This window comes from Daphnia carinata, chromosome 7, assembly GCF_022539665.2.
Source record: "Daphnia carinata strain CSIRO-1 chromosome 7, CSIRO_AGI_Dcar_HiC_V3, whole genome shotgun sequence".
Taxonomy (NCBI): Eukaryota; Metazoa; Arthropoda; class Branchiopoda; order Diplostraca; family Daphniidae; genus Daphnia; species Daphnia carinata.
Window position 1 is genome coordinate 1966857 of NC_081337.1, and position 72089 is coordinate 2038945.

Below are 72089 nucleotides of genomic sequence, written 5' to 3' on the forward strand. Positions count from 1 at the left end.
TTCAAACAGTATCAAATATACGTGTATTCAATGTGAATATAGTGTGATACAGTGAGTTTCAATATCTACATTCAAACAGCATCAAATATACGTGTATTCAATGTGAATATAGTGTGATACAGTGAGTTTCAATATCTACATTCAAACAGTATCAAATATACGTGTATTCAATGTGAATATAGTGTGATACAGTGAGTTTCAATATCTACATTCAAACAGCATCAAATATACGTGTATTCAATGTGAATATAGTGTGATACAGTGAGTTTCAATATCTACATTCAAACAGTATCAAATATACGTGTATTCAATGTGAATATAGTGTTATACAGTGAGTTTCAATATCTACATTCAAACAGCATGAAATATACGTGTGTTCAATGTGAATATAGTGTGATACAGTCAGTTTCAATATCTACATTCAAACAGCATCAAATATACGTGTATTCAATGTGAATATAGTGTTATAGAATCAGTTTCATGATGTACATTCAAACAGTATCAAATATACGTGTATTCAATGTGAATATAGTGTGATACAGTGAGTTTCAATATCTACATTCAAACAGCATCAAATATACGTGTATTCAATGTGAATATAGTGTGATACAGTCAGTTTCAATATCTACATTCAAACAGCATCAAATATACGTGTATTCAATGTGAATATAGTGTTATATAATCAGTTTCAATATGTACATTCAAACAGTATCAAATATACGTGTATTCAATGTGAATATAGTGTGATACAGTTAGTTTCAATATCTACATTCAAACAGCATCAAATATACGTGTATTCAATGTGAATATAGTGTGATACAGTGAGTTTCAATATCTACATTCAAACAGTATCAAATATACGTGTATTCAATGTGAATATAGTGTGATACAGTGAGTTTCAATATCTACATTCAAACAGCATCAAATATACGTGTATTCAATGTGAATATAGTGTTATAGAATGAGTTTTAATATCTACATTCAAACAGTATCAAATATACGTGTATTCAATGTGAATATAGTGTGATACAGTGAGTTTCAATATCTACATTCAAACAGCATCAAATATACGTGTATTCAATGTGAATATAGTGTTATAGAATCAGTTTCATGATGTACATTCAAACAGTATCAAATATACGTGTATTCAATGTGAATATAGTGTGATACAGTGAGTTTCAATATCTACATTCAAACAGCATCAAATATACGTGTATTCAATGTGAATATAGTGTGATACAGTGAGTTTCAATATCTACATTCAAACAGTATCAAATATACGTGTATTCAATGTGAATATAGTGTGATACAGTGAGTTTCAATATCTACATTCAAATAGCATCATTCAAACACCATCAAATATACGTGTATTCAATGTGAATATAGTGTTATAGAATCAGTTTCAATATCTACATTCAAACAGCATGAAATATACGTGTATTCAATGTGAATATAGTGTTATAGAATCAGTTTTAATATCTACATTCAAACAGTATCAAATATACGTGTATTCAATGTGAATATAGTGTGATACAGTGAGTTTCAATATCTACATTCAAACAGCATCAAATATACGTGTATTCAATGTGAATATAGTGTGATACAGTGAGTTTCAATATCTACATTCAAACAGCATCAAATATACGTGTATTCAATGTGAATATAGTGTTATAGAATCAGTTTCATGATCTACATTCAAACAGTATCAAATATACGTGTATTCAATGTGAATATAGTGTGATACAGTGAGTTTCAATATCTACATTCAAACAGCATCAAATATACGTGTATTCAATGTGAATATAGTGTGATACAATCAGTTTCAATATCTACATTCAAACAGTATCAAATATACGTGTATTCAATGTGAATATAGTGTGATACAGTGAGTTTCAATATCTACATTCAAACAGCATCAAATATACGTGATATTCAATGTGAATATAGTGTGATACAATGAGTTTCAATATCTACATTCAAACAGCAACAAATATACGTGTATTCAATGTGAATATAGTGTTATAGAATCAGTTTCATGATGTACATTCAAACAGTATCAAATATACGTGTATTCAATGTGAATATAGTGTTATACAATCAGTTTCATATCTACATTCAAACAGCATCAAATATACGTGTATTCAATGTGAATATAGTGTGATACAGTGAGTTTCAATATCTACATTCAAACAGTATCAAATATACGTGTATTCAATGTGAATATAGTGTGATACAGTGAGTTTAAATATCTACATTCAACAGCATGAAATATACGTGTATTCAATGTGAATATAGTGTTATAGAATCAGTTTCATGATGTACATTCAAACAGTATCAAATATACGTGTATTCAATGTGAATATAGTGTTATAGAATCAGTTTCATGATATACATTCAAACAGTATCACTATACGTGTTGTCACCTACGGTGCTGCCTTCGCGGGCAGGGCTGTAGGGGGCACGGGCCTACCTAGTATTTGTGTGCCCATTTTTGTTTTCTTTTTACCCCTTTCCATGAGAAAGGGGTAGTATCGTAATCTCAGTCACCCAGACAAGTTGTCTCGTTCTTTTTATCTCACATTTTCGTTTCGTCTTTTTCGCTTTCAGTTTTGCTCTAAGTTCCCTCCGTTTTCCCCCTGCAATCAAGCGTCCGGTTTCAGTTAATAAAGAAGTCCTTTGTTAAATTCATCGTCATTTTCATTCATCTTAATCTATCATCTTTTCATCTCTCTCTGTTGCTACTTGTGCACGAGAGTCAGCAACAAATGGTGCCGAAACCCGGGATTGACGAACACGTGCAAATCCCATCCTCGTTAGTAAAAACCCTCGCTTGATTGTAAAATTGTCGGGTATTCTCCCTGTAAACCTTTGGCAGACGTCCACGCCAGCCTGAAGGCACCCACCTGTCCACCACGCGTTTGCCATCTGAGAAGAAGATCGGTGTATCTACGTGAATCATCGACATCCGTTAACGTGTGACTCTATCAGCCTAAGAAAACGTTTCTACGTCATGAGTGAAGCCGCACCCAAAGCCGAAAATATGGAAATTGGCCACATTTGGAAACACGGCTCGAACCCAATGGTAGACGCATCGAAACCTGAACGGCAGAAGAGTGAACGGCCATTACTTCCCGAAAACGATCTCAAGAAGAAACGTGGGAAGAGAAAGGCGGCCCACACGAAGTTAACGACGCAACTCAGAAAGGCTGTGGAAGACCACAAGATGGGAGCCATCAGATTAAAGAAATTGCAAGTAGCAGCATGGCGTGACGAATTGATTCTTATTTACGACGAAGTCAAATCAATTCACCACCAATATACAGAAAGTATATCCGACCTCACTGAGCAGCAACGTCAAGCATGTGACAAGTGGGAAGTAGACTTCGAAACCGATCACGTAGAAGTTATCAAGTTCGCAAGTCGCTACGCCACTTCATCAAATCAGTCCGTCAGCTCGATCGGGACATCAGCTTCGGACATCACATGTAGTACCACGTTATCCGAAAAAAGGCGTATCAACGTTAAACCAACCAGCCTCCCCCAACAATCAACAACTCAAGAGGAATTGGAGGCTGAAGCTCGGATGCTGAAGTTGGAATTGAAGTTGGAAAAGGCAAGGGCCCAGATGGAAGCAAATACAACTTCCATCACAGAAACCCTCAACAAGGCGTTAAGGAGTATGAACGAACAGCTTAGCAAGCTCATTGATAGTTCAAGAATCACGTCCAAAGATATCGCGACCAACAACACGTTAGTACGGGAAGCACATCATACGTTGGACGATTTAAATCGAAAGATTGACACCAACAAGATGGAGATGGACGCTAAGCTCGAAGGTCTTCGTTCGGAAATGGAAGAGAAGAAAGCTCAACCTCAATCGATTCCAGATCAAAGACCTCTCGAGCGACCACAAGTCTTATCAACACGTCAGGGTGTCTCCACCTTACCGTCCCTCCGCACGATGGAAGATGCAGTCCGACAACGCAGAAGTCTGATCGCTGCTAATACATCTCCAGGAGACCTGCGGCGAGAAGTGATGGCCACGACGACACGCAGCTGCAACCCTACAGACCACGAGGAAGATGAACGTTCAGAACGCTCCCATACCAGTAGTCAGCGTCCTCCCGGCGGCGGTTACAGTCGTCTACAACCTCCAAACCTCAAGATCCAGCCGTTCGACGGTAACCCGAAGAATTACGCTCGATTCAAAGCCAAATTCCAGGCCCTGTATGGAGATTACGAAGACTCTCCGGCACTTCCTTTCATGTTGGAGGAGCTGCTGACCGAGGAGGTACGAAATGAAATCGGCGAATGTCTGACCGATGGAGCTATGTACTCCGTGGTATGGGAGCGTTTGGACGCGGTCTACGGTCGCACCGAAATCATGGACCAGACATACCTCGACGACCTTTTACAGGTCCCGCCCTTGAAGAGCCTAGAAGCTGCCAGTCTCAAGACCTTTGCAAATCGTCTTCATGGTGCAGTAGCCACGCTTTCCAAGTCAAAGTATGCCCATGAGTTGTATTGCCGTACTACTTTGATGGCCCTTGAAGCTAAACTTACGCCCTACCTCAAGGATAAGTGGAACGAAAAAAGAAAAATGACAGGAGTAGAACTGAATGTTCTAGACCTAGACGACTGGGTGACGTTAAAATCCATGAGCAAGCAACATGGAAAAAATGTATTCGAGTCCCTACCCACGTCGACGTCCAAAGGCGTAAAGTTCGACGAAAGGAAGCCCGTCAAGAGACCCAGCTTCCCACACACGTCGACCATTGGACACGTAACGACGATGGAAGGTTCGAAAGTAACGGCATCAACATATTCAGCAACCATGCCTCCAAGGAGCCGATCAATATCGGGGAAGATGCCAGCCGAGAAGACGGAAAGATGGAAATGCTTTGTATGTAATGACAGGAGCCACCATCTCTCAACCTATAACGATGTCTCTCACGCCCACGAAAAGGGCTGAGAAGGAATTCAAGTCCGGAAGATGTTTGTTATGTCTTACGGAAAACACGAACGCAAGGAATGTCCCAGGGACGTCAGCTGTACTATCACTGATTGTACTGGAAACCGACACCACACCTTGCTTCACGGATCCGAATTCATCCCATTGAGGAGGCTAGCGGATCCAACTGCTCCATCAGCGCCATCTTCGACAGCTTTCCTTGGGACCTTGACCCATCTGGAAACAGTAAAACGACGAGTACGTTTCAAGATCGTACCGGTTCGTGTTGGAGTTGGAAAAACGTGGGTCGACACTTTCGGTTTCCTTGATACCGGAAGCGACACCACGCTGATTCGGAGCGACTTGGTAAAAAGGTTGGGACTCGTTGGGCCATCCAAACGCATTAACGTCGTCTCATATGACGGAGCTACGTCTAACGTTACGGCTTCCGTAGTAAACTTCGCCTTAACGTCTCGTGATGGTAGCAGCCAGTTTGAAGTCAAACACGCTTACGCCGTCGACAATTTGAAGGTGACGCCGAATTCGCCGATCGACCCTCGACAGTTGGAGTCATGGAAACACCTATGTGGTATTGACGTCCCAACCGTGCAAGAAGAGGACGTGACCGTGCTGATAGGAATCGACGTCGCAGAGGCCCACGATCATGTAGCTTCCATCAAGCCGCCGGCTGGAACGACTGGGCCCATCGCCTTCAAGACGCCGTTTGGTTGGTGTCTGGGTGGACAAACAGGTCCACCGCAAGACGGACGCCCGTTCATCGCTCATCTGGCCATCGAGGAACGTTCCGGAGACCTAAACGAGCTGGTGAAGAAGTTTTGGCAACTTGAGGCCAACGAAGTAGAGATAGCACCACCCGTTCTATCTGAGGAAGACTTACGTGGAAAACGCATCCTAGAGTCTTCAGTAAAACGTATCGGTAACCAGTACCAAGTCGGCTTAATGTGGAAAGCCGACGAAGTAGATCTCCCAAACAATCGGGCAGCTGCATTGAAGAGGCTCTACGCTCTCGAACGACGTTTTCATCGGGACGAAGAGTTTGCTCATAAGTACGATGCAGTAGTCAAGGAGTACATCGGGTTAAAACACGCCCGGCTCCTAACGACCCAAGAAGCCCAGACGGAGACAACAAAGACGTGGTACCTGCCACACCACGGGGTCGTGAGCCCTTCCAGCTCATCGACCAAAGTTCGTGTCGTATTCGATGGAGCTGCTGAGTGTGGTGGCACATCGATAAACCAAAACTTGCTCCGAGGACCTAACTTACTCGTTAGCCTGCTTGGTGTGCTCATCCGTTTCCGCCGTAACCTTGTACCAGTCGGAGCGGACATTGAGAAAATGTTCCACCAAGTGAAAGTCCGGAAGCAGACCAGGCAGCCTTCCGATTTCTCTACCGAACGCCTGGCAGTAATTCAGCTCCGTTAACGTACCAGATGACGGTACACGTATTTGGAGCTATATCATCCCCGACGAGCTGCATCTTCGCCCTCAACAGGACGGCCGACGACTACCGCAGCCAGTTTCCAGACGTAGCCGATAGCGTTCGACGTAATTTCTACGTCGACAATTATCTAGACTCCTTCGAGTCCGAAGACGAGGTCATCAAACGGTCCCGCGAAATGAAGTCCCTTCTCCAGTTAGGGGGCTCCAATTTGAAAAAAAGGACGTCGTCATCGAGAACGGTGATAGCGGCGTTACGAGAGTTTGGCCTCGCGTCACCAACTCTAAATCTGGACTTGGAGAAACTTCCCGTGGAAAGAACGCTGGGAGTAATGTGGGACAGCGAACGAGATATGCTGTCGTTCAAGATTCGGAAGCCGCCAAACAACGTGACACTCACGAAGCGAGCCTTCCTAAGCATCATCTCTAGCGTCTACGACCCGTTGGGGCTAGTTGCACCAGTTATCTTCGTGATGAAGTCTTTACTCCAAGACATCTGGACCAATGAAGAACGGATCGATTGGGATGACGTCGTACCGGAAACATTGAGTCAACGTTTCTATGGCTGGTACGATCATCTGGAAAATTTGGAGTCGCTCTCAGTACCGAGATGCTTCCTTCTCAAACGAGGACGATGGACTCAACAGTGCCTCCACGTCTTCACGGATGCAAGCTCCAAAGGATTCGGAGCAGTAGCCTACTTCCGCACTGTATTTGAAGACCATTCCGTCAACGTGTCATTCGTCATGTCGAAAACGCACGTTACACCGGTAAAAGGTCTCACGATTCCCCGTTTGGAGTTACAGGCGGCAGTAGAAGGCCTCAACCTTGCTCTCACGATTTGTCGTGAACTAGAAATTGATTTGGGGCAAGTAACCTTCCACACAGATTCGCAAACAGTGCTGCGGTGGATCCACTCGAAGACGTGCCGCTTTGAAGTCTTCGTCAACAAACGCATCGGAAAGATACTCCGAAACACGGCTCGTCGACAATGGCGTCATGTTGCCGGAGATTTAAACCCTGCAGACCTTTGTAGTAGGGGTATCGACCCAAAAGACGTCGACGAAGTGGTCTACTTCCATCGAGGACCTGCGTTCCTGAACCTAGACCCGACAGAATAGCACACCTGGGAAGAAATCACGGAGCCTGAGGAACGAGACGTAAACGTGATTCGCGTCTTGGCAGTCAAAACGGAAGATGAGAACCATGCCATCGACCATTGCGTTGCAAGTTTTTCCAGCTTGGTGAAAATTCAACGAGTGCTGGCCTGGATTACAAGATTTACCAACAACGTCAGAGCAAGATCACGTGAAGAAAAACCCATGGTCGGAGAGCTAACAGTAGAAGAAATGGTAATATCGCTGACAAAATGCATCGTACGAGCGCAAGAATTGGCCTTTGCTGAGGAAGTCTACGCACTTCGCAAGAATCTGGAATTACCACTCAGATCGAAACTTCGCCCTTCCAGCCTTTTTTGGATAAAGCTGGACAGATGCGAATTGGCGGACGTATACTTCACGCGCCGATCGACTATGCAGCCAAGCACCCCATACTTCTACCAGCATCTCAACTTTTAACGAAAAGGATAATCTGGGATCACCACGTTAGATACATGCACGTCAAGACCGAAAGATTACTGACAGACGTACGTTCAAGCTTTTGGATACTCTCCGGACGCAAAGTGGTAAAATCGGTCATCAACAACTGCTGGCCTTGCAAACGGACGTCGGCAAAACCTAACCCTCCGCTGATGGCTTCACTACCAATCCATCGTTTAACACCCCATCTGCCTCCGTTCACGTACACAGGGGTCGACTACTTTGGTCCTTTAACGGTTAGAGTTGGTGGAAGAGGACGAAGGCATGAAAAACGTTGGGTCAGCCTATTTACGTGCTTCACCACACGAGCAGTTCACCTGGAAGTGGCCAACGGGCTCAGTATGGAGGAGTTCTTATTTTGCTTCTCCCGTTTTGTTAGCCTACGTGAAACCCAAGGTCGTTTACAGCGACAATGGAACTAACTTTGTTGCCGCCGAGCAGGAATTACGGCAAGCATTGGAAGAACTCATCAGTAAACACGAAGAGCTCCAGACGTTAATGGCTTGCCAACAAATTGAGTGGCATTTCTCTCCACCCCATGGGCCCCACTTCGGTGGTGTTTGGGAAAGGATTGTACAATCCTGCAAACGGGCAATGAAGACAAGCATCGGAAATTGCCTAGTCACGGATCAAGTGCTACGAACTGTAATTGCTGAGGTGGCAGCTTTATTAAACGCCCGTCCGTTAACTCATCTTAGTATGGATCCAGAAGACCCGGATCCATTAACGCCAAATCACTTCCTACACGGTGGAGCTCGTCCATACGTGCCCCTGAAATTGGCCGACGTGGAAGACCTGAAAGTAACCAACAAGCAGTTCCAGCAAAGTCAAGCCATCCTTCAGCACTTTTGGAACAGATGGCTACGTGAATACGTTCCCCACTTAACTGAGAGAAGAAAGTGGCAAGAAAATAGGCCTAACGTCACCGTAGGGGATCTAGTACTCGTAATCGAACCCAATACTTTGCGTGGGCAGTGGCCGATGGGTAAAGTGTTGGAAGTTATCCCTAGTGCAACGGACAATGTGGTACGAGTGGTAAAAGTAAAACTTACCAATCATCCAAAACCATGTATTCGGCCGGTGGCTAAATTGTGTATCATGGTTGCAGCCAAAGAACAAGAAGTTTGCGCAAAGGAAGAAAAAATGGAACCTTTAAAAGCGTAAATTTCAAGTTTCAAAGTAAAATATTGTTTGTAATGGAGCTACAATTAGTAGTTCCCCTTGTAAAAACAGAATTGTAAATGTAACAAGTAGAATCGTAATGTAAAACCAACAACTGTAAACAAACGTAGGAAAATCGCAACTTAAAACTCTGGTGGAAGAGTCAATAAGTACCTTTACCCTCAACGCCACCTATATTCAAGTTCAAATATAGAGCAAAGGGTGAAAGTCAGTTCGCTTGCTGTTTAGTAACACTAGAAATTGGAAACTGTTTAACCTATTACGTTAGCAGACGACATTTATTCGACCTAACTTCATTCAAGCATCGTGTGTGAGCCCTACGTCTAACGTGCAACATGGCTGATCATCCACCTCCATCGCCCGCATCAGTCAAGGAAAAAGTTAAAGAAAGTCGGGAAAGGGAAGAAGAGTGTGTGGTCAATCTCAAGGATATCGTGGAAAACTTAGTGCGGGCAAAAACGGAATTGGTGGACAAGGTGTACTCTTGCCAGCTGGCCATCATCGAAATTGACAAAGAGATCGCCAAGTATTCCGAAGATCGGGACAATGTGCGCGTCCACTTCCGAACTGAGCGAGAGAATTCCATGAGTAAACTCATCGGGTCACTCTTACGCAAAGTTCGGGAATTGGAAATTAACGTTCCACCAGACACGCCGGTCGCCACCCCAACAAGTCCTACGTTTGTGGTCCCTGTCCACACCCCTATCATCTTGTGTTTTTTAAAGTCCCATGTGCTGGGACCGACCCCTTGCAGGAAGAAGACCACTGAATGTGAGGAGTTTATGCTCCTCACAAACCAGGATCGACTCGAACTTCTCTTTGCCCAGCGACGGTGCTTTGGTTGCTTTGTTCCAACCGCCGTCGCCGGGCACGCGAAAACGGCTGATTGTAAGCATCCCAAACGTTGTACGCTGTGCAACACACACGACCACCATCAGGTCCTGTGTGCGCCGAAGAAAGCGTATAACAGCTTACCCACGCATTAAGGATAGCTCATCACCTCATCAGTCTTCGAGAAGGCAGCTGCTGGAAATTCACATTTCCTTTGTGTCCCCCCTCTTTTGTTCTTTGTGTTGTACGTTAGAAGTATGTATTTTATATTTGTTTCTTTTTTGCACCTGTTGTAACGGTGGGTCCCATATATACGTCTATTCAATGTGAATATAGTGTTATAGGATCAGTTTCATGATGTACATTCAAACAGTATCAAATATACGTGTATTCAATGTGAATATAGTGTGATACAGTGAGTTTCAATATCTACATTCAAACAGCATCAAATATACGTGTATTTAATGTGAATATAGTGTTATAGAATCAGTTTCATGATGTACATTCAAACAGTATCAAATATAAGTGTATTCAATGTGAATATAGTGTTATAGAATCAGTTTCATGATATACATTCAAACAGTATCACTATACGTGTGTTCTAGAATCAGTTTTATGATGTACATTCAAAGAGTATCAAATATACGTGTATTCAATGTGGATATAGTGTGATACAGTGAGTTTCAATATCTACATTCAATGCATCAGTTTCAATATCTATATTCAAACAGCACCAAATATACGTGTATTCAATGTGAATATAGTGTGATACACTGAGTTTCAATATCTACATTTAAACAGCATCAAATATACGCGTATTCAATGTGAATATAGTGTTATAGAATCAGTTTTATGATCTATATTCAAACAGTATCAAATATACGTGTATTCAATGTGAATATAGTGTGATACAGTGAGTTTTAATATCTACATTAAAACAGCATCAAATATACGTGTATTCAATGTGAATATAGTGTTCTAGAATCAGTTTCAATATCTACATTCAAACAGCATCAAATATATGTGTATTCAATGTGAATATAGTGTGATACAGTGAGTTTCAATATCTACATTTAAACAGCATCAAATATACGTAGTATGATACAGTGAGTTTCAATATCTACATTCAAACACCATCAAATATACGTGTATTCAATGTGAATATAGTATGATACAGTGAGTTTCAATATCTACATTCAAACAGCATCAAATATACGTGTATTCAATGTGAATATAGTTTCAATATCTACATTTAAACAGCATCAAATATACGTGTATTCAATGTGAATATAGTGGTATAGAATCAGTTTCAAATCAGTTTCATGATCTACATTCAAACAGTATCAAATATACGTGTATTCAATGTGAATATAGTGTGATAGAGTGAGTTTCTACATTCAAACAGCATCAAATATACGTGTATTTAATGTGAATATCCCTGGAAGATGGGGATGGTGAAAGATTGACACTAAGTTTTCGAGTTAAAGGAGAGGTAGGGTTTTCACTTTCTACGTTGTGTATTTGAATTTTGGCTTAAGATTGCCATGAGAGAATTGTGCTGGGTGACGCAACACTTGAACAGAGAGAGGTTTTTAGTGAGACTGACTTGGGTGGTCACATGAGAGCCTGAAGTAAATTAGCGAAAACAAAAGACATACGACAAACAAAAGAAAGGCGAAAAGTAGCTCGGTTTTAGGGTGGAGAAGAAGGGGTAGGCGCGAAGATGGTCAAGAGAAAAAAAACCCTTGGGGAAAGTGGAGGAAATTTGGAAAATTTCCGACAATAGTGTTAAAGAATCAGTTTCATGATCTACATTCAAACAGTATCAAATATACGTGTATTCAATGTTAATATAGTGTGATACATTTAGTTTCAATATCTACATTCAAACAGCATCAAATATACGTGTATTCAATGTGAATATAGTGTGATAGAATCAGTTTCATGATCTACATTCAAACAGTATCAAATATACGTGTATTCAATGTGAATATAGTGTTATAGAATCACTTTTATGATCTACATTCAAACAGTATCAAATATACGCGTATTCAATTTGAATATAGTGTTATAGAATCAGTTTCATGATCTACATTCAAACAGTATTGTAACAAGCCTAAAGGCTAACCAAAAGAGCCACACCTATTATATCCCCCAAGCGTATCACAAGTGAAAGTGAACGTATCTCCTCCCTCTTCACCTTCAATATTTGTGTTCTGTAGTAGTATAAATACTGCATATCTTATAGCTTGTATTTTGAAGTTGTTTCAGCAACTCACTGCAAATACACGGGATCTGGAAACTTTACAATTGGAGGTCCCAACGAGACTTAAAAAACTTGTTGTCCAGTAAAAAGTTTCTTACCCGTAACTTATTTTAGTGATTGTGCTCTACATTTCCCCGACGAGTCTCCAACAGCTCTACCAGGCCAAGGAACACCATCAAAAGGTAAGCGAATGCCGCTTGATCATATCGTACCAGAGACTACTCGTAAAGAGAATACTTTGTACCCAAACGTTGTCGACGAATTATCCCCACCTTAGTACCCCGTACTCCCTAAATCAGACACAACCAGCCAAAATCCCAACCGTCTCCGAGAAATTTTTTTGAACCACTGGAAAACTCTTGTGGACTTAGAATTTGAACAAGAGTCAGAACAAAACAAAACAAAACCATCAGACCATTACGACAAAAGCACATATACAACAAATAGAATCTAAGAAACAAGAAGTTAGCAAAGAGACACACAACGCATTACAATTATAATTCATGTTCATTGTTAGAACAAACGTTGCAAGCACCAAGTGGTATAACAGCAGAAACTATTACAAACACCTCAAAGACATTTTAAAATCACGTATAATCCCTCGGTGGCAACACTGAAAACCTTGACAGTATATTGCAACAGATTAGCATTTTTCGTGGTAAAGAAAAAGAATTCCTATTCGGTACAATCAGAGTCCTAAAAAAACATACCGTTTCTTAATTTGAAGATCACACATTTTCTCATGTTTACAGATGAAGAATTCTTTGACTGCAATTTTCACAGGCACACCCCATTTGCAATTTTCGAAGTTAAGAGCTGCGTTTTGAACCAGGTGACTACAGTTTTCTTTGACGTCGTGCTCGCCTAAAATGATGCCTAAAGCTAAGCTAATTTAAACCACAACTAAAATACAACAAATGTGAAGCTCACATGCGCAAAGCACTCAACCAGTCTCATATGTCATGAAGCTTTCAGTGCTTATTTGTCAACAAGTAGCTCATTGAAATATGCAAATCATACCATTCACCAAGTACTACTTTCAACCAACAGCATTCAGTTTTCTAACATCTGCCGGATGAAAGGGCTCTGCGTTGATCATTTCAGTTCTAATTTAACATGCGTTGTTATATTTCTTTCACTCCTTGGCTGTTGTTAAAATTAAAAGAAGACGGTGGCTTAATCTGAACGCTGAATGGTGAAACACTGAGTGGTGAACTGATGTAGCATATATTTGAGTTGCATTGTGCAAAATTCAAAAAGCATCAGTTTCATTCGCAACTTTGAAAGTGAAAAGCTGCGCGAGGATCAGTGATCAACCAAAAGAAATGTTACATTCAAGCACACAACAAATCACACTTGACTTAAAGCTTGCAATATTTATTATTGAACAGGTTCCTTATTGAATGATAAATCTAAAAAAAAATTTTGAATTTTTTTTTTAACTTAACGAGCTGCATCTCCAGTTCCGCTCCATTTTAACAATGATGTTATAGTTCAATAACAGGCCAATGCCTGTATTTGGGAATTATGAAATATGCAAATTCAGTTACAACTTCATATCAACAAGTCTCACATTACGTTCATGTGCTCGCCAAAAATTTTACAATCACACTTTATTTTCAATTACAAGACAGAAACATTAAATCTTCTGGAACTATTATGCATTCTAGAGAAACGATATCTTAAGTCTGATTGCATATGAGCAGTCAACGAGTTTTCCATGCAGCTGCAACTCTTGAATGTCATATCTTTCAACAATCGAGCAAGTAACAACATCCAGTATTCTTAGTTAATTTTTGATTATTGCGAATGTTTCAGATAACGTTTACCAGACTCCTCACTAAAATTGGCAATTGACAGTGGATTACAAAAATTGGTCATATATGAAAAGGAGAATTCATTCAATGAGTACGATTTCTAGCCAGAAACGTTTGCAATTTCATTAGCGTAATGCTAAATCAACTGTTATACATCTGACGAATGAACGTTTGTAGACCCGATTCATTCGTGACCCATCATCAGATATTTGGAAAGGTTTTAAGGATTGATAACACAAAAATCAGACCACCACGAAAAAAGCAAAAACAACAATAGCGATAGAAACAAACACATTACTTAATTTTTCATATTCATTGATCGAATAGAAACTTGACATTGAAATACCAAGTGGTATAAGGGTTCAACACCACAAAGACACTTAAAGACACGTAGAATCCCTGGGTGGCTTAAACATTTTTTCTGAAAACGAACTTGACAGTTTATTGCAGCAAATAAAAAGCATTGTACATGGAAAGAAAAAGAATCCTATTAGGTACGAGAGTATTTTACAAAGAGACACTTAATACTAGACACACTATTATCGTCCAGAGAAAAAATATTCATCTGACCTTAAACTACGAGTTACAAAGCATACGAAAACAGCTAGATAGCAACAAGAAAAAGGCAAAGAGTTCCAAATACACCCTAAGTAGTTCCCTTGAACAACTCCAAGAAAGTAACGAAATACTAAAAAACTCCCTTGAAAAATCTGCCAAACGAATCAGCGAATTAGAAACAAGCCTTGAAAGTGCCACAGCAACAGAAAACAAACTACAAAACCTTTTGAGGAAAAAAGAAGACAATATCATAGCCGTTGAGAGAGAAGGGCAAGAAATAATTAGCAAACTTGAAAGTGAAAGAAAACAACTGGTAACGAAGTTAGAAACCGCCGAGCAACAGATAAAAGCAGCTTTAGAAACAAACAAACAACTTCAGACAGAAACAAAAGAAACGAAAGAGATCCTTGAAAAAAACCTTAGCAGAAAAAGTCGGTTTACGAAGAAGTCTGATAGATAGTACTACAAAGACTAAAAATCTCGAAACAGAATTACAAAAGACCAGCGTACTGACAAGAGACCAAGAAGAAAAGATTAAGTATCTGGAAAACAGAATAAAAGAATATAGAAAGCAACAGGTAACATTCGCTGAAACTGAAGACTTAGACAACTCCAACGAACCGGGAGATATAACGAAACTAGTGAGTGATATAAACGACCTAACCTCAATAGCAGAAGGAGACAAATCCCTTCACTTCGAGTTAGAATCGGAACAAGTCGAAAAGCTACAGCAACTCAACAACGACCTACAAAACCAAATCGAGATCCAAAACAACAACCTTCTTCAACTAGAACGAAAGTACCAGACTCTCAAAAACAAAACCAAAATGGGACTTTCACACAAAGAAACTTCAAGAATTGACCGTGATACAACCGATAGCGATGACATCGATACGTCCACAACCCAACCGATTGTGAAAGCATTAGGAGAATTATTTTCGAGAGAAGACAAGAAGTCAATTCCAATTTTCAAAGGGAAAAGTACTGATAAATTAATAACAGAATGGCTAAAGGACGCAGAACATGTAGCACGCAACAACGACTGGGACGAAAACCAAAACATACGATTCTTCTCCGACAGACTAAAAGGTGATGCCCTAGAATGGCATGGAAACTACGTAGAAGAGCAAGGTGACGAGTTAAGTTATGACGAGTGGAAAACCGCCATCATCGCGAGGTTCCAGGATGCATACGACTTAGCAGCACAAAGAAAAAAGTTATCCACACTAAAACAAAAACCTGAAGAAAAATGCAAAGCCTTCATCTCAAGAATCAACAGTCTCTACGAGTCCATTGAAGGCAAAGAAGAAAAATCTGACCAAAACCAGACCATCGTCGAAGGCCGACTCATAAACACAGTAAAAAGAATGAGAGATTATACCAAAATCAAAATTCTGATGCAAGGCATTTAACCAAAATTCCGAGCTGAACTCTATTTTAGAATGCCTGAAGGCCCCGAAGATTTTGATCAGTTATGTAAACAACTTATCATATCCGAAGGCATCCTATATAGCAAGGAGACTGCAGAAGAGAAAGAAATAAACGCGGTAATCGCAGGGATAACGCATCACGAGAAACAACAAGATAACGAACTTTCACAACAAAAGACAGAAATCGAATTCCTAAAACAAAAAATACGTGAACTGGAAAATACTAATAAAAATCGTGAATTGTCACAGGATACCGATATAACCATAGCAGCCACAGATCAATACGAGCAAAGATCTTCGCGATCAAGTGATCGTTACTGCAGACCACAAAATCCGCGAGTCCGATTTCACGAGAGACCGAATAGCAGAGGCTCCAGTAGTGACCGAAACTTCAATCGAAGCAGAGATAACAGCCCATACCGCACCAACTATACGTCACCAAGAAGAGAAGGTACCTCCACGAGATATAGGCAATCAAATTACCCAACTTACCAGCAAACACCCCAGAGACCCCCGTACAACAACAGACCGAAACACTGCAATCGACCGAACTTTCAACCACATAACAATCAACAGGTGTATCATCAAAACCCATCCTATACTCATCAATACCCACAGCCACGACAAAATCAACCAAACACCACTGACAACCTAGGAAATAGAATTATTATCTGCCACAAGTGCAATAAAAGAGGACACATTGCGCGAGAATGTTGGACGGATATGGCACGTATCAACAACCCGAACCACCGTCTAATGCAGTAAACACAATATCCCTACCAAACAACCCTCCAACACAAAATTTAGAAATAGCGATACCCAAACTAATACGTATACCCATTAGAATTTTTGGAAAAGAAATTAAGGCTTTAGTAGACACAGGAGCAGCAGCCAGTTTAGTTTCAGACAACATATTTTTTAATCTAAAGGAGTATGAAGAACTTAAACAAGTTAAAGACTCCCCTTCGCCAATATTTAGAACGGTGTCAGGAGAAATACTAAAATCAAAAGGGAAATATGGATTTTCAATCACCATTAACACCAATCCCGCCATTAAGCATGATTTCTTTATTATGGAAAACTTAAACGAAACTTGCATATTAGGATAAGACTTCTTATCGAGCAACAATGTAAAAATTAATACTAAAAACAGGCAGATCAATTACGATCATTCCGGAAAAGAACATAGCTATGGGAAAAACACACTCCCAGTATACAGCATAACTTTTGGCAAGGCAGGTATTAATATTCCACTCCTCCCACACCGTTCATCAGATAGTAACTACAACAACGATCTGACAGAAGCAGATTATCGCAGCCTAGAATCTTTCTCCCAATCAGAAATTAACAAAAAATCATAACGAATTGGACAAACCCAAGAAAGTGAAGTGACTAATATCTCTGACGAGATACGCATTAAAATCGAACATCTATTGAACAAACACGAAGCCCTATTTGCAGAAAGAGAATCAGATTTAGGACTAGCAACTGATATAAAACATTCCATTAACATAGGATATAACGCCCCAATAACTCAACGATTGCGCAGAACACCAGAAGCATTAAAACTAATTGTCAAAACAAAAATTGAAGTAATGATAAATAACAATATTATTAGAGAAAGTCACAGCCCATTTGCAGCAGCAATTGTAATGGTTCCCAAAAAAGATGGAGAGATGCTGTGTATGGACTATAGGGCACCCATTACCAAGAATTGACGACACCATTGATGCATTGAGCGGATCAGTTTACTTCTCAACATTGGACTTACTAAGTGGCTACTGGCAGACCGACATAACAGAAAGTGACAAACACAAAACCGCCTTCATCTGTGAACTTGGACAATACGAATTCAATAGAATGCCATTTGGACTAACAAATGCACCAAGCACTTTTCAACGAGCAATGAATAACATATTGAAATCAGTGTTGTTCAGGTTTGCATTGGTTTATCTCGATGACATCATAGTGTTCAGTAATGATATTGCTGAACATGCGACACATCTAGAAGCGGTATTTAAGCTTCTAAAAGACGCGGGACTAAAATTAAAAAGAAAGAATTGCGAATTTTTTAAGGAAGAGTTAGATTATTTAGGATACATCGTTTCGAAAAAAGGAATAACACCGAGTACGAAAAAGCTAGAAGCGATCATCACATACCCAGCTCCCAAAAATGTGAAAGAATTGAGCTCATTTTTAGGTTTGGCTAGCTATTACAGGAAATTCATCAGGGCTTTTGCTGATAAAGCCCACCCACTGACAGCGCTAACAAGAAAATCAGCCGAGTGGAAATGGGGAGAGGAACAAAGGGACGCCTTTGATTGTATCAAGAACTGTCTCATAACTAGACCTATCCTTGGGTATCCAGATTTCACGCGCGAATTTATCATCTACACAGATGCTTCAGGATACGGTATAGGAGCAGTCTTGGCTCAGATGCAGACTCTACCTCAATCAGCGGATTCAGCGGAGTCCGACGTACAGCAACCCCGTGAATCAGACGGCGTGGAAGTTTAAACACGTCATAGCGTATAGCTCTAAACATCTGAACGACCGCGAAGCCAAGTGGTCAACCACAGAGAAAGAGGCTTACGCAATCATCCACGCAATTGACGTGTTTAGAAAATATCTATACGGACGCAGATTTACCGTATTTACAGACCATAGACCTTTAGAATGGCTAATGAGCAAGACAGAACCCGCAGGAAGATTAGCTAGATGGGCACTAAAAATACAAGAATTCGACATCGTCATTGGATACCGGCCTGGGAAGTCGCACCAAAATGCTGACACCCTAAGCCGTATTCCCATAGTGCCAATAGCACGAGTAGAAACAAGAGCAATGGAAAAAGGAACCGTAATAAGAGAGCTTGAAAATATTCGAAAAGAAAGTGAAAGACTAAAAGACAAGCTAAGGATCGAAAGATTAAAACAAGAACACCTGGAGAAAGAAAATGAAAGTATTCAAAACGAAAGCGAAAGTTTTAAGAGGGAAAGTCTTCAGGTGAAGAGCGCAGGTTTCGAAGGAGAAATTGGAAGTGAAAGTAAAAGGTCTTGGAGTGAAAACAGATGGATAGAATTACAGCAAGCAGATAAATATTGTCAACAATTAATAACGAAAATACAAGAAGATAGCCAGAACACTAGAAATAAAAGATTCTCAAACAACTTTGTAATCAACGAAAAAGGTCTATTAACAGATAGGCAAAGAAAATTAGTAGTCCCACTACCGTTAGTTACCGATATTTTACGTGCGAATCATGACCACATGTTAGCAGGACATTTAGGAATAGAAAAAAACAATAGCCAGACTTCGAGAGCAATACGTCTTTCGACATATGCGACAGAACGTAACAGAATACATCCAAAATTGTCTAAAATGTGCAAAACGCAAAGCTGTAGGAGGAAGTAAAGCACCATTGCAACCTATGCCCCCAGCCGAAAGGGTGTGGGAAAGACTTGCGATGGATATTTTAGGCCCCGTTCAAGAAAGCGCAAAGGGACATAAGTATATTTTAGTCCTATCAGGTTACGCCAGTCGGTTCGTTTTTACAGTACCAATGAGAGACCAAACTGCCCAAACAATTGCTAACATCTTGGTTAATGATATTTACACCAAATATGGATCCCCCGAAGTAGTCTTAACAGATCAAGGAACTAATTTCCTATCGAGCTTAATCCAAGATATTTGCAAATTATTCAAAATCAAACAAATCAGAACAACAGCATACCACCCCCAAACAGACGGATTAGTAGAACGATTTAACAGAACCTTGTGTGACATGCTAGCTTCCTACGTAACGGACGAACCAGAAAATTGGGACAAATATCTACCATTTGTCACATTTGCTTACAACACAGCGAAGCAATCAACACTGCAACAAAACCCATTCTTTCTATTCTTCGGAAGACAACCAGTGCTCCCAAACGACATCAAAATAGATAGACGGTACGAAACATACGAAGACACCAGTGTAATGTACTCACATCAATGGAAAAAGGATCAGCAACTAGCGAAGGAACACCTATTTCGAGCACAGACAAAACAAAAAAGATATTACGACAAAGGAACAAAAGCAATCAAATAAAACATCGGTGACTTTGGGCTACTGAAAGCCCCACCAACTGCCGGATAATTCATCAACAGGTGGAATGGACCATTCAAAATCATCAGAAATTTCTCAGACCTCACTTACGAGATTCAGCACGCGAACAATGAAAAACTAAAATCGGTGGTTCATGTCAACCGCCTAAAATTCTACGTCCCGGGAAACCAAGGAACAGAAAGATCATCTGGTTCACCACAACAACCAAGGAATGAACGGGAAAAACCTCCCATACATTCCACCACTAATGCAAAGAGAAGTCAACAACCAATCCGAAAAGAATGCAGCATTGACTCCGCCCCCTGCCACGCCCACAAAAGAAAAATCCACAACAACGACAAGCGCGACGACGACTACGAAGCCAAGAATAAAAACAACATTGGGAACAACGACAAAAACAACGGTAAAAACTACGACTACAATTAGGCCAATTGTAACCACAGCAACACACAAACTCACAACAACGCATAAAATTACAACTAAGCCAAGTATGACGTCAACTTCATCAAAACCCCCAGCAACTACAAAGCCAATAATCACGTCAACAAGCACTAAACCTACCACTACAACTAGGCCTACGACAACTGTAAAAATAACTTCGATTTCAACAACTAGAACAACTACTAAGCCTACGTCAACGACAACTATGCCCACTACGAGTTCCACAACAACAGCTCCAACACCAACGCGCCAGCCAAACACAACTACGCAAAGTACGACGACAGTAACAGAGAGTTCGACGACCCCACAACCGTCAACACAGACAGCCAGGATGACCCCATTAGCTACAGCAGAAACAACGACAAAAACAGAAGAAAATCAAGTTCAGGCCATAGAAGAAGACAATATTCAACATTTACCGCCAGCAGAGTCCCTGTTAATGGACCAGAAAACAGAAAATCATTGAATACTGAAAATATAGAAAGCGGTCTCCCCAAAAACATCGAGGAATTCAACGAAAAGATTAAATACGAAATAAGCAAGATGCACGACCAATACAAAATCAGCATTGAAACAGAACACGAGAACAAACTCGCAAAAGAAATTCGAGATATGTATTGTCAACTATCGGTCATCAAAAGAACACAAGCTGTTATTTTAGTACCAATCTGCACGAGACTACAAGGCTTCGGTCAAGCAATGACACTTCAACAATGCGAAGCCAAAAGAATTTTTATATCAGCAAATGAAACAAAATGTGGATTTCAACCATTCTTTACTTACGAAGGAAAGAATTGTACGATCGGAACAGATGAATGGTCAATTCATTCATTTTCCGATTGTTTTTGGAAAACACCGTTAGTAAATCTGAATGGAAATCCACATACCTGGGAACACAACTCAACAACAGGAGATTGGATACGCCAGAAACCTAGCATTCACGTGCCTAATCTAGACCTCATTACAGAATTTGAAGACCTCCACCTAAATGATTTCGACTTCTCGCTGAAAAGTCATCCAGCACACGAGACAATGGAGATGGAGCAATTAAATATCCTAAATGACCTAGTAGGCAGAATGCAAGAAGGCAATTCCAATTCTGTTGGAGATATTGTGATGTCAGAACAACAAGATAATCAAATAGGTCATATGTTTTCATTGTTTGACAAATTGAAAATAATAGGCCTTTCAGCAATTGGATTTGTGCTATTCCTCGTATGTTTACGAATCTTCATCATTTGCAACCCCATCTCGAAGATTAAAGAACTTATCCGCCGAAACCGGAAGTTTACAAGCAGATACGATGATGGCATAGAGGAAGATCACGAACTCGCATCAATGATACCGGCACGAGAAACAAATTATCATTCTGAAATAGCCATCGAACAACCGTTCATAAGAACACCTGCCCCTGCACAACTGACAATGGAAAGACAAGGTCAAGTGCGCCCTCCACGACCAAGCGCACCAAATTCATTAATCTACCCATCTATCGAAGAAGCCGACACACCCAAAAGATGCACAGGAAAACACACAACATGTACTTACGTAGTAGGGTATGGCATGGTTTGGGAAGACCTATGTCGTTGCATGTCAGAAACAGACAACAGTAATTCAGCCAAAAAGTAAAAGTCCCAAGGTCATCGAAATTAAAAGTAGCCACTAAACATAGCCCTTGACAATTTAATTAATTACATAATAAATTAGCAACCCCAGCGAATAACACACTTACCAGCATTTAAAAACTTCAACAATTAAGTTGATTCTTATTTTTTTTTACCATTGTGCCTTACTCGAAACTTTATAGTAAAACAAACATAGAAACAAACTCAAATAACAATTTTGTATTTCCAACTAACACATTATCTACAAAATCAAAAGCAAAAACAAAACAATAAACTTAAAAAACTTTATGATAGACAAAACAAGCAAACACACAAATTCGAATAATTTTTTTTTGTATTTCCACCTAACACCTTAACTACAAAATAACAAACAAAATCAAATAATAACACAAACAGAGGAAAATATAATCATTCGTCCGTGGAATCACGTTCGGGAAGAGGATCACCATAGAGTAGATAATTGTAAATCTGGGCAACATGTGTTATCGCCAACCGATCTTCATGTTCTTCTTGGAGATGCTCCCGCATCAATCGAGAAGACGTTGGAGTAGGGTGATAAATATCATCACCAGACTCCTGCCACCAAAGAAACCGGGCGAACCTCAAAGGATAGACATCGCGGTACCGTGCGTACCCAAGATGGTTGCTGAAAGAAATCAGATTATTACTCCAACGAACAAACTTACAAACAACGGAAAAAAAAACAAAAAAAACACAAACTTTCAGATAATAATAATCATTAATCCAAGGGCGCTTATACCCGAAATCACGTGGTGGAGCATCCGGCATATCAAAGGCCATTCGAAAAATGCTGAGGAAAAAGCTCTGATCTTCCGTACGGAACCTCCGAAAAAGGCTTTCGGGAGAAGAAAAAATGGAACAATCAACACACCACAGTGCTATATCAACCAGAGAGCGATACTGAAAAACATATCTATATTCGAATGGCTCCATCGAAAAAAAAAATATAAAACTCAAAACAAGAGCAACAAAAAGAAGCAGTAATCTCTACGAAAGAACGAAGATAACTAACTCAAGAAATTCAATAAAATCTCTATAAGAAGACAATGACTAAAAAAGGAATAAAGAAATTTGGAAATATTCGTCTATTCACCCGGCGACATATCCACAGGTCAGTACGACAAGACGCGACGAAAAAGAATCCAACTCAACTTCAAGGGGAAGAAGGAATACATTAAAAATGCATGAAAACGTGTTATCAAATTAAGAACACAGAAACAAGAACACAAGAAAAGAAACAACAACCTGAAGTCCCTTGACTATGCAAGATTTTGCAAAATACGAAAACTAAACTCTTCCCAGTGTCTCAACGACATAACTCCAACAAAGTTTCGCAAAGCAAAGTGCGCCTTATAAACCAAAAGTTTATCTAAAAATAGCCCTATAACAACACCAATAACAAAATGGAAGTAATAATCACACTCAGCAACTGTAGCCGGTGACGGGAAAAGAAAAAGGAAAAGAAATTCTTCTAAAATTTTTGACTGAAGGAACAAGTTTTTCATCAAGAAATGTAGCCAGTTAAGGGAAACGCAAATTGGAGGACCTCTTCTTTCTTCGAAGAGGGGGAGGAATGTAACGAGCCCAAAGGCTATCCAAAGACAGCCACAGCTCTTACATCCCTCAAGAGTTTCACAAGTGAAAGTGAACGTCTACGCCCATTTTACCTTCAACATGTGTGTTCTTTAGTAGTATAAATACCGCATGTTTGTACCTTGTAATTGGGAATTGTTTCGGAAAATCCACTGTAATACACGAGGTATAAGGAACTTTACAATAGTGTTATAGAATCAGTTTCATGATGTACATTCAAACAGTATCAAATATACGTGTATTCAATGTGAATATAGTGTGATACAGTGAGTTTCAATGTCTACATTCAAACAGTATCAAATATACGTGTATTCAATTTGAATATAGTGTGATACAGTGAGTTTCAATATCTACATTCAAACAGCATCAAATATACGTGTATTCAATGTGAATCTACTGTGATACAGGGAGTTTCAATATCTATATTCAAACAGCATGAATTATACGTTTATTCAATGTGAATATAGTGTGATACATTGAGTTTCAATATCTACATTCAAACAGCATCAAATATACGTGTATTCAATGTGAATATAGTGTTATAGAATCAGTTTTATGATGTACATTCAAACAGTATCAAATATACCTGTATTCAATGTGAATATAGTGTGATACAGTGAGTTTCAATATCTACATTCAAACAGCATCAAATATACGCGTATTCAATGTGAATATAGTGTGATACAGTGAGCTTCAATATCTACATTCAAACAGCATGAAATATACGTGTATTCAATGTGAATATAGTGTGATACAGTGAGTTTCAATATCTACATTCAAATAGCATCAAATATACGTGTATTCAATGTAAATATAGTGTGATACAGTGAGTTTCAATATCCACATTCAAACAGCATGAAATATACGTGTATTCAATGTGAATATAGTGTTATAGGATCAGTTTCATTATGTACATGCAAACAGTATCAAATATACGTGTATTCAATGTAAATATAGTGTGATACATTGAGTTTCAATATCTACATTCAAACAGCATGAAATATACGTGTATTCAATGTGAATATAGTGTTATAGAATCAGTTTCATGATGTACATTCAAACAGTATCAAATATACGTGTATTCAATGTGAATATAGTGTGATACATTGAGTTTCAATATCTACATTCAAATAGCATCAAATATACGTGTATTCAATGTAAATATAGTGTGATACAGTGAGTTTCAATATCTACATTCAAACAGCATCAAATATACGTGTATTCAATGTGAATATAGTTGTCGAGAATCTCTCACAGAAATCCCTGGAAGATGGGGATGGTGAAAGATTGACACTAAGTTTTCGAGTTAAAGGAGAGGTAGGGTTTTCACTTTCTACGTTGTGTATTTGAATTTTGGCTTAAGATTGCCATGAGAGAATTGTGCTGGGTGACGCAACACTTGAACAGAGAGAGGTTTTTAGTGAGACTGACTTGGGTGGTCACATGAGAGCCTGAAGTAAATTAGCGAAAACAAAAGACATACGACAAACAAAAGAAAGACGAAAAGTAGCGCGGTTTTAGGGTGGAGAAGAAGGGGTAGGCGCGAAGATTGTCAAGAGGGGGAAACTGAAGCTGGGGAGAAAAAAAAACCTTGGGAAAAGTGGAGGAAATTTGAGGTAAAGTGGAAATACTTTGCGGGCCAAACAAGTTAGACATTGGACATTTTTTCTTTTGCTTGCTCAGCTGCTTTTCTCGACAGACGGGCTGGTTTTTCAGATCCACCATGGATGGCACCTGTATCTTCTGGTTCAGACAACTGGATCGGATGTAATTTAGATATAGGGCGGTTGGTTTTTCCTTTAGCTGTACGGACCTCAGCGGCTCGTACTTCGTTGTCCTTTCCTCTGTTGAGTGTTTCCACTACCACAAGTTTCCACTTCTTCCTTGGTCCTTCGTCTTGAATGAGTACAACGTCCTTTTCTTTAACCACCGTTGGCTGCGTTTTGTGTGTAGCTAGATGATATTCACGTAGTGCGGGAATGTAATTTGCCATAAATTGCTTTTGAAAGTTGTGCAGCAATTTTTGATGTTTGACGATCTACTTTTTGATGTCTGAAGGTTCCTCTTTGAATGAGGGGTCTAATATTTCCTCCGCCATTTCGCTGTTGAATGGAAGGCTGACTATACGTCGTCCATACATTAAGTGTGCTGGGCTGAGTGTCTCCCCGTCTTGTAGGTCTGATGATGGTTCCTCCAGTGGTCTATCGTTGATGACTGCTTCAGCGTCCGCTACGATGGCTCTAAATTCACTCATTGTCGGTTTTGAACGTCCAATAATTTTTTCCAGAGTTCTTTTTGTTACACCCACCAGCCGTTCCCAAAATCCACCGTACCATGGAGCTCTTTTTGGGATAAATCGCCACTCGATTTGAATATCTGATAGATGTCGGATGAGTCCAGGATTGGTGAAGATTTTTCTAAAGGCTTTTGCCGCGCATTCAAAAGTTGTTGCGTTATCCGACATGATAACAGATGGTATCGAATGATGTGTAGTGAAGCAGCGAAAAGCTTCAATAAATGCCTTTGTAGTTAATTCTTCCACGACTTCTAGATGAATTGCCGTTGAGGTCGCACACGTGAAAAGTAGAATGTAAACATTTTGATCTTGTTTTGGAGCTTCGTTTGGTCCTCTTATGACGTATGCGCCAGTGTAGTCCACCCCTGTGACCGTAAATGGCAAAGCATTGGTCACTCTTTCCGGTGGTAGTGGTGCTTCGTTCGGGGTTGCATGCGGAGGTCCATTCACGCGGCGGCAAGTGACACACGAATGTAAGATGTTCTTGACTACTTGACGGATGCGTGGAATCCAAAATCTTTGCCTTACAGCTGACACTGTGTGCTTCACGCCACTGTGCATAACTTGCTCATGAACTGCCTGCACTATTAACTTGGCCACGTTTGATTTTGTGGGTAGTAACACTGGATGTTTAGCTGTGGCACTGATGGACGCATTCCCCAACCGTCCATTGCAATGGATGAGTTCGTCCTTTCCGATGAATAAGTCAAGCTGGGAGACCAATGCTGGACGCCTGCCCTTGAGTTTTTTTTTAGATATTCAAGTTCGTCACCACAATGTTGAATTTGAGCAGAATTAATCCATAACATCTCCGCTTCGCGTAACTCTGTGACGTGAATAAATCCCCGTCGCCAACTTTTCTTAGATTTATCCTTCTTTTTAATGTTTTCCACAAATCGTCTGACAATGGCTGTCACTCTTATCAAAGAGGACCACTTGTATCGAGATATATCGAACACTGATGAAATGCCTCCACCTTTTTGTGATTCAACGTGATTCAGGGATGGCTCTATGTTTACACTAGCCATATGGATTAAGGAAGTTGATTCTTGTATCATGTTCCACTCTGGCCAACTTTTGCTGTTGGGAAGCCAAGTCGGTCCTCTAAACCAATAGCTTGATGAAAATTGTCGATAGGTTATTCCTCGGGTGAGAAGATCCGCCGGATTCTGATGCGTTGGGCAATACCGCCAACTAGCTTCATGTTCCTTATTAAAATCACACATCGTTTTCACACGGTTGCCGACGAATTGAGATTTCTTTGTGTTTGCTTGGGTCAACCAATAGAGAACGATTTGACTATCCGACCACAGGATGCATTTTGGCTTGTAGTGTAGGGGCGCAAAAGATTTCAGAATGGTCTTGGCTATTCGAATACCAACGATAGCTGCCATTAGTTCTAGTTGAGGCAGTGTGAGCATCTTGTTATCACCTCGAAGCGGGGCTACTCTTGATTTTGACATGAGGAACGTTCCCGTACTATCATTTGCTAGATAAGCTACTGCTCCATAAGCATACTGGCTTGCATCCACGAATACATGTAGTATTTCACATTCGAGTTTCGACTCAAAGTACTGCCTTGGAAGTTCGATTTTTGATTTTTCAATCGCTTGAACAATGCCAATTCAGCGGTCCTGTAGATCGATGGGCAGTGGATCGTCCCATTGCAGTTTTAGTTTCCAAACGTCTTGAATTAAGATTTTTGCCGGAATGGTGAGAGGCGAGAGGAATCCTAAAGGATCGTATACAGTTGAAATTCCCCTGAGTACATTTCTCTTTGTTATCACTGTCAGAGAAAACGACGAGGTTTTCAATTCAGGTAGAGCTATGACATCTCTCGCACGAGACCACTGTAGTCCAAGAATTTTGTTCTGTGCTGATCCATCGTTCACTCCATCGGAAGCACTACACGAGTTGAGGTGTTGATTATTGGAACTCCACGATTTTAGCTTGAGACCAGACTTTTGGAATATAAAGTTTGCTTCTTTATAGTACGTTAGTGCTTCTTCGGTGGTGTTACATCCAGCCAAGAGATTGTCCACGTATATGTTGACGTCCATATCTTTTGCCACTTCGCTTGTTTCACATGATAGATGATTTTTTATGACTGATAAGAGGATGAAAGATGAACTGTTTGCGCCAAAGGGAATGACTTTAAAACGGTAAACTTCCATATCCGATTCCGCATCCTTGACATTCTTGATCCAAAAAAATCGCACGAAATCGCGGTCCTCTTCATGAAGTTGGACTTGGTGATAAGCCTTTTCGATGTCCGCTGTTATAGCGATCATATGAGCGCGAAAACGAATTAGAATCTCTACCATGTTGTTTTGCAAGGATGGTCCTGTCTCCAAGCAATCGTTGAGACTCACACCTCCCTTACTTTTGCATGAGCAATTATACACGATGCGTAGTGGAGTTGTACTTGATTCCTTGAAGACTCCATGATGCGGAACATAGTGACCCCTTCGTTGATTTTGCTCTTCGATTGGTATTTTTTTAAATGAACCCACTGTTCAGTTGTTCTTGGATGACGCGATTATATGCTTGAAAATGGGACGTGTTCTTAGCTAAGCGTCGAATCATATGACGAGTTTGCTGACGGCACATATGCCAGTTTGTCCCTAAAGGCGGATGCTGATTTTTCCATGGAAGTCTGGCGATGTATCTTCCATTTCGAAGTTCGATACAATTGGTTCTGTAAGCCATAGTTGCGTCTTCTATTTCCGATTCTGGAGAAATACCTAGCGATTCCAGGTCCCAAAATCTTGCCATTTCGAATTGCTCTTCCACGGATACATGAAACGCTGCGGTGTCATGTTGAGTCCATTCTGAAGTTGGTTGCATACATCCTGAGATGATGTACCCGAATCTTGAGCTTATAGCTGTTGGTCCTGGGCCACGAACGATATGGTCACCTACAATGTCCCAATAGTAATTCGCTCCTAACAAAATGTCAATGTCAAATGACGAGCTGCCGATATTGGGGTGTGCTAGTGGCAAGTTTTTGAGATGGGGAAGCTTACACACTACACTACGATAAGAATCTTCAAGTGGGTTCACAATGTGGTCCACCACCACGACTTGATTGTTCATCATGGATTCTCTTCGGTCAATGAATGACAACTGACTCACATCGCATAGTTGAGCACTTTGCGTTGACGCAGCGAAACCCACTATCAGTAGACTTTCTCGATAAAGTGGTTGAAGATGTAAATTTCTTGCGAGCTTTGTCGTGATAAACGATCTCTGTGCACCTTTATCTATTAGTACGTTGGCTTGACGTTTAATTCCTTTGAAGTGCACTGTTACTATGGCAGTTTCTAAAAACACGAAGGTTGTTGCACTGTCCTTTGTAAGTTCAAATGACACTGTTTTTGATACAGACGCATTGGTGACAGCAGCCTGAGTGGAAACATTGTTCGAATTTGTCTGGGAATGTACCGGAGTATTATGGTCTTGTTGGTTTCGACTGGCATAATGGAGACTAGTATGATGGCTTCTTTTGCATGTGCGATATCGTTTCTTGGATGGACAGTCTGCACTTGACGAGTGATTTGAGCTTAGACAGTTAAAACATAACCGCTTTACTTTGGCAATTGTGAAACGTTCTTCCACAGTAGGAGCAATAGTACATTCAGTGGAGTAGTGGTTTCCTAAGCAGAACGCACACGAACGCTTGTTGACTTCTGGTGCTGATGGACGAGTCCCAGTAAACATTACTCCCGCTTGTTTACATGGTTGCTGATTGCGTTTGTTGTTGAACGATCTTCCAAGATTACAATTTCCCTTTTTAGTGCTACTCGCAGGTCGTCTAATGTCCATTCGATGGCACCGTGCTGCCTAGTTAAGTTTCGACGAACTTCAGCTGAGAGCTTGTCGAGAAGAATGCATACGAGTAAATCTTCATAAGTGTCAATTCCTTTTCCCAAAGCTTCCAATCCACGGATGTTGGACTCCAGATTGTCGGCAAAGGCACGTAAGCTATTGCGATCGTGAGCGGGCTTTGCTAAAGCCACTAAAGCTCTCATGTGTGCCATTATGATTTTGTGTGGTTGACCATAACGTTGTTTAAGAAGATCGACCGCCTTGGGATAATTGAAGTTGGTAGGCGTGAGACCCGCTAAAAGAGCCTTAGCCTCGCCCATGAGCCGCGAATTGAGAAAGTTAAACTTCGTAGCATCAGAATATTTTGTCTTTGCATCAACTTCCACTTCAAAAACATCCCAAAACGAACGCCACAATAGAATGTTACCATCGAAGTAAGGCAAGTCAAACTTTGGCAAATTGGACGAATCGCTGATAGCTATGAAGGGAGGGGCCTGCGCTACGGGGTTCTCGACTGTTGCTGCTGCGGCCATGGCTGCTTGCTCGTTGCTAATTTCTTGCTTTAGTTTCATGAGGACGAATTCCGCTGCATCTCTGGCATCATAGGTAATAGAATTCGCCGTACTTGATGCATTAATCTCAGTTTCCAGATCGTTCTCGTCGATGACGTCTTGAATTTCGTTGTCGAGGTTTTCGATGATTTTTATTTTGTTGTGTAAGTCCAATAGTTTCTTCTCCAGTTCATGAACCTTTTGATCTTTGTCCATGGTCTGATCGTCGATGATCGATTGGATTTTAGGGATGAGTCTCGTGACGGCACCACGATTACCCGCCCTTTTGCTACCGAGAGCGTTTAGAGACGCCATTGTTCACTTGGCGAAATCCTGGTTACGGCACCAAATTGTGTCGAGAATCTCTCACAGAAATCCCTGGAAGATGGGGATGGTGAAAGATTGACACTATGTTTTCGAGTTAAAGGAGAGGTAGGGTTTTCACTTTCTACGTTGTGTATTTGAATTTTGGCTTAAGATTGCCATGAGAGAATTGTGCTGGGTGACGCAACACTTGAACAGAGAGAGGTTTTTAGTGAGACTGACTTGGGTGGTCACATGAGAGCCTGAAGTAAATTAGCGAAAACAAAAGACATACGACAAACAAAAGAAAGGCGAAAAGTAGCGTGGTTTTAGGGTGGAGAAGAAGGGGTAGGCGCGAAGATGCTCAAGAGGGGGAAACTGAAGCTGGGGAGAAAAAAAACCCTTGGGGAAAGTGGAGGAAATTTGGAAAATTTCCGACAATACTGTTAAAGAATCAGTTTCATGATCTACATTCAAACAGTATCAAATATACGTGTATTCAATGTTAATATAGTGTGATACATTTAGTTTCAATATCTACATTCAAACAGCATCAAATATACGTGTATTCAATGTGAATATAGTGTGATAGAATCAGTTTCAATGATCTACATTCAAACAGTATCAAATATACGTGTATTCAATGTGAATATAGTGTTATAGAATCACTTTTATGATCTACATTCAAACAGTATCAAATATACGCGTATTCAATTTGAATATAGTGTTATAGAATCAGTTTCATGATCTACATTCAAACAGTATTGTAACAAGCCTAAAGGCTAACCAAAAGAGCCACACCTATTATATCCCCCAAGCGTTTCACAAGTGAAAGTGAACGTATCTCCTCCCTCTTCACCTTCAATATTTGTGTTCTGTAGTAGTATAAATACTGCATATCTTATAGCTTGTATTTTGAAGTTGTTTCAGCAACTCACTGCAAATACACGGGATCTGGAAACTTTACAATTGGAGGTCCCAACGAGACTTAAAAAACTTGTTGTCCAGTAAAAAGTTTCTTACCCGTAACTTATTTTAGTGACTACTCTACTCTACCAGGCCAAGGAACACCATCAAAAGATAAGCGAATGCCGCTTGATCATATCGTACCAGAGACTACTCGTAAAGAGAATACTTTGTACCCAAACGTTGTCGACGAATTATCCCCACCTTTGTACCCCGTACTCCCTAAATCAGACACAACCAGCCAAAATCCCAACCGTCTCCGAGAAATTTTTTTGAACCACTGGAAAACTCTTGTGGACTTAGAATTTGAACAAGAGTCAGAACAAAACAAAACAAAACCATCAGACCATTACGACAAAAGCACATATACAACAAATAGAATCTAAGAAACAAGAAGTTAGCAAAGAGACACACAACGCATTACAATTATAATTCATGTTCATTGTTAGAACAAACGTTGCAAGCACCAAGTGGTATAACAGCAGAAACTATTAAAAATACCTCAAAGACATTTAAAAATCACGTATAATCCCTCGGTGGCAACACTGAAAACCTTGACAGTATATTGCAACAGATTAGCATTTTTCGTGGTAAAGAAAAAGAATTCCTATTCGGTACAATCAGAGTCCTAAAAAAACATACCGTTTCTTAATTTGAAGATCACACATTTTTTCATGTTTACAGATGAAGAATTCTTTGACTGCAATTTTCACAGGCACACCCCATTTGCAATTTTCGAAGTTAAGAGCTGCGTTTTGAACCAGGTGACTACAGTTTTCTTTGACGTCGTGCTCGCCTAAAATGACGCCTAAAGCTAAGCTAATTTAAACCACAACTAAAATACAACAAATGTGAAGCTCACATGCGCAAAGCACTCAACCAGTCTCATATGTCATGAAGCTTTCAGTGCTTATTTGTCAACAAGTAGCTCATTGAAATATGCAAATCATACCATTCACCAAGTACTACTTTCAACCAACAGCATTCAGTTTTCTAACATCTACCGGATGAAAGGGCTCTGCGTTGATCATTCAGTTCTAATTTAACATGCGTTGTTATATTTCTTTCACTCCTTGGCTGTTGTTAAAATTAAAAGAAGACGGTGGCTTAATCTGAACGCTGAATGGTGAAACACTGAGTGGTGAACTGGTGTAGCATATATTTGAGTTGCATTGTGCAAAATTCAAAAGCAGCAGTTTCATTCGCAACTTTGAAAGTGAAAAGCTGCGCGAGGATCGACTGCTGATCAACCAAAAGAAATGTTACAGGTTCGAAGCACACAACAAATCACACTTGACTTAAAGCTTGCAATATTTATTATTGAACAGGTTCCTTATTGAATGATAATTCTAAAAAAAAATTTAGAATTTTTTTTTTAACTTAACGAGCTGCATCTCCAGTTCCGCTCCATTTTAACAATGATGTTATAGTTCAATAACAGGCCAATGCCTGTATTTGGGAATTATGAAATATGCAAATTCAGTTACAACTTCATATCAACAAGTCTCACATTATGTTTATGTGCTCGCCAAAAATTTTACAATCACACTTTATTTTCAATTACAAGACAGAAACATTAAATCTTCTGGAACTATTATGCATTCTAGAGAAACGATATCTTAAGTCTGAGGTGCATATGAGCAGTCAACGAGTTTAACATGCAGCTGCAAGCTCTTGAATGTCATATCTTTCAACAATCGAGCAAGTAACAACATCCAGTATTCTTAGTTAATTTTTGATTATTGCAGTAATGTTTCAGATAACGTTTACGCTCCTCACTAAAATTGGCAATTGACAGTGGATTCCGGAAATTGGTCATATATGAAAAGGAGAATTCATTCAATGAGTACGATTTCTAGCCAGAAACGTTTGCAATTTCATTAGCGTAATGCTAAATCAACGCTGTTATACAACTGACGAATGAACGTTTGTATTCCGATTCATTCGTGACCCATCATCAGATAGCAATGGAAAGGTTGTGTAAGGATTGATAACACAAAAATAGCAAAAAAAAAACAACTGGCACTAGCGATAGGCTTAACATTTTGCTTACCCCTTTTTCGTCCCTCCTACCATTGATCGAATAGGAATAGCTTGACATTGAAATACCTGGAGTAGGGTTCAACAACCTGAAACACATTTCCAACCGCCACCGGCAAGTGCTTAAACATTTTTTCTTTCGAAGTTAAACGAACTGGAGTAAAATTGCATGCAGGATAAAAACGCAGATAGACGGAAAATCGCGTCTGAATTGTGTCTCAAAAAAAAAATTTTAATCGAGGGTGGAAGTGGGGGGGGGGGGGCTTGCCTACAGGCCGAGAGAAAACGAAGTGCAGACACTTAATACTAGACTTCACCTATTATCGTCCTGGGACGGGCCGCCATATACTAGTTCATCTGACTTAAACTACGAGTTACAAAGCATACGAAAACAGCTAGATAGCAACAAGAAAAAGGCAAAAAGTTCCAAATACACCCTAAGTAGTTCCCTTGAGCAACACCAAGAAAGTAACGAAGCACTCAAAAACGCCCTTGAAAAGTCTGCCAATCCATCAGCGAATTAGAAACCAGCCTCGAAACTGCCACAGCAACAGAGAACCAATTGCAAAACCTTTTACGAAAAAAGGACGAAAACAATATAGCTGTTGAGAGAGAAGGGCAAGAAATAATTAGCAAACTTCAAGGTGAAAGAAAACAACTGGTTACGAGGTTAGAAGACGCCGAACAACGGATAAAAGCAGCTTTAGAAGCAAACAAACAACTTCAGACAGAAACAAAAGAAACAAAAGAGATCCTTGAAAAAACCTTAGCAGAAAAAGCAGCTTTACGAAGAAGTCTGATAGATAGTACTACAAAGAATAAAAATCTCGAAACGGAATTACAAAAGACCAACCGAGAAGAAAAAATTTGGTATCTGCAGAATAGAATAGAAGAATATAGAAAGCAACAGGTAACATTCGCCGAAACCGAAGACTTAGAGGTCTCCAACGAACCAGGAGAAATAACGAAACTAGTGAGTGAGATAAACGACCTGACCTCAATAACAGAAAGAAGACAAATCCCTTCACTTCGAACTAGAATCAGAACAAGTCGAAAAGTTACAACAACTTAACGACGATCTAAAAAACCAAATCAAAATCCAAAACGATAACCTCCTTCAACTAAAACAAAAGTATCAGACTCTCAAAGAAAAAGTCAAAATGGGACTTTCACACAAAGAAACTTCGAGAATTGACCGCGACACGACGGATAGCGATGGCATCGATACATCCACAACCCAACCGATTGTGAAAGCATTAGGAGAATTATTTTCGAGAGAAGACAAAAAGTCAACTCCAATTTTCAAAGGGAAAAGTACTGATAAATTAATAACAGAATGGCTAAAGGACGCAGAACATGTAGCACGCAACAACGACTGGGACGAAAACCAAAAAATAAGATTCTTCTCCGACAGACTAAAAAGTGATGCCCTAGAATTGCATGGAAACTACGTAGAAGAGCAAGGTGATGAGTTAAGTTATGGCAAGTGGAAAACCGCCATCATTGCAAGATTCCAGGATGCATACGACTTAGCAGCACAAAGAAAAAAGTTATCGACACTAAAACAAAAACCCGAAGAAAAATGCAAAGCCTTTATCTCAGGAATCAACAGTCTCTACGAGTCCATTGAAGGCAAGGAAGAAAAATCAGACCAAAACCAAACCATCGTCGAAGGACGACTCATCAACACAGTCAAGAGGATGAGAGATCATACCAAAATCAAAATTTTGATGCAAGGCATGCTACCAAAATTCCGAGCTGAACTCTATTTTAGAATGTCCGAAGACCCTGAAGATTTTGACCAGCTATGTAAACAACTAATCATATCCGAAGGCATCCTATATAGCAAGGAGACTGCAGAAGACAAAGAAATAAATGCGGTAATCGCCGGGATAACGCATCACGAGAAACAACAAGACAACGAACTTGCACAACAATAGACAGAAATTGAATTCTTAAAACAAAAAATTCGGGAACTGGAAAACACTAATAAGAATCGTGAATTGTCACAGGATACCGATATAACCATAGCAGCAGCAGATCGATACGAACCAAGATCTCCACGATCAAGTGATCGATACTCCAGATCCCAGAATTCGCGAGTTCGATTCAACGAGAGACCGAATAGCAGAGGTCCAAGTAGTGACCGAAACTTCAATCGTAGTAGAGAGAACAGCCCATACCACAACACCTATTCTTCACCACGAAGAGAAGTTACCTCTCCGGGGTATAGGCAACCCAATTACCCTTCCTATCAACAAACGCAGAGACCCCCGTACAGCAACGGGCAGATACATTACAATCAACCAAACTTTCAACCACACAACAATCAACAAGTGTATCATCAAAACTTGGGTTATCCTCAACAATACCCACAGCAACGACAAAACCAACCAAACACCCCCGCCACCTTTGGGAATAAGATTATTATCTGTTACAAGTGCAATAAAAGAGGACACATTGCACGAGAATGTTGGACAGATATGGCACGTATCAACAATTCGAACCGCCGTCTAATGCAATAAACACGATATCCTTACCAAATAATTCCCCAACAGATAATGTAGACCTAGCGATACCTAAACTAATACGTATACCCGTTAGAATTTTTGGAAAAGAAATTAACGCTTTAGTAGATACAGGAGCCGCAGCCAGTTTAATTTCAGACACCATATTTTTTAACCTAAAGAAGAAGGAAGGACTTAAAGAAATTAAAAACACCTCCTCGCCAATATTCAGAACGGTTTCAGGAAAAATACTAAAATCAATGGGAAAATTTGAATTTTCAATTGTCATTAACGACAATCACGTTACTAATCATCATCTCTTTATCATGGAAAACTTAAGTGAAACCTGTATCCTGGGTTTAGACTTCTTATCAAGCAACAATGTAAAAGTTAATACTAGAAACAGACAGATAAATTACGACCATTTCGGGGTAGAACACAACTTTGGAACAAATATACACCCAATATATAGCTTAACGTTTGGCAAAGTAGGCATTTACATTCCACTCCTCCCCAACCAATCACCAGAAAAAGCCGATAACAATGAGGATTATCGCAGCTTAGAATCTTTTTCCCAATCAGACAAAAATATGAAATCCAAACGAATTAAACAAAGCCGCAAAGGGGAAACAACCAACATCTCTGAAGAGATACGCATTAAAATAGAAATTTTATTGAAAAAATACGAAGCTCTATTTGCAGAAAAAGAGTCAGATTTGGGTCAAGCAACCGATGTAAAACATTTCATTAACATCATTACCATATAAGGCCCCAATTACTCAACGACTGCACAGAACTCCAGAAGCATTAAAACTTATTGTAAAGACAAAAATCGAAGTAATGTTGAGTAACAAAATTATTAGAGAAAGTCACAGCCCATTTGCAGCAGCCATTGTAATGGTACCCAAAAAAGATGGAGAAATGCGTATGTGTATTGATTATAGGGCACTAAACAAAATAACCGTAAAAGACAAATATCCATTACCAAGAATTGATGACACCATTGAAGCATTGAGTGGATCGGTTTACTTCTCAAAATTGGACTTACTGAGCGGCTACTGGGAGATCGAGATAGAGGAAAGCGGCAAACACAAAACCGCTTTCATCTGTGAACTTGGACAATACGAATTTAATAGAATGCCATTTGGATTAACAAATGCGCCAAGCACTTTTCAACATGCGATGTATAACATCTTGAAATCAGTATTATTTAGGTTCGCATTGGTTTATCTGGATGACATCATAGTGTTCAGTAATAATATTACTGAACATGTAACACATCTAGAAACGGTGTTTAAGCTCCTTAAAGACGCAGGACTAAAATTAAAACGGAACAAATGCGAAATTTTCAAGGAAGAATTAGATTATTTAGGATACATTGTTTCGAAAAAAGGAATAACACCGACTACGAAAAAATTAGAAGCAATCATCGAATACTCCGCTCCCAAAAACGTGAAGGAATTAAGCTCATTTTTAGGTCTGGCTAGCTATTATAGAAAATTCATCCTGGCTTTTGCTGATAAAGCCCACCCACTGACAGCGCTAACGAGAAAATCAGCCGAGTGGAAATGGGGAGAGGAGCAAAAGGACGCTTTTGACTGCATCAAGAACTGTCTCATAACTAGACCTATCCTTGGGTATCCAGATTTCACGCGCGAATTTATCATCTACACAGATGCTTCAGGATATGGAATAGGAGCAGTCTTGGCTCAGATGCAGACTCTACCTTAATCAGCGGATTCAGCGGAGTCCGACGTACAGGAACCCCGTGAATCAGACGGCGCGGAAGTCGTCATCGCGTATAGCTGTAAACATGTGAACGATCGCGAGGCCAAGTGGTCAACCACAGAGAAAGAGGCTTACGCAATCATCCACGCAATTGACGTATTTAGGACATATCTATACGGACGTAGATTTACCGTATTTACCGACCATTGACCTTTAGAATGGTTAATGAGCAAGACAGAACCCGCAAGAAGATTAGCTAGATGGGCACTCAAACTACAAGAATTCGACATCGTCATTGAATACCGGCCTGGGAAATCGCACCAAAATGCTGACACCCTAAGCCGTATTCCTATAGTGACACTAGCAAGAGTAGAAACAAGGGCAAGGGAAAAAGAAATTGTCATAAAAGAGCATGAAAGAGATCGAAAAGAAATTGAAAGATTGAAAATCAAACTACAAATGGAAAGTTTAAGGAAACTGGAGAGAGAAAGCGAAAGTAGTCAGACCGAAAGCGAAAGTTTCGAAAGGGAAAATCATAAAACAGAAAACAAAGGTTTTGAAAGAGAAATTGAGAGTGACAGTAAAAGTCTTGGCGAGAAGACAAATGGCTAGAAGGGCAGTAAGCAGTTCAATATTGCCAAGAACTAATGATAAAGATACAAGAAGATCAGAAAAGTAATAGATCTAGAAGCAACTTTATAATCAACGAGAAAGGTTTATTAACAGATAGGCAAGGAAAGTTAGTAGTCCCAAGGGAGTCAGTCGGAAGGATCTTACGAGCAAATCATGACCACATGTTAGCAGGACATTTAGGAATAGAAAAAACAATAGCCAGACTGCGAGAGCAATACTTCTTCCCACACATGCGACAAAACGTAACAGAATACATCAAAAATTGCCTTAAATGCGCAAAACGCAAGGCTGCGGGAGGAAGTAAAGCACCGTTGCAACCTATGCTCCCAGCCGAAAGGGTATGGGAAAGGCTTGCGATGGATATTGTGGGTCCCGTTCAAGAAAGCGCAAAGGGACATAAGTATATTTTAGTCCTATCAGATTACGCCAGTCGTTTCGTTTTTACAGTACCAATCAGAGATCAGACTGCCCAAACAATTGCTAACATCTTGGTTAATGATATTTACACAAGATATGGATCCCCCGAAGTCGTACTAACAGATCAAGGGACTAACTTCCTGTCGAGCTTAATCCAAGATATTTGCAAATTATTCAAAATCAAACAAATCAGAACAACAGCGTACCACCCCCAAACAGACGGATTAGTAGAACGATTTAACAGAACCCTATGTGACATGCTAGCTTGTTACGTAACGGACGAACCAGAAAATTGGGACAAATATCTACCATTTGTCACCTTTGCCTACAACACAGCGAAGCAATCAACACTGCAGCAAACCCATTCTTTCTATTCTTCGGGAGACAACCGGTGCTCCCAAACGACATCAAAATAGATAGACGGTACGAAACATACGAAGACACCAGTGTAATGTACTCACATCAATGGAAGAAGGCTCAGCAACTAGCGAAGGAACACCTATTTCGGGCACAGACAAAACAAAAAAGATATTACGACAGAGGAACAAAAGCAATCAAATACAACATCGGTGACTTTGTGCTACTGAAAGTCCCATCAACTGCCGGATAATTTATCAACAGGTAGAATGGGCCATTCAAAATAATCAGAAATTTCTCAGATCTCACTTACGAAATTGAGAACGCAGACAATGCAAGACTAAAATCGATAGTACACGTCAACCGCCTAAAACTTTAGGTCCCCGGAAACCAAGGATCAGAAGGAATATATTGTGCACCACACCAATCGAGGAATGAAACAGTAAGACGAGGACCAGGAAGGCCAAGAAAAAACTTCAGTAACAACGTAAGAAGGCCTGTCCCTAGAGTGCGTATACGTCAAAAAGCAGAGACGGAGAATTGTGTTATCATCGCACGAAATATCCCCGGTTCCATACCAGATAATCCTGCACGCACTAGAATGACAAATCCACGATACAACTTACGGCAACGCCACGAAGTATCAAGGTTCTAAACATCCAAATTTTCTTTTCGCAGATGGAACTGATACTATTACTCATCCCATTATCATCCCATTTATTCAACCGTATGCGACTGCAATATCGTAAAGACCAGAGGAATTTTAGATATAGAGGCACCATATTACTGCAACAACAAAGAATCAGATACAGCTCACTTACCCAGAATACCCACGTTGTACACTTTAAAAACAACACAGAAACCAGCAGCTTCTTGGAAAGGCTGGACCTGGAAGCAATGGATAAAAACAAAGAAAATAACTGGATCATTTTGGATCGGATCTTTCGACACAATATATTCACAAGACACTAAACTAATTACCCCACTGGAATGCTGGAAAATGGTGAACGACAAGAAGTGTGGCGATAACAACATGCAGACCGGACCAGCAGGACTGAGTTTCACAGCCACTCCGACAGGTGAAGGGCAATGGTATGCCATAAAACACTACCATACCCTCAACTGTGTAGCAGAACGAATCACGCTATGACAAGAAAAACCAGACGATCCAATTGAAATCCCATTAGGACCTTTGAACACAACAGAACAAGAAGGACACTTCATCCAGAATCAGAATACAATTGTGTGGGGAAATAGAACAACAAACAATTCGTACACACAAACACTGCTTAAAGGAGATGGATACTTAGAACTTCCAAGAATGCCAGAACACGAAAACACCAGCCGTCTTTACGACACCAATCGACAGGTCGAGATTTCATTCCTCAACAAACCAGATCGAGACATCACACCACAAGGCTACAAAGTTGTGGGTATACCGCTCACAATCTAATCTTTCCAACCGAAACTACGAGAAAACTGTACGAGATGCTTAAAACAACTATAAATACATGCCTGCATAATACTCACCTAGATACACCAGTGTGCAAGGATTATAGACAACTTCCACAATCAAAGCGGAAACGTTCGATTCAACAAGAAGTTACGTTCTTGTTGAACACACCTCTCGAAGATTTAGATATCGGTAAACGTCTATACAGCATCTCGTACGCCTGGGGACCAATAAAAATGAGACGTCAACAACCAATCAAAAAAGACGAAAAAGGACAGTACATAATTTATAACGCCACAATACATATAATCTAGAACCCGGAGAGAGCAACCCGATGAAAGCTCACTTTCGTTTTAAAAACGATGACCCACTTCCATTGGGGTCAGAATTTGAATACATCGTTGACCAAACAATACGAATGCAAAACAGCGATATTTGCATAACCGAAGGAGAAACAAATCGACTGGTTGCAGCCACTTGTTCTGAATATTCTACACGGTGGATATTAGACCAGCAAAATTACCGATTAATCGCACAGGAATCACATCTTTGCATAACGCTTGGATCATCCCAAAACATCATTCTAACAGAATGTAGGGATGATGAAAATGGTGCAACACAACAATGGATTTTTGAAACTGTGAATACTAATCCTGAAATCCAAGAAAACTTCCCGGATACAACGTTAGCGGAAATGCAGGAGATACAACAAGAACAGCGAAGAGCAATCACAACAACGATTAATTCGCCAATATTCGGAGGAATTTTAAAAACTAATCACGGCAGCGGAAATATAATCTGGGACATGATTGCCTGGGGATTGTTGAAAAATGGGAAAGCACCGAGTGAAAAGTGTTTGACTCATCACGGAATAAACAAACAGATGACACTAGAAAAATGCGACGCGGATTGGACCAAATGTCAAGAAGAACTAAGAACACTGGTAACCAGTAATGACCCATTGGTGCGATCAGAAACTACAGTTGCTAACTGCAGCAGAACAACAGAACGAGGACAAGCTTTCGAATATACCTCTGATTTCACCATCAGACCGTTCAACACGAACAACTGTGTAAAAGCCAAGACAACAATGCTCGTCCTCCAGGAATGCGCCAACACAAGCTCAGTCTGGGGCACATATGAACACACAGGACAACTCATGGCAACAGATAGAACTGGATTATACTCACCTTCATCAGATAAGAAATGTCTAACACAAAGAGTAGGACGTGTGAGCCTGGGACATTGTCACAGCTCCAGTAAAAAACAACACCTTAGCTTCGCAGAGAATATCGCAACCCACATCAAATAAGGACACTTTCAGCGGCAGCCATTATAGCGCTACATACTCAACAGCCATTGGACGGGAAAGCACTCCCATCTATACCGCCACTAATGCAAAGGGAGATCAACAACCAATCAGAAAAGAACAAAACTTTAGCCACTCCCCCTGTCACGCTCACAACAGAAAAATGCACAACAACGACAAGCGCTACAACAACTACGAAGCCCACAATAAAAACCACATTGGCAAAAACGGCAAAAACAACCGCCTTACACGTAGCAGCCGGATTCAACAGAATCGACATGATCGAAATTTTACTGTTACACGGAGCAAGCCCAAGGATAAAAGACTCCCATGGACACACGGCTGAATCACATACATGCAGTGATAGAGCTCGAGCAATATTCCAAAAATGGGATCAAAAACGTAACAGTTATTCCCAGACAAAGACTGGAAAGAAAGGACAAATACAATATCGCTGCGAGAAAAGCGAAAAAACCATCAACAAAGTTAAAATACCGGGCCTAAGAAAAAGCAAGAATAAAAAAAGAAAAGAAAGAAGACAATACACTCGCAACTTGATTCAAATCACCTGCAATTCTTTTTCTTAAAATTTTTAGGTGGAGGAACCAGATTAGTCAACCATAGCCATCATTTATATTCATAGCAGCAACTGTAGCCGGTGACGGAAAAAGAAAAAGGAAAACAAATTCTTCTAAAATTTTTGGCTGAAGTAACAAGTTTTTCATCAAGAAATGTAGCCAGTTAAGGGAAACGCAAATTGGAGGACCAATTCTTCTTATCGAAGAGGGGGAGGAATGTAACGAGCCCAAAGGCTATCCAAAGACAGCCACACCTCTTACATTCCTCAAGCGTTTCACAAGTGAAAGTGAACGTCTCCCCCCATTTTACCTTCAACATGTGTGTTCTTTAGTAGTATAAATACCGCATGTTTGTACCTTGTAATTGGGAATTGTTTCGGCAAATCCACTGTAATACACGAGGTATAAGGAACTTTACAATAGTGTTATAGAATCAGTTTCATGATGTACATTCAAACAGTATCAAATAAACATGTATTCAATGTGAATATAGTGTGATACAGTGAGTTTGAATATCTACATTCAAACAGTTTGAATTATACGTATATTCAATGTGAATGTAGTGTGATAGGTAGCCGGTGAAATAGGACTGAAACGAAATAGGACTGGAGAAATAGGACTGGAAATTCTCAGTCCTATTTCTACCGGAGAAATAGGACTGGGAGAAATAGGACTGACTTTTTAAAGCCGATGGTGTTAACTCATAACTTAAATGGTTCACCAAACATTTACCTTTTATCCTATTTTAATTTAAATTGCAGGGGACCATTAAATATGTTATATCTAATATAGTTCATTTAATAAAATACTACAACGGCCACACCAGAAATATTTATTAAATTATTCTTACTTTTTAGTGCATAAATTATTTTTCCAGTTGCACTCATGTTGTACTTGCTCATACAACTATCAGCAACGATTAACAAGCAAATCTTACCATATCGGTAGCGCTCTAACCTGTGATACATGTAGGCTTGTGTTCGATTCTCCGTGGTTACATTTCTTCTGAGGTTTTAAATAATTATTCTATGAAAGAATTTTTGGGAAGGAAACAATTACTGGTGTTTAGGGTAATACTACTGAAATGGCAAATATTCAATGTGAATATATAGTTCTGACTTCCCAATTTTCACATGTGGTTTCAGTATTTCAGCCAGTCAGTATTTAGATCTTCATGGTGTAGGTTGTCGAAGGTGCTTCGAATGTGCCGTGAATGTGCTGTGAATGTGCTAATCATCTGTTGTTCGTGTCCAGCGGCCTGCCCAGTTCCTGCCCAGCTGCGGATTGTTTCTAAGGAGTCGCAAACCGTAAGTACATTTTCTATTTCACTAGTGCTGGGCCGTACCCGGACACATTGTATCAGGCTCGGAACGGATAGGCAACAGTTCGAGTGCTGGCATTGTTAATTTAAGTGTAAGGGCATTCAGACTTGTCACCTCAATGGGCACCGCTATCAAAACTCACCACCAGGTGACGTTTGGTAAAACATGACTAACCTTGGTTCTTCGAACATTCGATATTTGGCTATGCTTACTAACTTGAAATGTGCATCCTGTTTTTGACGAATTTTATTAATTTTTACGATTTCAATGCGAAAATCACTGTGCCTAATGAAATCATTAGAATTTTACAAACAAAGTTCACTACAATTACAAGTACATTTGATTTAAATAGTTAAGGATATTGGACTGGTAACCATCGCGTTTGGCGAAAAACCGCTGTCAAAACTCACCATCAGGTTGCGTTTGTTAAAAGATGACTAACCTTGGTTCTTTGAATATTCGATATTTGGCTATGCTTACTAACTTGGAATGTGCATCCTTTTTTTGACGAATTTTATTAATTTTTGCGATTTCAATGCGAAAATCACTGTGCTTAATGAAATCATTAGAATTTTACAAACAAAGTTCACTACAATTACAAGTACATTTGATTTAAATAGTTAAGGATATTGGACTGGTAACCATCGCGTTTGGCGAAAATCCTCTATCAAAACTCACCAACAGGTGACGTTTGGTAAAAGATGACTAACGTTGGTTCTTCGAACATTCGATAGTTGGCTATGCTTACTACCTTAGAATATGCAACCTGTTTTTGACAAATTTTATTAATGTTTACGATTTCAATGCGAAAATCACTGTGCTTAATGAAATCATTAGAATTTTACAAACAAAGTTCACTACAATTACAAGTACATTTGATTTAAATAGTTAAGGATATTGTACTGGTAACCATCGCGTTTGGCAAGGAACCGCTATCAAAACTCACCACGAGGTGGCGTTTGGTAAAACATGACTAACCTTGGTTCTTCGAACATTCGATATTTGGCTATGCTTACTAACTTGGAATGTGCAACCTGTTTTTGACCAATTTTATTAATTTTTACGATTTCAATGCGAAAATCACAGTGCTTAATGAAATTATTAGAATTTTACAAACAAAGTTCACTACAATTACAAGTACATTTGATTTAAATAGTTAAGGATATTGTACTGGTAACCATCGCATTTGGCGAGGAACCGCTATCAAAACTCACCACCAGGTGGCGTTTGGTAAAACATGACTAACCTTGGTTCTTCGAACATCTGATATTTGGCTATGCTTACTAACTTGGAACGTGCAACCTGTTTTTGACGAATTTTTTAAATTTTTACGATTTCAATGCGAAAATCACTGTGCTTAATGAAATCATTAGAATTTTACAAACAAAGTTCACTACAATTACAAGTACATTTGATTTAAATAGTTAAGGATATTGGACTGGTAACCATCGCGTTTGGCGAAAATCCTCTATCAAAACTCACCAACAGGTTGCGCTTGGTAAAAGATGACTAACGTTCGTTCTTGGAACATTCTATAGTTGGCTATGCTTACTAACTTGGAATGTGCAACCTGTTTTTGACAAATTTTATTAATTTTTACGATTTCAATGCGAAAATCACTGTGCTTAATGAAATTATTAGAATTTTACAAACAAAGTTCACTACAATTACAAGTACATTTGATTTAAATAGTTAAGGATATTGGACTGGTAACCATCGCGTTTGGCGAAAAACCTCTATCAAAACTCACCACCAGGTTGCGCTTGGTAAAAGATGACTAACGTTCGTTCTTTGAACATTCTATAGTTGGCTATGCTTACTAACTTGGAACGTGCATCCTGTTTTTGACGAATTTTATTAATTTTTACGATTTCAATGCGAAAATCACTGTGCTTAATGAAATCATTAGAATTTTACAAACAAAGTTCACTACAATTACAAGTACATTTGATTTAAATAGTTAAGGATATTGGACTGGTAACCATCGCGTTTGGCGAAAATCCTCTATCAAAACTCACCACCAGGTTGCTCTTGGTAAAAGATGACTAACGTTCGTTCTTTGAACATTCTATAGTTGGCTATGCTTACTAACTTGGAACGTGCAACCTGTTTTTGACGAATTTTATTAATTTTTACGATTTCAATGCGAAAATCACTGTGCTTAATGAAATCATTAGAATTTTACAAACAAAGTTCACTACAATTACAAGTACATTTGATTTAAATAGTTAAGGATATTGGACTGGTAACCATCGCGTTTGGCGAAAAACCTCTATCAAAACTCACCATCAGCTTGCGTTTGTTAAAAGATGACTAACCTTGGTTCTTTGAATATTCGATATTTGGCTATGCTTACTAACTTGGAATGTGCATCCTTTTTTTGATTAATTTTATTAATTTTTACGATTTCAATGCGAAAATCACTGTGCTTAATGAAATCATTAGAATTTTACAAACAAAGTTCACTACAATTACAAGTACATTTGATTTAAATAGTTAAGGATATTGGACTGGTAACCATCGCGTTTGGCGAAAACCTCTATCAAAACTCACCACCAGGTGGCGCTTGGTAAAAGATGACTAACGTTCGTTCTTTGAACATTCTATAGTTGGCTATGCTTACTAACTGGGAATGTGCAACCTGTTTTTGACGAATTTTATAAATTTTTACGATTTCAATGCGAAAATCACTGTGCTTAATGAAATCATTAGAATTTTACAAACAAAGTTCACTACAATTACAAGTACATTTGATTTAAATAGTTAAGGATATTGGACTGGTAACCATCGCGTTTGGCGAAAAACCTCTATCAAAACTCACCACCAGGTTGCGCTTGGTAAAAGATGACTAACGTTCGTTCTTTGAACATTCTATAGTTGGCTATGCTTACTAACTTGGAATGTGCAACCTGTTTTTGACGAATTTTATTAATTTTTACGATTTCAATGCGAAAATCACTGTGCTTAATGAAATCATTAGAATTTTACAAACAAAGTTCACTACAATTACAAGTACATTTGATTTAAATAGTTAAGGATATTGGACTGGTAACCATCGCGTTTGGCGAAAACCTCTATCAAAACTCACCACCAGGTTGCGCTTGGTAAAAGATGACTAACGTTCGTTCTTTGAACATTCTATAGTTGGCTATGCTTACTAACTTGGAATGTGCAACCTGTTTTTGACGAATTTTATTAATTTTTACGATTTCAATGCGAAAATCACTGTGCTTAATGAAATCATTAGAATTTTACAAACAAAGTTCACTACAATTACAAGTACATTTGATTTAAATAGTTAAGGATATTGGACTGGTAACCATCGCGTTTGGCGAAAAACCTCTATCAAAACTCACCACCAGGTTGCGCTTGGTAAAAGATGACTAACGTTCGTTCTTTGAACATTCTATAGTTGGCTATGCTTACTAACTTGGAATGTGCAACCTGTTTTTGACGAATTTTATTAATTTTTACGATTTCAATGCGAAAATCACTGTGCTTAATGAAATCATTAGAATTTTACAAACAAAGTTCACTACAATTACAAGTACATTTGATTTAAATAGTTAAGGATATTGGACTGGTAACCATCGCGTTTGGCGAAAAACCTCTATCAAAACTCACCACCAGGTTGCGCTTGGTAAAAGATGACTAACGTTCGTTCTTTGAACATTCTATAGTTGGCTATGCTTACTAACTTGGAATGTGCAACCTGTTTTTGACGAATTTTATTAATTTTTACGATTTCAATGCGAAAATCACTGTGCTTAATGAAATCATTAGAATTTTACAAACAAAGTTCACTACAATTACAAGTACATTTGATTTAAATAGTTAAGGATATTGGACTGGTAACCATCGCGTTTGGCGAAAAACCTCTATCAAAACTCACCACCAGGTTGCGCTTGGTAAAAGATGACTAACGTTCGTTCTTTGAACATTCTATAGTTGGCTATGCTTACTAACTTGGAATGTGCAACCTGTTTTTGACGAATTTTATAAATTTTTACGATTTCAATGCGAAAATCACTGTGCTTAATGAAATCATTAGAATTTTACAAACAAAGTTCACTACAATTACAAGTACATTTGATTTAAATAGTTAAGGATATTGGACTGGTAACCATCGCGTTTGGCGAAAAACCTCTATCAAAACTCACCACCAGGTTGCGTTTGGTAAAAGATGACTAACGTTCGTTCTTTGAACATTCTATAGTTGGCTATGCTTACTAACTTGGAATGTGCAACCTGTTTTTGACGAATTTTATTAATTTTTACGATTTCAATGCGAAAATCACTGTGCTTAATGAAATCATTAGAATTTTACAAACAAAGTTCACTACAATTACAAGTACATTTGATTTAAATAGTTAAGGATATTGGACTGGTAACCATCGCGTTTGGCGAAAAACCTCTATCAAAACTCACCACCAGGTTGCGCTTGGTAAAAGATGACTAACGTTCGTTCTTTGAACATTCTATAGTTGGCTATGCTTACTAACTTGGAATGTGCAACCTGTTTTTGACGAATTTTATTATTTTTTACGATTTCAATGCGAAAATCACTGTGCTTAATGAAATCATTAGAATTTTACAAACAAAGTTCACTACAATTACAAGTACATTTGATTTAAATAGTTAAGGATATTGGACTGGTAACCATCGCGTTTGGCGAAAAACCTCTATCAAAACTCACCACCAGGTTGCGCTTGGTAAAAGATGACTAACGTTCGTTCTTTGAACATTCTATATTTGGCTATGCTTACTAACTTGGAATGTGCAACCTGTTTTTGACGAATTTTATTAATTTTTACGATTTCAATGCGAAAATCACTGTGCTTAATGAAATCATTAGAATTTTACAAACAAAGTTCACTACAATTACAAGTACATTTGATTTAAATAGTTAAGGATATTGGACTGGTAACCATCGCGTTTGGCGAAAATCCTCTATCAAAACTCACCACCAGTTGGCGTTTGGTAAAAGATGACTAACGTTGGTTCTTTGAATATTCTATAGTTGGCTATGCTTACTAACTTGGAATGTGCAACCTGTTTTTGACAAATTTTATTAATTTTTGCGATTTCAATGCGAAAATCACTGTGCTTAATGAAATCATTAGAATTTTACAAACAAAGTTCACTACAATTACAAGTACATTTGATTTAAATAGTTAAGGATATTGGACTGGTAACCATCGCGTTTGGCGAAAAACCTCTATCAAAACTCATCACCAGGTGGCGTTTGGTAAAACATGACTAACCTTGGTTCTTCGAACATTCGATATTTGGCTATGCTTACTAACTTGGAATGTGCAACCTGTTTTTGACCAATTTTATTAATTTTTACGATTTCAATGCGAAAATCACAGTGCTTAATGAAATCATTAGAATTTTACAAACAAAGTTCACTACAATTACAAGTACATTTGATTTAAATAGTTAAGGATATTGGACTGGTAACCATCGCGTTTGGCGAAAAACCTCTATCAAAACTCACCACCAGGTGGCGTTTGGTAAAAGATGACTAACCTTGGTTCTTTGAATATTCGATATTTGGCTATGCTTACTAACTTGGAATGTGCAACCTGTTTTTGACGAATTTTATAAATTTTTACGATTTCAATGCGAAAATCACTGTGCTTAATGAAATCATTAGAATTTTACAAACAAAGTTCACTACAATTACAAGTACATTTGATTTAAATAGTTAAGGATATTGGACTGGTAACCATCGCGTTTGGCGAAAAACCGCTGTCAAAACTCACCATCAGCTTGCGTTTGTTAAAAGATGACTAACCTTGGTTCTTTGAATATTCGATATTTGGCTATGCCTACCAACTTGGAATGTGCATCCTTTTTTTGACCAATTTTATTAATTTTTACGATTTCAATGCGAAAATCACAGTGCTTAATGAAATTATTAGAATTTTACAAACAAAGTTCACTACTATTACATGTACATTTGATTTAAGTAGTTAAGGATACTGTACTGGTAACCATGAAATCATTAGAATTTTACAAACAAAGTTCACTACAATTACAAGTACATTTGATTTAAATAGTTAAGGATATTGGACTGGTAACCATCGCGTTTGGCGAAAAACCGCTGTCAAAACTCACCATCAGGTTGTGTTTGTTAAAAGATGACTAACCTTGGTTCTTTGAATATTCGATATTTGGCTATGCTTACTAACTTGGAATGTGCATCCTGTTTTTGACGAATTTTATTAATTTTTACGATTTCAATGCGAAAATCACTGTGCTTAATGAAATCATTAGAATTTTACAAACAAAGTTCACTACAATTACAAGTACATTTGATTTAAATAGTTAAGGATATTGTACTGGTAACCGTCGCGTTTGGCGAGAAACCGCTATCAAAACTCACCACCAGGTGGCGTTTGGTAAAACATGACTAACCTTGGTTCTTCGAACATTCGATATTTGGCTATGCTTACTAACTTGGAATGTTCTCACGCTGATTTCTGAGAAAGGTTTCTTTGCAATCCTTGTATTGCTGTGATTCTTTGTGTGTCTATCGGGCAGAACACACACGCGTAATAGGCACTACAAGTTTAGTTAAGTTACTACGTCAACTCAAAATTAGGTTAAACAGTTACCTAATTGCGATGCGCGTGGTGTGGCCCTCTTTCTTAGTAATCGATATAGGTGACATATATTTATGAACAAAATACGGTCGCCAGACCATCCTCCCCCGTCCATCTTCTGTCTACTTAGGAAGATGGGACTCTTCGGCCTCTAGAAGGCAAATTTTCTATGGCGCGCACGTACGTCCCCTCCTTCGTGGAGACCTTGACGACGCGAACTAGACCGTCGTCTCCGGGAAATGTTTCTTCGACTCGTCCAATATTCCATTTTCCACGGGGAAGGTTTGGTTCCACTAGAAGAACGACGTCCCCCTTCTGGAAATTCCTCATTTTTGTTCTCCACTTCTTTCGTGCGATCAGGGAAGGAAGGTAGGATTTTCGCCACAGATCCCAGAAGAGATTCACTAACTTTAGCACGTAATGGAAATTCTCCCGCGGTAGCGCATCTGCGAACTCGCCGGCCGGTGAGTAGATGACAGGTGATCGGTTCATTAGATCGTTTGGAGTCAACGGCCTAACATCCACTGGATCCGAACTCACGTACGTGAGCGGGCGACTATTTAGCAAGCCAGCTACCTCAAACAGGACAGTGCGGAGTACACTATCCGTTGGATGGCGAAATTGCGACTTCTCAATCTCCAGAGCTCGGTAGAGGGCCTTCTTTGCTGACTTCACGAGACTTTCATGGGCGCCTCCGAAGTGAGGAGCTCTCGGTGGCTGGAAACTCCAATGTATTCGCCGATTCTTGATGAAATCACTCAGCTCCCCCGGTTGTTGAATATTGGTAAGAAGCTCCCTTAATTCCCTTTCCGCCCCAACAAAATTGGTGCCATTGTCCGAATGCATAGATTTTGGCTGGTTGTAAATTCCGATGAACCTCCGTAGAACCAACAAGAATTGATCAGATGTCAGGTCGTCTGCTAAGTCGAGGAACACGGCTCTTGTAGTGAGGCACGTGAATAGCGCTCCATATCTCTTCAGGGTGCGATTTCTGTAATTACTCGTCTCCATCGGTCCGAAGTAATCAACAGCGGTATGCGTGAAAGGAGGGGCGAACATATCGAGCCTCTCCACCGGTAGCTCCGCCATCTGCTGAATTCCGGGTTTGACTCTCTCTTTCAGACACTCCAGACATTTCCTTTTCACTCGTTTCACGGCTTCCCGACCATCGACTATCCAAAAATGCTGTCTAATGTGGGCAAGTACGAAGTCCACGCCGAGGTGATGTAAGTTGCGATGGAAGGCCTCGATTATTCGTTCCGTTAGGGGGTGTTGTGACGGCAGTATGATTGGATGACGGTTGTCATAGGGTAATGCTGCCTTTCCAACGCGACCACCTAAACGAATAAGACCATCTGGGCTCATGAAAGGCGAAAGCGAGAGTAATTTGGAGTCATTTTTCAACGGCTGTAGTCTCTTCAACCGCCTCAGCTCCTCCACGAATGACTCCTCTTGACAAGCTTTCAGTAATTGCATATACCTCTCCTCCAGTTGAATAAGCGCTGGAATTTCACTGATATCAATCTTCACTGACTCCCAAGCATTTTCGGTGTTGATAGCGATGTGACACCGACTCTCGCGGGTGGATCGACCTTCCTCCGTCACCTTCATCCAAGGTAGATCCTGTGGCCAACAATCTTCGGTTTGGTACAGGAAGTCAGGACCCTTGACCCACGAATTTGGAATTTGATGGTCCGATTCGAGCGAGGACCGAGTGGCCACATCGCTACAGTTCAATTTTCCGGGTACGTATCTCCACTCCTCCGGCCTAGTCAAGGTTTGAATCTCACCGATCCGATGATCCACAAAAGGTTTGTAGTACGCCGCGTTTGACCGGATCCAATTCCGCACACATGAAGAATCCGTCCAGAATTTACGGCTCCTTATGGGTTCTCGAAGAGACTTGGAGACGAAATCAGCCAGCCGGGCTCCCAATAAAGCTGCCTGCAACTCCAATTTTGGAATAGAGATAGTTTTTTTAGGAGCTAGCTTTGTCTTTGCCATGATTAAGTTCAAGTTGGCTCCATCCGCATACTGGTTCCGGATATAGACCGCTGCCGCGAACGCCTCCTGGGATGCATCCGCAAAGGTGTGCAGCTCTGATCGACATATTTTTTCTCGATCCGGAAATAAACAGCGCGGGACCTCTAACTTATTCAATACTGCCAATGAAGTGATCCATCTCCTCCACCAATCCTTATCCTCAGGATCAACTTCGTCGCACCAATCCAGACCGCGCGTTCCAAGCTCCCGCAGACGAATTTTTGCCTTAATTATTGTCGGTGCGGCTAGTCCTAGTGGATCGTACAGTCCGGCCACCTTCCTCGCCAATCCAGCTCGGGTAAACTCCACCTCACTTAACTCCGATAGGACGAAGGTCAGGACGTCTCGATAAGGCCTCCAACATGCGCCTAGAATCTTTGTGGAGTCGTCCGGAACTGATAGTGGATGGTCATCTTCTTTTTCCGACGGATCCACACCCATCGCCATTAGAAAGTCAGGAGAATTTGAAAGCCATGTCTTAAAATGGAAGTCTCCCGCCGCCAGAATTTCTCTTACGCCAGTGGCCCGCTCAACTGCTAAATCCACATTCTTGGCTGAATCCAAGTAATCGTCCATGTACAGATTGTTGTGAACCGCGTCTGCCGCTTCTCCCCCGACACCGGAATCTGCGGCCGCCCTTCGTATCGTGTTGATTGCAATAAATGGAGAGCATCTGTCACCGAACGCCAGCCGATCCATTTAAAGAGTCTTGATTTCGGACGATCCATCCTCTCGCCACAGGAAACGGTGGTAACGGGCATCTTGTGGTCTCAATCGAATTCTACTAAACATCGCCTCGATGTCCGCAGTAAATGCAACTTCCGCTTCTCTAAACTTTATCAGCACAGATGGCAGCATATTCTGAAGTGTCGGTCCGGTCAGCATCGCATCATTCAAACACTTTCCTTGGAATTGGGCCGCTGAGTCGAACACTATTCTCAGCTTCCTCTCCGACGCCGACTTCTTGTAAACACCATGGTGGGCTAAGAAGTATTGCGCGGTGATCGGGTCACCTTCCTCTTCCACCTCGCTCACGTATCCCGCATCGATGTATTTCTTGATAGCCATTTGGTACGCCGCCTTGAAGTCCGGATCTCGATCAAACCGTTTAAACAAATCATGTAAGCGGTAAAGTGCCAGCCTCTTGTTATCTGGCAGTGAAGGTTCTCCTTCCTTCCATGGTATTGGCACCTCATATCCTATTTCTAGCTTCCGGGTTCCCTCCTCGACAATCTTCACCGCCCTTTCGTCTTCGGGTGGCATCACCAGCCTTGGGGTTTCAGTGCCAAAATTCTCCGTTTCACAAAATCCTCGAAGCTCCTTCTCCAATGCGGCGTTGACTCGTAACGAATAGCTGCGCACGGCTGTAACAGTGTGGCTAGTTGGTGGTCTTCTTAACTTGCTTCCGATGACTCCACGAGCGTACCATCCGAATTGTGTTTTTACTGCACTCGGTTCTCCCTCTTCTCCGACCCTAGACTCGGTCGGGACGATGAGGTGGTAATGATCAACTCCAATCAACAAGTCCACCTGCCCTCCTGCTGATTTGATCGGTAGGGATTTGAGATGTTTCCAACGGGTCTTCAGTTTGTTCCAATCGACGTACGGCATGGGATCTGTTACCGTCGGCATCGTGGAGACCTTAATGGTGGTCTCCCCTCCTGTCAATAACCTAACGGTCAGGATTACTTCTTTGGATGTGTTGTAACAGCGGCTGACTCCCCCGATTCCTTTCATCTCTAATTTCTGATCCTCTCCATCTATTCCTAAACTCCGAATGAAGTCGCTTCTTGCCAGGGATGTGTTACTTCCTTCATCGATGAACAGATTGGCCCACACATACTCTCCTCGGGAATTTTGGACTCGTACATTCATCACCCCCATCGCAACCTCTTCCTGAAGTTCGTCTTTGGAGCATCTGGCTGATGCTCCCTTAGCTGCAGCTGGTTTGTCGTCATGATGTAGGAGAGGGTGATGACGCCGGTTGCAACCGTTCCGACCGCACTCTTTCCATTGGTTGCAGAATCTCACCGAATGATTGGCGCCTAAACAGTTGAAACACAATCGGTGGGTTTGGACAAACGTGAATCTTTCTCCAACCGCCAGCTTCTGAAACGCTGGGCAGTCGGTCAATCGATGTTGTCCTTTGCACTGATAACAAAAAGGAGTTCTCTTAATAGGCGAGTCTCCACCTGGTTTACCTTCTTTCTGAATCTGAATCGACGTTTGGTGCGATCGACCCTGGGTTCTATTCTTCTTTCCGGATTCTGCGCTTGATTCGGCGACGATCTCGTAGGCGTTTGGTATGCCGCAGCTCGCTGGCATAGCCAATCAGCAAATTCTTCTAATGACCTCGTTTCGCTGGCCCCATACGGCTTCTTATCATTCCACGCAAGTCGGTCGGGCTGGGCCAACTTCCGGCAGATCTTTTCAATGATGTCTGGCTGCGCAGTCTCGCCTATCCTACTCAAGTCGAATAGATGGGCTCGCACTCGATCAGCAAATCGTTGGAATGCCGTTGCATTATTTCCTCTTTCCAGGCGCTCCAAAGCTTGTAAATGTGCCACCCTTAACACATCTCGTCTTCCAAATGATTGCTTCAATCTCTTCAGGGCCTCTTTGTAGGCCGGCTCTCCACCACCCAACGTCTTGACTGTCATTTGGCATTCTCCCGTCAGGTGTCCTTTCAGAATCGTCAATTTCTCCCCAGGGGACTTTGGGGTTTCATGGACTAATACTTTGAATAAATCAATCCAGCAGAACCAGTCAATTGGGTCCCCACCGTAGAATTCTAGATCTGCAGATTTAAACTTGGTCGACCGCTGTGTAGAGACTTCAACCCTATCTGCCAAATAATCTTCAATCCAGCCATCTGGTGCTTGGCTTTCTGTGGGTTGGCTAGGTGATAACGTTCGAAACCAATCTTCTACCTTTGTTCGCCCTCCAGCGCCATCTTCTACTGGGGAGCCTGGATGCCTCAACTTCCATTCGTCCACATCCAGGTTTTCTAGCTCCATTTCCACACGATCCAGCTCTTGTTTGGCCTGCTTGGCCCTTTCATTTGCCTGTTCAAATTCCAACTTCTTCCTCCTTTTCTCTTCATCCAACTCTTTCAATTTCTTCTCAGTTTCTGATAGTGGGCCCCTTTGGCTTGAACGAGAGCTTTTGACGCTTGCAGCCGATGATGCTGTTGATGAGGTGACGTCGTTCTGTGACACTCTGTAAGCTTTGATTGCGTCAGCAACGTCTTCTACCTTGCGTAAATACTTTAGCTGGGCTTGAAACTGTTTATCTGTGTCGTCCTCTGATGTACTATGTGCAATGAGTATTTCACTCAGTTGCTCATGTGTTGACAGCAAAGTTCTAATCTTCGTCAGCATTACCTTCAGGCTCCCAATAGAGCCGTTTGCATCTATAATGCTTTCGACTTCTCGGCAGATAGTTGTAATCCTTCTGCGAGTGACTGTCCTGTCACCCTCCAACTTAGCTAACACCTCAGGTGTCAAGGGATTAGCCACGTCGTAGGTTGGAATACTTGTTGCCATTATGCAATGTGGGTGTCGTTATCTTGAATTGATTTTCTTAAACTTCTCTCGAAGGACCAGTGTTCTCACGCTGATTTCTGAGAAAGGTTTCTTTGCAATCCTTGTATTGCTGTGATTCTTTGTGTGTCTATCGGGCAGAACACACACGCGTAATAGGCACTACAAGTTTAGTTAAGTTACTACGTCAACTCAAAATTAGGTTAAACAGTTACCTAATTGCGATGCGCGTGGTGTGGCCCTCTATCTTAGTAATCGATATAGGTGACATATATTTATGAACAAAATACGGTCGCCAGACCATGGAATGTGCAACCTGTTTTTGACCAATTTTATTAATTTTTACGATTTCAATGCGAAAATCACTGTGCTTAATGAAATCATTAGAATTTTACAAACAAAGTTCACTACAATTACAAGTACATTTGATTTAAATAGTTAAGGATATTGGACTGGTAACCATCGCGTTTGGCGAAAAACCGCTGTCAAAAATCACCATCAGGTTGCGTTTGTTAAAAGATGACTAACCTTGGTTCTTTGAATATTCGATATTTGGCTATGCTTACTAACTTGGAATGTGCATCCTTTTTTTGACGAATTTTATTAATTTTTGCGATTTCAATGCGAAAATCACTGTGCTTAATGAAATCATTAGAATTTTACAAACAAAGTTCACTACAATTACAAGTACATTTGATTTAAATAGTTAAGGATACAGGTGACGTTTGGTAAAAGATGACTAACGTTGGTTCTTCGAACATTCGATAGTTGGCTATGCTTACTACCTTAGAATATGCAACCTGTTTTTGACAAATTTTATTAATGTTTACGATTTCAATGCGAAAATCACTGTGCTTAATGAAATCATTAGAATTTTACAAACAAAGTTCACTACAATTACAAGTACATTTGATTTAAATAGTTAAGGATATTGGACTGGTAACCATCGCGTTTGGCAAGGAACCGCTATCAAAACTCACCACCAGGTGGCGTTTGGTAAAACATGACTAACCTTGGTTCTTCGAACATTCGATAGTTGGCTATGCTTACTAACTTGGAATGTGCAACCTGTTTTTGACCAATTTTATTAATTTTTACGATTTCAATGCGAAAATCACAGTGCTTAATGAAATTATTAGAATTTTACAAACAAAGTTCACTACTATTACATGTACATTTGATTTAAGTAGTTAAGGATACTGTACTGGTAACCATCGCGTTTGGCGAGGAACCGCTATCAAAACTCACCACCAGGTGGCGTTTGGTAAGACAAGACTAACCTTGGTTCTTCGAACATCTGATATTTGGCTATGCTTACTAACTTGGAACGTGCATCCTGTTTTTGACGAATTTTATTAATTTTTACGATTTCAATGCGAAAATCACTGTGCTTAATGAAATCATTAGAATTTTACAAACAAAGTTCACTACAATTACAAGTACATTTGATTTAAATAGTTAAGGATATTGGACTGGTAACCATCGCGTTTGGCGAAAATCCTCTATCAAAACTCACCAACAGGTGACGTTTGGTAAAAGATGACTAACGTTGGTTCTTCGAACATTCGATAGTTGGCTATGCTTACTACCTTAGAATATGCAACCTGTTTTTGACAAATTTTATTAATTTTTGCGATTTCAATGCGAAAATCACTGTGCTTAATGAAATCATTAGAATTTTACAAACAAAGTTCACTACAATTACAAGTACATTTGATTTAAATAGTTAAGGATATTGGACTGGTAACCATCGCGTTTGGCAAGGAACCGCTATCAAAACTCACCACCAGGTGGCGTTTGGTAAAACATGACTAACCTTGGTTCTTCGAACATTCGATATTTGGCTATGCTTACTAACTTGGAATGTGCAACCTGTTTTTGACGAATTTTATTAATTTTTACGATTTCAATGCGAAAATCACTGTGCTTAATGAAATCATTAGAATTTTACAAACAAAGTTCACTACAATTACAAGTACATTTGATTTAAATAGTTAAGGATATTGACTGGTAACCATCGCGTTTGGCGAGGAACCGCTATCAAAACTCACCACCAGGTGGCGTTTGGTAAAACATGACTAACCTTGGTTCTTCGAACATTCGATATTTGGCTATGCTTACTAACTTGGAATGTGCAACCTGTTTTTGACGAATTTTATTAATTTTTAAGATTTCAATGCGAAAATCACTGTGCTTAATGAAATCATTAGAATTTTACAAACAAAGTTCACTACAATTACAAGTACATTTGATTTAAATAGTTAAGGATATTGGACTGGTAACCATCGCGTTTGGCAAGGAACCGCTATCAAAACTCACCACCAGGTGGCGTTTGGTAAAACATGACTAACCTTGGTTCTTCGAACATTCGATATTTGGCTATGCTTACTAACTTGGAATGTGCAACCTGTTTTTGACGAATTTTATTAATTTTTACGATTTCAATGCGAAAATCACTGTGCTTAATGAAATCATTAGAATTTTACAAACAAAGTTCACTACAATTACAAGTACATTTGATTTAAATAGTTAAGGATATTGTACTGGTAACCATCGCGTTTGGCAAGGAACCGCTATCAAAACTCACCACCAGGTGGCGTTTGGTAAAACATGACTAACCTTGGTTCTTCGAACATTCGATATTTGGCTATGCTTACTAACTTGAAATGTGCAACCTGTTTTTGACGAATTTTACTAGTTTTTACGATTTCAATGCGAAAATCACTGTGCTTAATGAAATCATTAGAATTTTACAAACAAAGTTCACTACAATTACAAGTACATTTGATTTAAATAGTTAAGGATATTGGACTGGTAACCATCGCGTTTGGCGAAAAACCTCTATCAAAACTCACCACCAGGTTGCGTTTGGTAAAAGATGACTAACCTTGGTTCTTGAACATTCGATATTTGGCTATGCTTACTAACTTGGAATGTGCAACCTGTTTTTGACGAATTTTATTAATTTTTACGATTTCAATGCGAAAATCACTGTGCTTAATGAAATCATTAGAATTTTACAAACAAAGTTCACTACAATTACAAGTACATTTGATTTAAATAGTTAAGGATATTGTACTGGTAACCATCGCGTTTGGCGAGGAACCGCTATCAAAACTCACCACCAGGTGGCGTTTGGTAAAACATGACTAACCTTGGTTCTTCGAACATTCGATATTTGGCTATGCTTACTAACTTGGAACGTGCAACCTTTTTTCGACGAATTTTATTAATTTTTACGATTTCAATGCGAAAATCACTGTGCTTAATGAAATCATTAGAATTTTACAAACAAAGTTCACTACAATTACAAGTACATTTGATTTAAATAGTTAAGGATATTGGACTGGTAACCATCGCGTTTGGCAAGGAACCGCTATCAAAACTCACCACCAGGTGGCGTTTGGTAAAACATGACTAACCTTGGTTCTTCGAACATTCGATAGTTGGCTATGCTTACTAACTTGGAATGTGCAACCTGTTTTTGACGAATTTTATTAATTTTTACGATTTCAATGCGAAAATCACTGTGCTTAATGAAATCATTAGAATTTTACAAACAAAGTTCACTACAATTACAAGTACATTTGATTTAAATAGTTAAGGATATTGGACTGGTAACCATCGCGTTTGGCGAGGAACCGCTATCAAAACTCACCACCAGGTGGCGTTTGGTAAAACATGACTAACCTTGGTTCTTCGAACATTCGATATTTGGCTATGCTTACTAACTTGGAACGTGCAACCTGTTTTTGACGAATTTTATTAATTTTTACGATTTCAATGCGAAAATCACTGTGCTTAATGAAATCATTAGAATTTTACAAACAAAGTTCACTACAATTACAAGTACATTTGATTTAAATAGTTAAGGATATTGGACTGGTAACCATCGCGTTTGGCGAGGAACCGCTATCAAAACTCACCACCAGGTGGCGTTTGGTAAAACATGACTAACCTTGGTTCTTCGAACATTCGATATTTGGCTATGCTTACTAACTTGGAACGTGCAACCTGTTTTTGACGAATTTTATTAATTTTTACGATTTCAATGCGAAAATCACTGTGCTTAATGAAATCATTAGAATTTTACAAACAAAGTTCACTACAATTACAAGTACATTTGATTTAAATAGTTAAGGATATTGGACTGGTAACCATCGCGTTTGGCGAAAAACATCTATCAAAACTCACCACCAGGTGCGTTTGGTAAAAGATGACTAACCTTGGTTCTTTGAACATTCGATATTTGGCTATGCTTACTAACTTGGAATGTGCAACCTGTTTTTGACGAATTTTATTAATTTTTACGATTTCAATGCGAAAATCACTGTGCTTAATGAAATCATTAGAATTTTACAAACAAAGTTCACTACAATTACAAGTACATTTGATTTAAATAGTTAAGGATATTGTACTGGTAACCATCGCGTTTGGCGAAAACCTCTATCAAAACTCACCACCAGGTGGCGTTTGGTAAAACATGACTAACCTTGGTTCTTCGAACATTCGATATTTGGCTATGCTTACTAACTTGAAATGTGCAACCTGTTTTTGACGAATTTTACTAGTTTTTACGATTTCAATGCGAAAATCACTGTGCTTAATGAAATCATTAGAATTTTACAAACAAAGTTCACTACAATTACAAGTACATTTGATTTAAATAGTTAAGGATATTGGACTGGTAACCATCGCGTTTGGCAAGGAACCGCTATCAAAACTCACCACCAGGTGGCGTTTGGTAAAACATGACTAACCTTGGTTCTTCGAACATTCGATAGTTGGCTATGCTTACTAACTTGGAATGTGCAACCTGTTTTTGACGAATTTTATTAATTTTTACGATTTCAATGCGAAAATCACTGTGCTTAATGAAATCATTAGAATTTTACAAACAAAGTTCACTACAATTACAAGTACATTTGATTTAAATAGTTAAGGATATTGGACTGGTAACCATCGCGTTTGGCGAGGAACCGCTATCAAAACTCACCACCAGGTGGCGTTTGGTAAAACATGACTAACCTTGGTTCTTCGAACATTCGATATTTGGCTATGCTTACTAACTTGGAACGTGCAACCTTTTTTCGACGAATTTTATTAATTTTTACGATTTCAATGCGAAAATCACTGTGCTTAATGAAATCATTAGAATTTTACAAACAAAGTTCACTACAATTACAAGTACATTTGATTTAAATAGTTAAGGATATTGGACTGGTAACCATCGCGTTTGGCAAGGAACCGCTATCAAAACTCACCACCAGGTGGCGTTTGGTAAAACATGACTAACCTTGGTTCTTCGAACATTCGATAGTTGGCTATGCTTACTAACTTGGAATGTGCAACCTGTTTTTGACGAATTTTATTAATTTTTACGATTTCAATGCGAAAATCACTGTGCTTAATGAAATCATTAGAATTTTACAAACAAAGTTCACTACAATTACAAGTACATATGATTTAAATAGTTAAGGATATTGGACTGGTAACCATCGCGTTTGGCTAGGAACCGCTATCAAAACTCACCACGAGGTGGCGTTTGGTAAAACATGACTAACCTTGCTTCTTCGAACATTCGATATTTGGCTATGCCTACTAACTTGGAACGTGCAACCTGTTTTTGACGAATTTTATTAATTTTTACGATTTCAATGCGAAAATCACTGTGCTTAATGAAATCATTAGAATTTTACAAACAAAGTTCACTACAATTACAAGTACATTTGATTTAAATAGTTAAGAATATTGGACTGGTAACCATCGCGTTTGGCAAGGAACCGCTATCAAAACTCACCACCAGGTGGCGTTTGGTAAAACATGACTAACCTTGGTTCTTCGAACATTCGATATTTGGCTATGCTTACTAACTTGGAATGTGCAACCTGTTTTTGACGAATTTTATTAATTTTTACGATTTCAATGCGAAAATCACTGTGCTTAATGAAATCATTAGAATTTTACAAACAAAGTTCACTACAATTACAAGTACATTTGATTTAAATAGTTAAGGATATTGGACTGGTAACCATCGCGTTTGGCGAGGAACCGCTATCAAAACTCACCACCAGGTGGCGTTTGGTAAAACATGACTAACCTTGGTTCTTCGAACATTCGATATTTGGCTATGCTTACTAACTTGGAATGTGCAACCTGTTTTTGACGAATTTTATTAATTTTTACGATTTCAATGCGAAAATCACTGTGCTTAATGAAATCATTAGAATTTTACAAACAAAGTTCACTACAATTACAAGTACATTTGATTTAAATAGTTAAGGATATTGTACTGGTAACCATCGCGTTTGGCAAGGAACCGCTATCAAAACTCATCACCAGGTGGCGTTTGGTAAAACATGACTAACCTTGGTTCTTCGAACATTCGATATTTGGCTATGCTTACTAACTTGGAATGTGCAACCTGTTTTTGACGAATTTTATTAATTTTTACGATTTCAATGCGAAAATCACTGTGCTTAATGAAATCATTAGAATTTTACAAACAAAGTTCACTACAATTACAAGTACATTTGATTTAAATAGTTAAGGATATTGGACTGGTAACCATCGCGTTTGGCGAAAAACCTCTATCAAAACTCACCACCAGGTTGCGTTTGGTAAAAGATGACTAACGTTCGTTCTTTGAACATTCGATAGTTGGCTATGCTTACTAACTTGGAATGTGCAACCTGTTTTTGACAAATTTTATTAATTTTTGCGATTTCAATGCGAAAATCACTGTGCTTAATGAAATCATTAGAATTTTACAAACAAAGTTCACTACAATTACAAGTACATTTGATTTAAATAGTTAAGGATATTGGACTGGTAACCATCGCGTTTGGCAAGGAACCGCTATCAAAACTCACCACCAGGTGGCGTTTGGTAAAACATGACTAACCTTGGTTCTTCGAACATTCGATATTTGGCTATGCTTACTAACTTGGAATGTGCAACCTGTTTTTGACGAATTTTATTAATTTTTACGATTTCAATGCGAAAATCACTGTGCTTAATGAAATCATTAGAATTTTACAAACAAAGTTCACTACAATTACAAGTACATTTGATTTAAATAGTTAAGGATATTGGACTGGTAACCATCGCGTTTGGCGAGGAACCGCTATCAAAACTCACCACCAGGTGGCGTTTGGTAAAACATGACTAACCTTGGTTCTTCGAACATTCGATATTTGGCTATGCTTACTAACTTGGAATGTGCAACCTGTTTTTGACGAATTTTATTAATTTTTACGATTTCAATGCGAAAATCACTGTGCTTAATGAAATCATTAGAATTTTACAAACAAAGTTCACTACAATTACAAGTACATTTGATTTAAATAGTTAAGGATATTGGACTGGTAACCATCGCGTTTGGCAAGGAACCGCTATCAAAACTCACCACCAGGTGGCGTTTGGTAAAACATGACTAACCTTGGTTCTTCGAACATTCGATATTTGGCTATGCTTACTAACTTGGAATGTGCAACCTGTTTTTGACGAATTTTATTAATTTTTACGATTTCAATGCGAAAATCACTGTGCTTAATGAAATCATTAGAATTTTACAAACAAAGTTCACTACAATTACAAGTACATTTGATTTAAATAGTTAAGGATATTGGACTGGTAACCATCGCGTTTGGCGAGGAACCGCTATCAAAACTCACCACCAGGTGGCGTTTGGTAAAACATGACTAACCTTGGTTCTTCGAACATTCGATATTTGGCTATGCTTACTAACTTGGAATGTGCAACCTGTTTTTGACGAATTTTATTAATTTTTACGATTTCAATGCGAAAATCACTGTGCTTAATGAAATCATTAGAATTTTACAAACAAAGTTCACTACAATTACAAGTACATTTGATTTAAATAGTTAAGGATATTGGACTGGTAACCATCGCGTTTGGCGAAAAACCGCTATCAAAACTCACCACCAGGTGGCGTTTGGTAAAACATGACTAACCTTGGTTCTTCGAACATTCGATATTTGGCTATGCTTACTAACTTGGAATGTGCAACCTGTTTTTGACGAATTTTATTAATTTTTACGATTTCAATGCGAAAATCACTGTGCTTAATGAAATCATTAGAATTTTACAAACAAAGTTCACTACAATTACAAGTACATTTGATTTAAATAGTTAAGGATATTGGACTGGTAACCATCGCGTTTGGCGAAAAACCGCTATCAAAACTCACCACCAGGTGGCGTTTGGTAAAACATGACTAACCTTGGTTCTTCGAACATTCGATATTTGGCTATGCTTACTAACTTGGAATGTGCAACCTGTTTTTGACGAATTTTATTAATTTTTACGATTTCAATGCGAAAATCACTGTGCTTAATGAAATCATTAGAATTTTACAAACAAAGTTCACTACAATTACAAGTACATTTGATTTAAATAGTTAAGGATATTGGACTGGTAACCATCGCGTTTGGCGAAAAACCTCTATCAAAACTCACCACCAGGTGGCGTTTGGTAAAACATGACTAACCTTGGTTCTTCGAACATTCGATATTTGGCTATGCTTACTAACTTGGAATGTGCAACCTGTTTTTGACGAATTTTATTAATTTTTACGATTTCAATGCGAAAATCACTGTGCTTAATGAAATCATTAGAATTTTACAAACAAAGTTCACTACAATTACAAGTACATTTGATTTAAATAGTTAAGGATATTGGACTGGTAACCATCGCGTTTGGCGAAAAACCTCTATCAAAACTCACCACCAGGTTGCGTTTGGTAAAAGATGACTAACCTTGGTTCTTCGAACATTCGATATTTGGCTATGCTTACTAACTTGGAATGTGCAACCTGTTTTTGACGAATTTTATTAATTTTTACGATTTCAATGCGAAAATCACTGTGCTTAATGAAATCATTAGAATTTTACAAACAAAGTTCACTACAATTACAAGTACATTTGATTTAAATAGTTAAGGATATTGGACTGGTAACCATCGCGTTTGGCAAGGAACCGCTATCAAAACTCACCACCAGGTGGCGTTTGGTAAAACATGACTAACCTTGGTTCTTCGAACATTCGATATTTGGCTATGCTTACTAACTTGGAATGTGCAACCTGTTTTTGACGAATTTTATTAATTTTTACGATTTCAATGCGAAAATCACTGTGCTTAATGAAATCATTAGAATTTTACAAACAAAGTTCACTACAATTACAAGTACATTTGATTTAAATAGTTAAGGATATTGGACTGGTAACCATCGCGTTTGGCGAAAAACCTCTATCAAAACTCACCACCAGGTGGCGTTTGGTAAAAGATGACTAACGTTGGTTCTTTGAACATTCTATATTTGGCTATGCTTACTAACTTGGAATGTGCAACCTGTTTTTGACGAATTTTATTAATTTTTACGATTTCAATGCGAAAATCACTGTGCTTAATGAAATCATTAGAATTTTACAAACAAAGTTCACTACAATTACAAGTACATTTGATTTAAATAGTTAAGGATATTGGACTGGTAACCATCGCGTTTGGCAATGAACCGCTATCAAAACTCACCACCAGGTGGCGTTTGGTAAAACATGACTAACCTTGGTTCTTCGAACATTCGATATTTGGCTATGCTTACTAACTTGGAATGTGCAACCTGTTTTTGACGAATTTTATTAATTTTTACGATTTCAATGCGAAAATCACTGTGCTTAATGAAATCATTAGAATTTTACAAACAAAGTTCACTACAATTACAAGTACATTTGATTTAAATAGTTAAGGATATTGGACTGGTAACCATCGCGTTTGGCGAAAAACCTCTATCAAAACTCACCACCAGGTTGCGCTTGGTAAAAGATGACTAACGTTTGTTCTTTGAACATTCTATAGTTGGCTATGCTTACTAACTTGGAATGTGCAACCTGTTTTTGACGAATTTTATTAATTTTTACGATTTCAATGCGAAAATCACTGTGCTTAATGAAATCATTAGAATTTTACAAACAAAGTTCACTACAATTACAAGTACATTTGATTTAAATAGTTAAGGATATTGGACTGGTAACCATCGCGTTTGGCGAAAAACCGCTATCAAAACTCACCACCAGGTGGCGTTTGGTAAAACATGACTAACCTTGGTTCTTCGAACATTCGATATTTGGCTATGCTTACTAACTTGGAATGTGCAACCTGTTTTTGACGAATTTTATTAATTTTTACGATTTCAATGCGAAAATCACTGTGCTTAATGAAATCATTAGAATTTTACAAACAAAGTTCACTACAATTACAAGTACATTTGATTTAAATAGTTAAGGATATTGGACTGGTAACCATCGCGTTTGGCGAAAACCTCTATCAAAACTCACCACCAGGTTGCGCTTGGTAAAAGATGACTAACGTTCGTTCTTTGAACATTCTATAGTTGGCTATGCTTACTAACTTGGAATGTGCAACCTGTTTTTGACGAATTTTATTAATTTTTACGATTTCAATGCGAAAATCACTGTGCTTAATGAAATCATTAGAATTTTACAAACAAAGTTCACTACAATTACAAGTACATTTGATTTAAATAGTTAAGGATATTGGACTGGTAACCATCGCGTTTGGCGAAAAACCGCTATCAAAACTCACCACCAGGTGGCGTTTGGTAAAACATGACTAACCTTGGTTCTTCGAACATTCGATATTTGGCTATGCTTACTAACTTGGAATGTGCAACCTGTTTTTGACGAATTTTATTAATTTTTACGATTTCAATGCGAAAATCACTGTGCTTAATGAAATCATTAGAATTTTACAAACAAAGTTCACTACAATTACAAGTACATTTGATTTAAATAGTTAAGGATATTGGACTGGTAACCATCGCGTTTGGCGAAAAACCTCTATCAAAACTCACCACCAGGTTGCGTTTGGTAAAAGATGACTAACGTTCGTTCTTGGAACATTCTATAGTTGGCTATGCTTACTAACTTGGAATGTGCAACCTGTTTTTGACGAATTTTATTAATTTTTACGATTTCAATGCGAAAATCACTGTGCTTAATGAAATCATTAGAATTTTACAAACAAAGTTCACTACAATTACAAGTACATTTGATTTAAATAGTTAAGGATATTGGACTGGTAACCATCGCGTTTGGCGAAAAACCTCTATCAAAACTCACCACCAGGTTGCGTTTGGTAAAAGATGACTAACGTTCGTTCTTTGAACATTCTATAGTTGGCTATGCTTACTAACTTGGAATGTGCAACCTGTTTTTGACGAATTTTATTAATTTTTACGATTTCAATGCGAAAATCACTGTGCTTAATGAAATCATTAGAATTTTACAAACAAAGTTCACTACAATTACAAGTACATTTGATTTAAATAGTTAAGGATATTGGACTGGTAACCATCGCGTTTGGCGAAAAACCTCTATCAAAACTCACCACCAGGTGGCGCTTGGTAAAAGATGACTAACGTTCGTTCTTTGAACATTCTATATTTGGCTATGCTTACTAACTTGGAATGTGCAACCTGTTTTTGACGAATTTTATTAATTTTTACGATTTCAATGCGAAAATCACTGTGCTTAATGAAATCATTAGAATTTTACAAACAAAGTTCACTACAATTACAAGTACATTTGATTTAAATAGTTAAGGATATTGGACTGGTAACCATCGCGTTTGGCGAAAAACCTCTATCAAAACTCACCACCAGGTTGCGCTTGGTAAAAGATGACTAACGTTCGTTCTTTGAACATTCTATAGTTGGCTATGCTTACTAACTTGGAATGTGCAACCTGTTTTTGACGAATTTTATTAATTTTTACGATTTCAATGCGAAAATCACTGTGCTTAATGAAATCATTAGAATTTTACAAACAAAGTTCACTACAATTACAAGTACATTTGATTTAAATAGTTAAGGATATTGGACTGGTAACCATCGCGTTTGGCGAAAAACCTCTATCAAAACTCACCACCAGGTTGCGCTTGGTAAAAGATGACTAACCTTGGTTCTTTGAATATTCGATATTTGGCTATGCTTACTAACTTGGAATGTGCAACCTGTTTTTGACGAATTTTATTAATTTTTACGATTTCAATGCGAAAATCACTGTGCTTAATGAAATCATTAGAATTTTACAAACAAAGTTCACTACAATTACAAGTACATTTGATTTAAATAGTTAAGGATATTGGACTGGTAACCATCGCGTTTGGCGAAAAACCTCTATCAAAACTCACCACCAGGTTGCGCTTGGTAAAAGATGACTAACGTTCGTTCTTTGAACATTCTATAGTTGGCTATGCTTACTAACTTGGAATGTGCAACCTGTTTTTGACGAATTTTATTAATTTTTACGATTTCAATGCGAAAATCACTGTGCTTAATGAAATCATTAGAATTTTACAAACAAAGTTCACTACAATTACAAGTACATTTGATTTAAATAGTTAAGGATATTGGACTGGTAACCATCGCGTTTGGCGAAAAACCTCTATCAAAACTCACCACCAGGTTGCGTTTGGTAAAAGATGACTAACGTTCGTTCTTGAACATTCTATAGTTGGCTATGCTTACTAACTTGGAATGTGCAACCTGTTTTTGACGAATTTTATTAATTTTTACGATTTCAATGCGAAAATCACTGTGCTTAATGAAATCATTAGAATTTTACAAACAAAGTTCACTACAATTACAAGTACATTTGATTTAAATAGTTAAGGATATTGGACTGGTAACCATCGCGTTTGGCGAAAAACCTCTATCAAAACTCACCACCAGGTTGCGTTTGGTAAAAGATGACTAACGTTCGTTCTTTGAACATTCTATAGTTGGCTATGCTTACTAACTTGGAATGTGCAACCTGTTTTTGACGAATTTTATTAATTTTTACGATTTCAATGCGAAAATCACTGTGCTTAATGAAATCATTAGAATTTTACAAACAAAGTTCACTACAATTACAAGTACATTTGATTTAAATAGTTAAGGATATTGGACTGGTAACCATCGCGTTTGGCGAAAAACCTCTATCAAAACTCACCACCAGGTTGCGCTTGGTAAAAGATGACTAACGTTCGTTCTTCGAACATTCTATAGTTTGCTATGCTTACTAACTTGGAATGTGCAACCTGTTTTTGACGAATTTTATTAATTTTTACGATTTCAATGCGAAAATCACTGTGCTTAATGAAATCATTAGAATTTTACAAACAAAGTTCACTACAATTACAAGTACATTTGATTTAAATAGTTAAGGATATTGGACTGGTAACCATCGCGTTTGGCGAAAAACCTCTATCAAAACTCACCACCAGGTTGCGCTTGGTAAAAGATGACTAACGTTCGTTCTTTGAACATTCTATAGTTGGCTATGCTTACTAACTTGGAATGTGCAACCTGTTTTTGACGAATTTTATTAATTTTTACGATTTCAATGCGAAAATCACTGTGCTTAATGAAATCATTAGAATTTTACAAACAAAGTTCACTACAATTACAAGTACATTTGATTTAAATAGTTAAGGATATTGGACTGGTAACCATCGCGTTTGGCGAAAAACCTCTATCAAAACTCACCACCAGGTTGCGCTTGGTAAAAGATGACTAACGTTCGTTCTTGAACATTCTATAGTTGGCTATGCTTACTAACTTGGAATGTGCAACCTGTTTTTGACGAATTTTATTAATTTTTACGATTTCAATGCGAAAATCACTGTGCTTAATGAAATCATTAGAATTTTACAAACAAAGTTCACTACAATTACAAGTACATTTGATTTAAATAGTTAAGGATATTGGACTGGTAACCATCGCGTTTGGCGAAAACCTCTATCAAAACTCACCACCAGGTTGCGCTTGGTAAAAGATGACTAACGTTCGTTCTTTGAACATTCTATAGTTGGCTATGCTTACTAACTTGGAATGTGCAACCTGTTTTTGACGAATTTTATTAATTTTTACGATTTCAATGCGAAAATCACTGTGCTTAATGAAATCATTAGAATTTTACAAACAAAGTTCACTACAATTACAAGTACATTTGATTTAAATAGTTAAGGATATTGGACTGGTAACCATCGCGTTTGGCGAAAAACCTCTATCAAAACTCACCACCAGGTTGCGCTTGGTAAAAGATGACTAACGTTCGTTCTTTGAACATTCTATAGTTGGCTATGCTTACTAACTTGGAATGTGCAACCTGTTTTTGACGAATTTTATTAATTTTTACGATTTCAATGCGAAAATCACTGTGCTTAATGAAATCATTAGAATTTTACAAACAAAGTTCACTACAATTACAAGTACATTTGATTTAAATAGTTAAGGATATTGGACTGGTAACCATCGCGTTTGGCGAAAACCTCTATCAAAACTCACCACCAGGTTGCGCTTGGTAAAAGATGACTAACGTTCGTTCTTTGAACATTCTATAGTTGGCTATGCTTACTAACTTGGAATGTGCAACCTGTTTTTGACGAATTTTATTAATTTTTACGATTTCAATGCGAAAATCACTGTGCTTAATGAAATCATTAGAATTTTACAAACAAAGTTCACTACAATTACAAGTACATTTGATTTAAATAGTTAAGGATATTGGACTGGTAACCATCGCGTTTGGCGAAAACCTCTATCAAAACTCACCACCAGGTTGCGCTTGGTAAAAGATGACTAACGTTCGTTCTTTGAACATTCTATAGTTGGCTATGCTTACTAACTTGGAATGTGCAACCTGTTTTTGACGAATTTTATTAATTTTTACGATTTCAATGCGAAAATCACTGTGCTTAATGAAATCATTAGAATTTTACAAACAAAGTTCACTACAATTACAAGTACATTTGATTTAAATAGTTAAGGATATTGGACTGGTAACCATCGCGTTTGGCGAAAAACCTCTATCAAAACTCACCACCAGGTTGCGCTTGGTAAAAGATGACTAACGTTCGTTCTTTGAACATTCTATAGTTGGCTATGCTTACTAACTTGGAATGTGCAACCTGTTTTTGACGAATTTTATTAATTTTTACGATTTCAATGCGAAAATCACTGTGCTTAATGAAATCATTAGAATTTTACAAACAAAGTTCACTACAATTACAAGTACATTTGATTTAAATAGTTAAGGATATTGGACTGGTAACCATCGCGTTTGGCGAAAACCTCTATCAAAACTCACCACCAGGTTGCGCTTGGTAAAAGATGACTAACGTTCGTTCTTTGAACATTCTATAGTTGGCTATGCTTACTAACTTGGAATGTGCAACCTGTTTTTGACGAATTTTATTAATTTTTACGATTTCAATGCGAAAATCACTGTGCTTAATGAAATCATTAGAATTTTACAAACAAAGTTCACTACAATTACAAGTACATTTGATTTAAATAGTTAAGGATATTGGACTGGTAACCATCGCGTTTGGCGAAAACCTCTATCAAAACTCACCACCAGGTTGCGCTTGGTAAAAGATGACTAACGTTCGTTCTTTGAACATTCTATAGTTGGCTATGCTTACTAACTTGGAATGTGCAACCTGTTTTTGACGAATTTTATTAATTTTTACGATTTCAATGCGAAAATCACTGTGCTTAATGAAATCATTAGAATTTTACAAACAAAGTTCACTACAATTACAAGTACATTTGATTTAAATAGTTAAGGATATTGGACTGGTAACCATCGCGTTTGGCGAAAAACCTCTATCAAAACTCACCACCAGGTTGCGCTTGGTAA

General features: G+C 38.9%; 6 protein-coding genes across 6 annotated transcripts; all 6 read right to left on the bottom strand.

The window, feature by feature from the left end:
• Window positions 1–25915: 25915 nt before the first annotated feature.
• On the bottom strand, window positions 25916–27636 carry LOC130701902 (uncharacterized). The gene is made up of 2 exons (XM_057523681.1): window positions 27079–27636; window positions 25916–26911 (listed from the first exon to the last, which is right to left on the bottom strand). The coding sequence occupies exons 1-2, from the start codon at window positions 27634–27636 to the stop codon at window positions 25916–25918; spliced, it is 1554 nt and encodes a 517-aa protein (XP_057379664.1).
• A 162-nt stretch (window positions 27637–27798) lies between these two features.
• On the bottom strand, window positions 27799–28497 carry LOC130701903 (uncharacterized). Its single transcript, XM_057523682.1, has one exon. The coding sequence runs from the start codon at window positions 28495–28497 to the stop codon at window positions 27799–27801; it is 699 nt and encodes a 232-aa protein (XP_057379665.1).
• A 175-nt stretch (window positions 28498–28672) lies between these two features.
• On the bottom strand, window positions 28673–29893 carry LOC130701904 (uncharacterized). Its single transcript, XM_057523683.1, has one exon. It carries the CDS (start codon window positions 29891–29893, stop codon window positions 28673–28675), a length of 1221 nt encoding a protein of 406 aa, XP_057379666.1.
• LOC130701905 (uncharacterized) lies at window positions 29893–30867 on the bottom strand. Its single transcript, XM_057523684.1, has one exon. It carries the CDS (start codon window positions 30865–30867, stop codon window positions 29893–29895), a length of 975 nt encoding a protein of 324 aa, XP_057379667.1.
• Window positions 30868–50902: 20035 nt separating this feature from the next.
• LOC130701907 (uncharacterized) lies at window positions 50903–53518 on the bottom strand. The gene has a single exon (XM_057523685.1). It carries the CDS (start codon window positions 53516–53518, stop codon window positions 50903–50905), a length of 2616 nt encoding a protein of 871 aa, XP_057379668.1.
• On the bottom strand, window positions 53519–56364 carry LOC130701908 (uncharacterized). The gene is made up of 2 exons (XM_057523686.1): window positions 55021–56364; window positions 53519–54970 (listed from the first exon to the last, which is right to left on the bottom strand). Exons 1-2 carry the CDS (start codon window positions 56362–56364, stop codon window positions 53519–53521), a joined length of 2796 nt encoding a protein of 931 aa, XP_057379669.1.
• Window positions 56365–72089: the final 15725 nt, after the last annotated feature.

Coding starts and splice junctions, on each gene's coding strand:
- LOC130701907 (XM_057523685.1), bottom strand. CDS start 53,518: ATGGATCGGCTGGCGTTCGGTGACAGATGCTCTCCATTTATTGCAATC.
- LOC130701903 (XM_057523682.1), bottom strand. CDS start 28,497: ATGGTAGAGATTCTAATTCGTTTTCGCGCTCATATGATCGCTATAACA.
- LOC130701905 (XM_057523684.1), bottom strand. CDS start 30,867: ATGGCGTCTCTAAACGCTCTCGGTAGCAAAAGGGCGGGTAATCGTGGT.
- LOC130701908 (XM_057523686.1), bottom strand. CDS start 56,364: ATGGCAACAAGTATTCCAACCTACGACGTGGCTAATCCCTTGACACCT. Junction 54,971..55,020: donor GATTCAGATTCAGAAAGAAG/GTAAACCAGGTG, acceptor TTTTGTTATCAG/TGCAAAGGACAACATCGATT.
- LOC130701902 (XM_057523681.1), bottom strand. CDS start 27,636: ATGTCAAAATCAAGAGTAGCCCCGCTTCGAGGTGATAACAAGATGCTC. Junction 26,912..27,078: donor TGATAAGAGTGACAGCCATT/GTCAGACGATTT, acceptor AAAAAACTCAAG/GGCAGGCGTCCAGCATTGGT.
- LOC130701904 (XM_057523683.1), bottom strand. CDS start 29,893: ATGTTTACTGGGACTCGTCCATCAGCACCAGAAGTCAACAAGCGTTCG.